The 70,440-nt window shown below is 37.8% G+C and overlaps 8 protein-coding genes and 1 long non-coding RNA gene across 17 annotated transcripts in view; 5 read left to right on the top strand and 4 right to left on the bottom strand.

Moving 5' to 3' along the window:
* LOC106176615 (uncharacterized) overlaps positions 1-2,058 on the bottom strand; it is a 10,140-nt gene extending 8,082 nt beyond the window's left edge. For 3 of the 5 annotated variants that reach the window (XM_086993933.1, XM_086993934.1, XM_086993932.1), the window contains exon 1: positions 1,858-2,058. The gene's annotated coding sequence lies outside the window, so the exon portion shown is untranslated. Of the gene's footprint in view, positions 1-85; positions 173-1,857 lie in introns of those variants that run through there. The other 2 variants (XM_013559079.2, XM_086993935.1) reach the window with 2 other exon arrangements.
* Positions 2,059-7,035: 4,977 nt separating this feature from the next.
* LOC106176614 (uncharacterized) lies at positions 7,036-13,160 on the bottom strand. Its single transcript, XM_013559078.3, has 10 exons — positions 13,002-13,160; positions 11,103-11,319; positions 10,148-10,525; positions 9,645-9,839; positions 9,347-9,403; positions 8,882-9,019; positions 8,385-8,561; positions 7,894-8,067; positions 7,621-7,785; positions 7,036-7,363 (listed from the first exon to the last, which is right to left on the bottom strand). The coding sequence occupies exons 2-10, from the start codon at positions 11,305-11,307 to the stop codon at positions 7,329-7,331; spliced, it is 1,524 nt and encodes a 507-aa protein (XP_013414532.2). The 5' UTR covers positions 11,308-11,319; positions 13,002-13,160; the 3' UTR covers positions 7,036-7,328.
* A 1,944-nt stretch (positions 13,161-15,104) lies between these two features.
* LOC106176618 (uncharacterized) lies at positions 15,105-19,071 on the top strand. 2 transcript variants are annotated; one of them, XM_013559083.2, is made up of 6 exons: positions 15,105-15,183; positions 15,420-15,471; positions 15,946-16,149; positions 17,154-17,260; positions 17,888-18,029; positions 18,616-19,071. In XM_013559083.2, the coding sequence occupies exons 2-6, from the start codon at positions 15,441-15,443 to the stop codon at positions 18,864-18,866; spliced, it is 735 nt and encodes a 244-aa protein (XP_013414537.2). In that variant the 5' UTR covers positions 15,105-15,183; positions 15,420-15,440; the 3' UTR covers positions 18,867-19,071. The 2 variants fall into 2 exon arrangements, with proteins under 2 accessions (XP_013414537.2, XP_013414536.2); XM_013559082.2 differs by lacking the exon at positions 15,105-15,183 and adding an exon at positions 15,191-15,243.
* Positions 19,072-22,542: 3,471 nt separating this feature from the next.
* Positions 22,543-29,661, top strand: LOC106176617 (uncharacterized). Of its 2 annotated transcripts, none has more exons than XM_086993931.1 (8): positions 22,543-22,777; positions 23,046-23,212; positions 24,674-25,093; positions 26,177-26,377; positions 26,849-27,079; positions 27,631-27,753; positions 28,334-28,483; positions 29,374-29,661. In XM_086993931.1, exons 2-8 carry the CDS (start codon positions 23,101-23,103, stop codon positions 29,418-29,420), a joined length of 1,284 nt encoding a protein of 427 aa, XP_086850057.1. In that variant the 5' UTR covers positions 22,543-22,777; positions 23,046-23,100; the 3' UTR covers positions 29,421-29,661. The 2 variants fall into 2 exon arrangements, with proteins under 2 accessions (XP_086850057.1, XP_086850056.1); XM_086993930.1 differs by having other exon boundaries at positions 22,690-22,809.
* A 3,107-nt stretch (positions 29,662-32,768) lies between these two features.
* LOC106176597 (uncharacterized) lies at positions 32,769-41,401 on the top strand. The gene is made up of 8 exons (XM_087019474.1): positions 32,769-32,994; positions 34,175-34,564; positions 34,889-36,019; positions 36,762-36,905; positions 38,080-38,253; positions 38,569-38,754; positions 40,359-40,523; positions 40,720-41,401. The coding sequence occupies exons 1-8, from the start codon at positions 32,823-32,825 to the stop codon at positions 40,770-40,772; spliced, it is 2,415 nt and encodes an 804-aa protein (XP_086875600.1). The 5' UTR covers positions 32,769-32,822; the 3' UTR covers positions 40,773-41,401.
* A 3,215-nt stretch (positions 41,402-44,616) lies between these two features.
* LOC112041578 (acid-sensing ion channel 1C-like) lies at positions 44,617-52,655 on the top strand. Its single transcript, XM_086994488.1, has 7 exons — positions 44,617-45,254; positions 46,008-46,742; positions 47,414-47,501; positions 47,759-47,868; positions 49,478-49,576; positions 50,212-50,306; positions 50,807-52,655. The coding sequence occupies exons 2-7, from the start codon at positions 46,152-46,154 to the stop codon at positions 51,273-51,275; spliced, it is 1,452 nt and encodes a 483-aa protein (XP_086850614.1). The 5' UTR covers positions 44,617-45,254; positions 46,008-46,151; the 3' UTR covers positions 51,276-52,655.
* Positions 52,656-52,658: 3 nt separating this feature from the next.
* On the bottom strand, positions 52,659-56,152 carry LOC106176600 (phospholipase A1 member A). The gene is made up of 6 exons (XM_086994489.1): positions 56,061-56,152; positions 55,589-55,745; positions 55,010-55,253; positions 54,630-54,716; positions 54,240-54,369; positions 52,659-52,797 (listed from the first exon to the last, which is right to left on the bottom strand). The coding sequence occupies exons 2-6, from the start codon at positions 55,610-55,612 to the stop codon at positions 52,707-52,709; spliced, it is 576 nt and encodes a 191-aa protein (XP_086850615.1). The 5' UTR covers positions 55,613-55,745; positions 56,061-56,152; the 3' UTR covers positions 52,659-52,706.
* Positions 56,153-57,779: 1,627 nt separating this feature from the next.
* Positions 57,780-66,779, top strand: LOC106176598 (uncharacterized). Of its 3 annotated transcripts, none has more exons than XM_086994694.1 (16): positions 57,780-58,001; positions 58,158-58,374; positions 58,743-58,849; positions 59,557-59,710; positions 60,210-60,281; positions 60,554-60,712; positions 61,140-61,238; positions 61,878-62,009; positions 62,366-62,491; positions 62,873-62,995; positions 63,465-63,590; positions 64,379-64,466; positions 64,779-64,882; positions 65,053-65,247; positions 65,556-65,661; positions 65,926-66,779. In XM_086994694.1, the coding sequence occupies exons 1-16, from the start codon at positions 57,915-57,917 to the stop codon at positions 66,101-66,103; spliced, it is 2,073 nt and encodes a 690-aa protein (XP_086850820.1). In that variant the 5' UTR covers positions 57,780-57,914; the 3' UTR covers positions 66,104-66,779. The 3 variants fall into 3 exon arrangements, with proteins under 3 accessions (XP_086850820.1, XP_086850819.1, XP_086850821.1); XM_086994693.1 differs by having other exon boundaries at positions 57,781-58,001; positions 60,539-60,712; XM_086994695.1 differs by lacking the exon at positions 58,158-58,374 and having other exon boundaries at positions 57,781-58,001; positions 60,539-60,712.
* Positions 66,773-68,299, bottom strand: LOC106176590 (uncharacterized). The gene is made up of 3 exons (XR_001239765.2): positions 68,165-68,299; positions 67,599-67,735; positions 66,773-66,957 (listed from the first exon to the last, which is right to left on the bottom strand). It is a non-coding gene; the product is annotated as an uncharacterized LOC106176590 (long non-coding RNA).
* Positions 68,300-70,440: the final 2,141 nt, after the last annotated feature.

The raw sequence follows: 70,440 nt of genomic DNA, 5'->3' as shown, positions 1-70,440 counted from the left end.
GAATGTTTTAGAATAACTGGAAAACTATGATTATGATGGATACATTTTTAATGATTCAGAAAGTAAGAATATGATGAAGGCAAACCGCTAGCTAGATCAGCATGTCGGAGAGATACAGTAACTCTGATGCAGAGCCTGAAATAGACGCCGCTTCCTTCTCTGACGATGTCGAACGTTAGGTACCGGTACATGTACAAGACTTGGATGTGTGAATATATATGCATTCGGGTTGTATTTGTGTACTTTGTCTTTGTCCTAGATCTAAGCATGCCCTTCCCGGCTAGATGACGCAATAAAAGATGATTCAACAAGACTGTTAACTAATGAAAGGTGTCAGGTTTGTTATCAGATTAGCCCATCTCACCACATAGCCCTACTTCAAGATGAACAATTACTCCCACCGGCAGCAGTAAACATGACTCATACAATCAGATAGATATCTTACTAACATTTGCATAAGATGAAGACACACAATGTCGACAAATTGGGTTACATTTACCCAAAATCCGAAGAAAACAATGTGCTTTATGAACTGAAGTTAACTAAATTTCATTATTTAACTCATAAAAGTGGAGATAAGAACAAATAATATGCAACGTTTATGCAATATCAATTAATGCCTAACAGCCTAATGGCCATCAGATTTTAGTGATAAAATAAAACAATCGTGAATATTCAGAAAACAAGCCCACTGAGGTTCAAAGTCACACCTTTCAAATGCCAATAGGTGAAAAATTAATTTTCACACAAACCTGTATAACTTCCATAAAAATCAAACAATCAGACTTGTTTTCCAGCTTTTAAGTCCTATGTTTTTTTCTGTAAGTTTGAGAAGTGTTAAATGGTCACTATGGCATCAGTGCCTACAATAGGGGTTTCTTCAAATTTGATGCAATATTACATAATGCTTCTCAGCATAGTCACCACCAATATTTAACAATGCGCTGCAGGTAACATGGTTATTCAGAAGATGTGATTAGCAAAAATCTTAAAGCCCATGGAAATTCAGCGTCACACGTTGGACATGCCAAAATGTAAACGAGAGATACAGGTAGATGTAATGAAATGAGTTTATTTCCATTTTCAACACCTTTTGTGGTCTGATAATGCTGTTTTTCGAACTTGACCCGCGTTTAATGAATATTTATCAGTTCTGTAAGTTTCAAGCCAAAAAAGTTAAAGGGTTTTCTACTTATCGTGTTATCGGTGTAATTGCACGACAGCGACGACAGCGACAACAGACGCAAGTGACGGTTATATGTACATATACGTATGTGTCTGTAATAAAAACAGCATTACTTTGATAAAAATGGCCCGATCATGCTGATTTTTCGAACTTGTGTATTATAATTATTTATCAGGTCTGTCAGTTTCAAGCCAAAAGGTAAAACGGTTTTCCACTTATTGTGCTATCTGTGTTGCATAAAAAGTGAAAAAAAAACAGCATATCTTAAATACTAATGGCCCGATCATGCTGATTTTCGAACTTGACCGGCGTATTATGAATATACATGAGTTCTGTAAGTTTCAAGCCAAAAAGTAAAATGGTTTTCCACTTATCGTGTTATCGGTGAAAGTGCACGACGACGGCGACGACAGATGCAGGTAATGACTTTATGTGTGTCTGTACATAAAAATCGTTCAAACGTGTAAAAGCCGCTGCGCTATCCATTCAAGCACTTGTGACAAAGCGAACATATTTGGCAAATAATTCCGACGCCACGTTTATTCTGCTGAACGCGCTGAAGTGAACCCGAGTGGCTAAAGTTACTTATTCTTGTAGTAGCCACAGTCTAAGTAGCAGTGACACATGTAAAATTGCTTATAACGCCCTGATCAGGGGAGTAGACAACTTACCTTATTGTCCACTTGTATGTATCCTGATACGTCTTCACAGTCGCTCCTTGATCGCTTTTTACTCTGACACTGCCAGCTAATAAGTGGTACATGTGTTATCAAGTAGATGCTGTACGAGTCAGGGAATGCTCACTGATTGCGGATTTGAAGTAGCGGGTGTGTCTCCTCGGATGTCTCGTAGTGGAGAGAGTGATGTTGAATCATCTTCCTTCAAGGAAGTCGTATTATAAGATGGGCTAGGGGATTTTGCCAATATAGGGCTTCGTGTGAGAACTAGTTATTTTCATACCACTTGGTGCGCTGTATTTCCCACTCACAAAATGATGATGTAGACATATGACCCTTTTCAGCTGAAGATAAGGGGAAAAATTAACAGCAGTGAAGCTCGCTAGTTAAATTTATTGTTTGCGTGTGTGTGTGTGTGTGTGTGTGCGCGCGCGTGTGTGTGTGTGTGTGTGAAAGAGAGAGAGAGATAGAGAAAAGATAAATCTAGTAATCACTTTTTTATTTTTAAAGTTGCAAGACTGGTGTTAGTTAATTTCCATTTGGACAAAGAATTCTTTGCACGTTTATCTTAATAATAATAATAATAATAATAATAATAATAATAAACTTTATTTATAGAGGTTCAAAACATGTTATGTGTATACACTTACCTGACACATGGCCCTGTGGGGTGTTGGAATGAAATATTGTGTGAATGAATAAAAGATGACTAATATAAATTAATAAAATAATAATTATAATCAAGTAAATCTGATACAAATTAAAAGTAATAATAATAAGACAAATAAAGCAAAAAGGCAATATGTAAGAAAAAATATTACAGCTGCATTATATATATATATATATATATATATATATATATATATATATATATATATATATATATATATATATATATTTTTTTTTTTTTTTTTTTACTTTTTAGAAATATTTGTTAAAGTATCCAAGTCTTTGGGGTTTTTAATTTCGAGAGCTTTAGGCAATTCCATATTTCAACCAAAGTCCATATTGAGCCTTAATTGCATGTCTTTATGTCTGCCAATTGGTAAACAGAGATTTCCCTTATTACGGGTGATTCTTCCTCTAGTGTCTATGGTTGTATTACTGGTGCCCAGTCAGCCCCTGGTGTATTTTGGTGAATTTCCATTTAGCGGTTTAAAAACTAGTGTGGCTTGTTAACATTCTGTCTGTTCATAAATTGTTTGTCAGTTCACTTTCTTCTTCATAGTCTACAAGTGAAGCCATCTAGTTATAAGATACCCTCATTCCCTGATGAAAATGTCCTGCTAGACATCGAAATATTGGAGGTAAAAATCTCAATATTAGCTGCTGATTGAAGAAAAAAATCACATCATTCTTATAACAACACGGCTGATGAAATTCTTCTCTAGCGATCTAGTATATTTTTCTTTTGACGACGCAGACTTCATGCCAATGACCAGATATAAGTAGTTGTCAAATCAATCAATCCTTCTAAACTATAGCATTTTTTATTCCAAAGGTAATTTGCCGGGACCCGTGGGAGCCTGCATGCATTCATTTTCGCGCCTTCCATCTATGTACCTTTTTTTCTTCTTAAAGTAATCAAACGCATTTTTTAGGCTTTATTTTTGGCAAATATTTACATTGAACAATCTAGTATTTAAGCCCGTTTAAAAATCCTAATTGGGATCTCGCCTAGCCCGGTTGATAACTGGATTTCATTGGGATCCGGCCTGTGACACACACAGTATAATTAGTACAGTATCAGTTTCCAACCTGGTTTCAAAAAAAAAAAAAAAAAAAAAAAAAAAAAAAAAATGCCAACCTAGAAACCTATCGCTGTCGCAATTTGACATGTTGCTGACCCCCTCCAGTATTTCTTCATTAACTACCACTGACAGCACAATCTTGGATATATCATGACCTCAACATTTGTCGTCTCCCACATGTTTCATCGCATTAAATAAGGAAAATCGACTTTCTGAAAACAAGGGTGCAACCATACTCATCTGTATAAGTAAATACTCTGCCAAATAACAAAATCGGAAGACATATTTTTATACTTTACATACCTTTCGACCTTGCCCCAATTACCCGATTGCGTCTACAGTGAGATGGGTACCGTTGAGGGGGTAAGGTTATTTCTAAGCTGTTTGCACTGCCTTTACCGCTTGATATGCAATGTAAGTAATGCGTAGATTAAATGTGAACCGGATGGATTCTGTGCACTCACGTCATTTAATTTAGTAATAAAATGCACCTATTAAAACCCGATTAGAGCTCCGCTTTAAACATTTATAGCTACCGGTAGCTTCTCAGCCTCTTACACATGGGCATCATCTCTCTCTCTCCCTCTCTCTCTCTCTCCCATACACACACACACATACACACACACACACACACACGCACACACACGGGATTGACAATTTATTACTATAATTATTATTAAACAAAAATACGGTGCATGTATATTTTTTGAAGATAAGGTTACACTGTAAAAACAGTGTTTAGCTCCTAAACACATTTCTAAGCGCCAGTTTTGTCTCACTTTTTCGACGCGTTTAGCTCCTAACATGCTTAGCTCCTTAACATGTTACACGCTTGTGTTTAGCAGTATGACGCGTTTGACGGCTAATAAATGTAGGGTGTATTTGTTTAACTTTTTGGGTATCAACTGTTTTGGTCGCACACACGCGCGCGCGCGCGCGCACGCACACACACACACAGACGAACTCACGGTCACCTTTAACTGCCATAGTTATCTCTTTCTATAACAGGGTACCATGAACTGTCAACATCGTTGACTTCCCACTATCCTCTTTACAGCTGGACTTATTCATCCTTGTGTTAGCTGACCTTGCGAGGAAGTTTATTGGAATGTATTTCTGAAAAGCAGGTTAGGAAAATTCACTAGTTCACTAAAGGCACGAAACAACTATCATTTTTACTTTAAAACACCTTTCTCCATATTTTGATAAAATGCGTTACGGTATTGATATCTATTTATTTTTTTCCGGAAGTAATGAACAATAGTACATCAGGATGATGGTGGGGTATTCATTATAATACTTTATTTAAGCTTTCATCACATGCTGGTTATTTCGGTACCGATAGTCCGAATATTCTGAAATTCGCACCTCTCTAGTCGCCGACTAACCCCAAGCCCATTTTGGAATTAACCGCTAACTGTAGATCAAACAGCATAAGGCGTGTTTTGGTTATTTATATAAAAATGTTTTCAAAACATTATATAATGTTTTTCCAGAATGTTATAAACACGCTGATAAAACTCCACAAAATGACGTTACATGTATCATAAAATTTTGTAGAAACGGTCTTCGAATCTTTTTACAAATTATAACGTTACTGTACATCATTAAAACACCCATAACGTTATCATAATGTTCTTCTATACCATAACCAGCATGTAACCATCTGATAACGTCGTGAAAACGTTATTTGTTATTTGGATTATTACTTAAAGGTACATATGAACCGAGCATCGGTGGAGCGTGGGTTGCCAGTAACACATATAAACCACTTCTACTAGATTCTTATACGACTCAAATAAAGGGACAAACTGAATAAATCACTCTATCAGCCAAAAAAGAGCTTTAGACTGCTCTTTAAATTTTTGGTCAGAAATTTAACCTACTTATGTGACCTACTTTTCTGCCCCATGTATATACAGCATAGTAAGCTAACAGAAAAATCCATTCAAATATCATTTTTCGGGTAATATTAATCAATGCCTTCTGGCAATTTTCTTAATTATACTTTTTGAAACTATATACTGGTATTTGGTTGATTTTTGAGCAAAAAATTGACTTTGTATGCATCTTTAATAGGCCTATTTTAAATAAGCACGCGTTACTGCAAGGAAGGACACAAAGCGTTCGAGCAGACTGCTCCATGCCTTCAACAGCTCCACACGTTTACAAGGGGAAGTGTTAAGCCAAATTGTTGAGTCTTGTAATAAACCTATGGGACCGGTGAAACTAATCACATAGCTAAAAGTGCGACACTTCTAAGAATGTTAAACATTTTTATTTCTTCTGAAAGAAGCTTGAAAAGCTAAACTTGTTGTTCAGCTACCCTCTACCAGGGCGACAGATTGATTTTGCACAGATATTCACAGATATGTCTCTAGATAAATAGATAGTCAATTTGATCTGATGTCGTCTCAGCAAAAAATGTCCCCAAGAACTACGGCCTTGGTAGAGGGTATTGTTCAGCAGCTCCACGCGTTTAGGAATTCCACACCTATAGCAGCTCCATGTGTTTAGCAGCCTCACGCGCTTAGCAGGGGAAGTGCTTAGCCAATGTGCTTAGCTTGTGATAGACTTATTATAGATCCATATACCGGTGAAGCTAAGCACATAGCTAAACGTGTAACACTGCAAACGTGTCTAGCATTTTCTTCTGTGAAACGCTTGAAAAGCTATACGTGCTTAGCTTTTACACATATTTCTAAATGCGTATAGGTGCTTAACGTATGTTGTATGTATTTAAATGCTAAGCACTGTTTTTACAGTGTAGCATCTGTGTCGCCATTCGCAGTATATGATAGTATAAATAACTGTTTAAATTAATAGAAATGGCCCTTGCCTTGATACCTTTGTGTTGTGCCTTTCTTTTTTCCCGTGGTTGGGTTTAAAGAGGCATTTATTCTAAGAATCGACAAGACCAAGACATTACGAAAGGGAAAAAAGTTTAAAACAGAACTATCTAACCCAACAGTGTCAAATTCGTACATGCATTTTTACAACAGTTTTTCCTTTTGAATTGCCTTTTCCTTAAACGAAACATATAATTCATCAAATTTTATTTATTTAATTACTCCGTGAAGGTCTAATAAGCTCTTCATACTTGCGTTTTTGTATTAAAAAAGTAAAGTGAACAATTATTATTCGTTACAGCTATATGGGTCAAATATAACAGATAGGGTAATTTATATGATGCACATGAAAAGTATTAATGCTGGAGCATTCCATGTTGACGTCGAGAAATATTGGAATTAAAACCTACGCAATTCACGGGTAATACATATTGTGTGTAATGTGTCGTGCGTTGTGAGTGGATGAAATATCAGAAATGTTGTACTAAAAAGCAAGGAAAAATGAAAATAAAAGAGCAAAGATGGTGATTAATCAATTTGCAATCAACGATGAATTATAAAACAAAAAGCACTAAAAGGCCAAGTTTTTATTCCAATGAAAGGTATTATATTCACAAAAATTTCCACCGTTTTAATTATAACACCCGAGAAACGATGACTCTTAATTTCATGAGGCTACATTTATCGTGGGCATAATGTCAGGATGTTCAAGGTAGATTTTGAAAGAGATAAAACGAGCACCACAGGCAGCTCAAATCTTAATTTCTTTATTCATTCAGATTTTGTTTTCAGTCAAACTAATCTCCTATATGTTTTCGAAACCTCACAGAGGTACCAGTGGGTGTGTCACCATATGTTATTTCACTTAACATCCAAACCAAGACGATGGCATGTATGATCCTGAAATAGATTAATAAATCGATTAAATATATTAGAAAACAAACAATGGAAACATGACTAGACGAAAAGCAATGAAATGCATATGCAAACAATATTATTCACTCTCAATGCATGGTTTTTTTTTTTTTTGAAAGCCCCATCGTGCTTACTTACATGTGGTATATGCAAAATTGATTTAATGCATACATCAGCTACTTAACGAATTAAGATTTTGACAAATACAGAATGTATTTATCATGGTTATGTTAAAATCTTACCAAGACAGCAGTAAGACTTGCAAGACTTATAGTCTGTCGCAAATCCTTGACAATCCTTCCCTCCATGTTGCGGGGGAGGTTCGGTGCAGGTACGGGTACGGGTTTGGAAGCACCCAAGTGCGTTGCATCCGCCCCATTCACTCCATGAGCTCCATCCGCCGTCAACTGAAATAAGTGTTTTTAAAACAGTTAACTTAGGGAAAAAGCTGGATATCTGGATATATATATATGCGGAATAGTGCAAACTGTCTATTATTACATTAGATTTCTTACTTGGGCATGACTGCGAATTACACATCTCCTTTTCAATACTGCTTCCAACACAGTCTGCGCCGCCATTGGCTGGGGCTGGGTTGCTGCACTGCCTAGTGCGCGTGCGCTGACCTCCTCCACAGGTGGCGCTGCATTCTGACCATATGCAGCACCACTCTCCCCATTGGCCGTTAACTGTAAGTCAGACAGTCAGACACATTAACGCAGTGTAATGTGGACATGAAATAAGTTACGAATTTATTCCGTTTTTACTAATTTGTGTGACGAGATTGAAATTGAGAGAGTTGAAATAAAAACAGACAATTTGATAAATGACATGAAATCATAGTTGAATATATGACTGGCTTCATAAATAAAATATTAATTGTTGAATCATTAATTTTTTAAACTAAAAATCAATATATTAATTAACAATATACAGGGAAAATATAACAAACAATCTTAATGAATAAATAGATAAAACACGATAATAATACAAATATGAATCTTACTTGGACAGTCCTGAGTGTTGCATTTATTGATCTCAGATGCTGGTCCCACACACGGCGTCCCTGCCCCGGCCTGAGACGGATTGCTGCATGTCCTTGACCTGATTTGATAGCCCCCACCACAACTATCCGTGCACGCCCCATAGGCTGACCAATCGCCCCACTGGCCATCCACGTTATCTAGAAATGCATGTTCAACAAGCACTTGGCCAAATGTAGTGACATCAGCGTGACTGTTCATGGCAGAGTCACGAGTGTCGGAATGGAAGCTTTTACCAAACTGTGCATTCAAAAGTCGGCGTAAAATTGAAATTTTGGTAAAGATATTCAACGATGGACCACTACATGACGTAAGATGCGAGGGGTTCTGATAATTCATTATTGAATTTGCAATTGATAACAAAGGATTAAAGTACTTTAGGTGATAAATCCACGCTCTAAGATCCAATTTTCTATTCGAATATACTTGGTCAGTTGACTAAAAATACAGATATACGTACATGGACAAGGGTCAGTATTACATGACCGGACGTCCAGTCTGGCCAAGCACTTGTCACAGCAATCTATCAAAGTCCTGGTTTGCACGCCGCCTCCACATGGAATGTCACACGGACTCCAATCCGACCACTGACACGGACCTGACAACATGTAATGTGGAATACGACATACATATGAACATATATTACACATGTCAATGTCCATTAAAACGTATGTTCATACATTGTGTTTGGATTTCAATCTTAATCGAATTCGTCTCACTGGAACGTTCGCTTCGCAGTGTATAATGGGTAGATCTACATGTATGATGGTTTCTTGATAATATTGGACTAATTTGTTGCATTTTTCCTACACCTATATTCTAATTATCTTACATTTTATGATTTGATTTTTGTGATAAAATCTTATAAAACATTGCACCAATGTTTGCCGCAATAAATGCATTCTACGCTGTATGGGTAACCTACCGGGCGGTGTTGTAGTAGTCGTTGTTGTGGACGTCGTGGTGGTGGTGTCATTCTTTTCTGATAAATGAAATCAGTTTGTTTTAACAACTCTGCTAATATTAAAAATAATTGCAATTCAAGCATAGAGTAAAAAAAACATTACATGCAATCAATAGTGCAAATAAACAGCGGTGGGGCGCCGATCGATGGACTTAAAAAATAAGAAGAGGATTATGAAGAAGAAGAATGATACGACGTGTAGTAATGGTGACGTGACACTTAAGGGTACTTTACAAAGCGGGTTTATCATCACACTCACTGGCACAGGATGATATGCCGATGTCATCTACCAGTTTGTTCAGACTGCTGGTATCTTCTGCTATGAACACCGCACTCGGATCTCCCTGCGCGATGACCAGGAGCTCGGTTTCGTTGATATTTCCGGCTCCAACCGCAATCGTGTTAATTCCATGAGATTCCAACGAATTGGCTGCCTCAGCCACAGTCAAAGCGCCTAGAAATTAAGAATACATGTACAACTGATGTATGCGAGCGTTAGCACTTAAATATGTATTATCGGTATATATCTTTCATAGTATGACAGAAATCCATATACATGTACTTCTCATACCATCTCAGCTTGTTTGAAACAAAAAGAAAAAAAAAAGCGTCCCCAGAAATAGACAAAAGGAATTGTTGGTGGTTAAAGGAGCAGCATGTTTATTTATATAATAGTCAGTTTCTCTGAATTACATACTGATATTTTCCAATGTTACAACTATGCCCTGTCACCGTTCAATTAACACAGACTTAACACATTACCTAAACCTTTGCTTGATACCCCGTCTGTTAACACCAAAGCCACCTTGTCGACATTACGTCCGGAACCGAGGAGAAGGTTCTGGCATTCAATCATCGCATCCGGTATGTTAGTTTGACCGCTCAGATAAGGCATCGTCTCCAGTTTCCCTATGATATGATCCACATTCTGGTTCTCGGTGAAGTCGAACCAAGTGCGGACGTTCTGGCCAAACACAACGTTGGCGTATCGGACATTGACGTCCTTCCCGAAACTGCTGATACGCCGAACGAGATTCGTCGAGAATATGATCTCGTTTTCCCACCCGGTCTTCCCGTTTGATTCTCTCTCGGTCAGACTGTATGATGCGTCGACGGCAAGGCACATGTCCATTGTACAATCTAGGGGGAGATGATAACATATTCACTGGCAGATTAATTATTAAAGTGAAGAGTGGAGGCAAGGTTGAAACAAAAAGGTCAAAAAGTCATACGTTATATTCACTACCTGTTACAGTTATAAAAAAGGATTTCACTGCCACTTTCACTTGATGTAGAGTGATGTAGTGGTGATGTACATGTAGAGTAAAAGTTACGTGTATAACGTGGACTTGATTGCAATACCTCCGCAACTCACATTCACGACACAATCATGTGAAAACCACCGTACAACGAACAAAAGCTAAACAATAATTTTTCTGGTGATTTTCTATCAAGTTCTGTCAAAGTATATTCTATTGCACAACAATGCGAAATCACTGTATGTTTTGTGTGTCATTTTTGTAATATTTTCTAGACGTACGACACACTGCAGTGACAGTAAAGTACTGCCCTTATCGCTAAAATGTTGACGTCATTCTCGAGGATTGTCGCACGTTTTCTAGACTTACATGACGTCATGCAATGTCACCAGACTCGTTTTAAGCTACGCCAGATGATCCCCATTATTACAGCATGTGAATACGAGATTTGGCCTCACCTTTCAGCTGCTCTATTAGACGAAGATTACGAAACGCCGCAGCGGGCAGGGGACTCATGAAGTAGTCCGGTGCCAATTCTGCAGGGCGTGCAAACGACTGGGCAAAGAACATGCGTTCTCGCGGGAGCGAGATCTCAGTACTAGCCTCGAAGCCACTCAGGATATGACAGACGAGGAGTAAAAGAAACGGTGATGACGTCATCATGGGTTTGGGCAGCTTAATAAAAAATAAAAAAAGAAAAATTAACAGTGAATGAAGCTCACCAATACATTATTAGATGTATGCTGTTCATGTGTGCGTATTGTGGGATGAACGTCAACTCTGTATGACTTTGCTTCGCGACAAGTACAGCTGTACTGGGTAACACGCGCCATGGAGTCACAGTAAAAAAAATTGATTCCCAATGATCTGAACTGGTACAGCCAGTTGAGACAGGGATGGTATGCATGTTGATTAAAACGAATCTAGCAACCGAGACAACGAAAAAAGTTTTTTTCCGTCCTTTCATTGCATAGTGTTGTCTCTAATGTTATCAGGCCATTTATATAGCACTTACATATCCCTTGGCAGTTATTAATGGCATTCCACTGACTGATCCATTTTTAGAGAGGGGGCGGGGGAGAGGGGGAGGGGGTGTGGCAGAAGGATGAAAAATAAACATTGGCCGATGAGTATTTTACTAAAAAATACGCTAGATTTTGATTTGTTTCGCCTGTTATACGAATTTGTGTGTGTGTGTGTGTGTGTGTGTGTGTGTGTGTGTAGGGCGGGTGGAGGGGAGGTTAAGTCACCCTCAGGGCTTGCTCCACTCTCCCCTTCTGGGCCCACTATAGCAATATTGTCAAATAGATATTTGTATAACTGCACAGTTTGGATTCTGATTGTGCAGTTATGTTCTAATCATGGAAGCTGTTTTGAGCGTTATGCAACCATTGGAGCTACCAGTCGAGAAAACATATTTGACGAAAGTGGTTTCATCTTATTACAGTTACTAGTAAATGGCATTCTAAATGGAATGTGTTGCCAGGATTTGTTTTCACTTGTAATCAACCCATGCTAGATTAATATACTTAATGTTCGTATATTAACGAAATCAGTGGCAGTTTGGTAGAGCGCTCTTACAAATACAGGTATATAGCTTTGAGGGTATCCACTTCCCTTCTCACCCACCCCCGTCCCCCAAAAGACAGCATAATATGCTAAACGAGACAAAGCATGTCTTTTACCCTAAAATTGTCGTGAAAACTAGTCTATTGTTTTATAATTGCTCTAATTTTGTATAAAAATATTTTCACCGCGCCCTCCATCCACAGCAAACCCCCTGTCCCACCAATGCCGGATCAACTGTGAATTTCAATACGATGGCCTCTCACTACCGTGACTGGTAAATTTGTCAGCAGAGTCATCAAAGTTATGTTTTTTTTTAAATTTAGCAAACAATTAGGGTATGTTAGCCCCTATCTAATCATGATGATAAATTCAACAAATTCGCCCTCTTACTGATAAACTGATAAAAAAAGGGTACTGATAGCTGTTCATGTTTCGAGATACATTGTAGATCGGTATTTCAGTTTTCACCCCCAAAAACGCTGCTGTTACGTCATCATCTGGAATTAGTATATTATCCATAACGTCATTTCTGCATTATCGAAGCGAAAAGGGAAAAAATCTTCGAGCAAACCATCATGTATATTAACTTTAAGTTTCTTTGAATTTAAGTCAGGCATCGCAACAGGAGATTCGTTGTCGAAACCGAGTGAAAAGTCGCCGTTTTAAACTTAAACTGCCCTCTTTGATACGAATACTTATCACATCAGAAAAAAATTTGAGGATAATATTGTTGATATTCTAAAGTATGATTCATCAAAACAACACCATGGGTTTTTTGTTTTACATACCTCTGCTTTCAATATGACTCTGTCACCTGTGAATATGCACAGCAGGCAGCCACACACCAAGTTAAATGCAAAATGCTGAGGATTCTATGTAACATGTCGGCTTTATGCAGGATTTATGCAAACGGAGTGGTCTCTCTTTACCGTCAATCTACATTATGAAGTAATAAAATGCAGCTGCGTCTAAGCAGGTATTTTACCTGTGTAAAGGACATGTTTGAAGTACCCTCCTTCACATGCAATGACACATTACATCTCATTACATCATTATATCTCATCTTTATTGTCTCAAAGAAAAAAAAAGACGTTTTTCTTATCTCTCTTTCTTACTCTCTCTCTCTCTCTCTTTTGTTGCCTTCTCTCTCTCTTTCTCTCTCTCTCTCTCTCTCTGCCACAAACGCGCTCTTAACACTTAACATTAGTCTTATCTCATTATTTAAATGGTTTTTATTTAATTCACATTGGTTTTACAAGTACAGGCACATAAATATGTGGTGAATTGAATAATTCGCAAATAATTTAATTCTAATGTCATTATCAGACTCGGTTGTTGTTGTTTTTAACGAATTCTAGCTCAAGTGACGGGAAGATATAGGATGAGAACGAACATGTCTGCTATCAGGTGATGAGTAATTTATTAAAATGCCATGTTCCTTTTTACTTCTTTTTTATGTTCTTAACGCGACAATTAATCAAAATAACTTTTAAGTGTGATAAAAATACTTTCTGTATGCACTCATTCAGCAGGGTGCCGGGCACTTAAAGCTCTCTCTTTGGGCAACGCATTCCTTGAAACTGCTTCAGAGCTTCCCAAGTTGTACGTCGAAACTCTGCACACGGTAAAGAATGAAACGATTCCACAAAGTGTTTTACTCAACTAAAAATGTACGTGATACAAACAAGGTTAATTCTGGACTCGGAGCAAGAGCACCCTCTGTGTCCGTACTTCTTACATATTTCCTGTGCATTTTCCTAAATTAAAATGTCAATAATTTGTGACTTGCACTCATTCAATCCAGACTTACCAACAAAGGCGGGTAAATGTATATACAAGGACTTTATGTCGTTCGCTCTGATGATTAACCAGTGCATGGCATTCCTCTTCAAGCCCCCCCCCTCCCCCCCCTCCCCCCCCCCCCCCCCCCCCCCCCGCAGTCTGCGATATCACTAGGTGAAACAACTTATGTCGGAGATCGTTCCTCTTGATAATCATAATTTATTATTATTATTATTTATTGCAATTATCGTAAAAGACGTGAATTAATTTCGGAACAAATATTTCACTTAAAAAGAAAGCAGAAAGCGCAGACCCCTTCGATGGTGACGCATCTGTTTTTTTTTAAATAAATTACAAATCATAGATATATAGTCAAGTCATTTGATTGGTGCATTCGCGGCAGACCGATGACAAGAATAAAATACAGGTGGCGCTGTTACTGATTGTGCCAGTTGTCTGACTGCATTGGGCGGTCGTATTATAATGGGATAGATTTTAATTTTACACTCTGCATCAGTCTTGACTGAATTTGTAATATTCATGAGAAGCTAGGGATGGGGGTGTAGCTAAAAGTGCTAAATCGACTGAGCAATTCCCGTATTAGGATTGTAAAATGTCATCTACCATTCTGTTACGGCCCACGGTTTTTGAATTGTCAAAGGTTTTAGCTTGACGATCTTGTAGAGGGTACTAATGCCGTTTCTTTATTTTTAATTGTCCAAAATTCTCTGTTCCAAATTTCCTCTTGATTGACTGCTTATGGATAAATTGATTTCAACCATACAAAGTGGGAAATCATGACCTTATTCTTACCTAATGTGTCTTGAATGGAAAAAGTATTTGGTTTTCGGAGTGGTTTTCATATATGACACATTTTTTTTTTAGAAAACGTAGAGCGTTTCTCTTAACAAATGGTAGATTTAAAGCTTTGATTGAAATACCGCAGACAAAAGATTACTGGTCATAAAGTTGTCCGACAGCCATCTCGCGGTTTATGACTACCATTACTATAGCTAAGGATCATTATTGAAAACGATAAGGGGTTCATATGTAAATTCCTTGTTAATAACTATCATTCAATACCCGTACGTCGCATCTTATCAAATAAGAGGAAACATTAAGTTTAGCGATCAAGAGAGCTGATTAAGTGGTCTCCTCTATAAGGAAGTGTTCTAAGACGACTTTCATGTAAGTATACCTCGCTGATACAGAAAAGACTGTACTTCATCCATTTACTCCCCAGCAAAGGTCTTTGGAGGTTTATTCAATATGTTTCGACTTTTGATGATTGAACGGATTACACGTTCTGTTAATTTTTTTTTATTTTTTAGTACATTAGCATCGTCATGAACGTACATGTATACGTTAATTTTATTGGAGTTTCTATGTTTGTGCAATTTAAAATATTTGGTTTTTTTTTTCAGATCAGCATTCAACAGTGCAAGATGCCGATTGTCGTAGAACCACCTCTAGTGGGTAAGCCCTTTTCTTTTACATTCAAAACAGATGATTTGGAGAAGAGAGCAACGAGCAAATAATCAATCAGAATTTTAGGTTTTATTTGCTCAGCGCGTGTTTACTGTCGTCACGACATACCGGGAAACATTTAACGTTTGTTGATCTTGACTGTATAAATGTGGCAAGGTTTTTTTATTGTGACAAAAGAGAAATGTTTTATCTAGAACAGAGCGCTAGGAGACCTTAACACCTCCCCCCAACGTCACTATAATACGCAGAAGCAACGTATCACAATAAAGTAAATTCTTGCTTACTGGGTACTTCAGATGGCACCCTTACATTTATCTCTGCCCAATCTTGTTATTGTTTTAGATCGGCATAACTAATGTCATTAATACCTACTGTAATTCACATTGTACAGATGAATGGTACACGTGTAGTCATGTAATTCATTAGATATACAAGTATATAAGCACCCCATTGTATTTCCAGCGTATACAAACGACAACAGTACAAGCCTATTCGGTCCTTGTTCAACAGAATTGTCCATTAGCACTCTCTACCCGCCACTGGCCTGTGGAGATAACACACGATGTGTTCAGAATCCTCTGCTGTTCCCTTTCACAACCGGTTCCTCCCAGGGCTGTCTCTGTCCCCTGACCTCTGTGCCTACCGTGAATGGAACGTGCCTGGACAGTAAGTGGTTTACGCCGTTTCGAATCCTAAAATTCTGTCTATATCGATGTATCGCAAATCTATATCTCCGTTATTTATGAGAATGAGACACCAGTTAAAAACGGAGAACCCAAATTGGGCTGAAGATCACAATTTCCTCAAAAGTTTTGAATATGGTATACTACTAGTCTAGTACCTTTGTGATTAAGGGAAGGGCTGAAAGTCACAGGATTTTGATTTGCTACTGTACATGTATTTGTTATTTACGGTACGATAAAGTAGGGTCATTTATCTGTTCAAGTATCATTTTTGAGAATCATAGAACCTTACACTATGTTTTTTTTTTTTTTTTTTTTTTTTTTTTTTTTTTTGAAGTCATACTATTGAGGATTTACAGGGTGTAAATTCCTGCACCAATTCCACATTGCGTAATCATAGTTAGTCGACACGTTATTATCTAATTTGCATTTGTCCGGCATAAATAATTATCATTCTCTGTAGAGGCCTATAGGTATGCCTAAGGCAGATGCATATCGCCTGTTAAATTTGCACCACAATTAGCATGTAAATAAGTACAGTTGTAGTGACCACTGACACGCATATATTCCCTGTAGATTAATGTGAATAAAATCTGAATTTTGTACATAATAAAGACGATGAAGATTTCGAACTAAACATGAGAAGCTGGTTTGTTATGCTACTCTGTGCACGTAAAATGAAAGAAAGATTCGGATCTGGAGTCATGTCGGAGCCCATGGATTAGTTAATTCGTTAATGAAAATCGTTGCATTGAAATTCAGCACAGTTATTGATTAAAGTAGAAGTCATTTTGGACTGTTCACAGCGAGAGGTAGTAGCAATAAATTGTGTAAAGCCTACATACTATAATCTCTTTTATGTACATGCATCTTTATTTATGACAAAATATAAACCCCTTGCTAAACATCTTACAGCATTAGCTTCCATCCTTTCCAGTCACATTTGCAAAGTTTCACGAAGTTTTACAAATTTGAATATCATTGTAGTTGAAGGATCCTCCTGCCAAACTGACCAAGACTGCGCTTTCAAGACATCTGACTGCGTTGGGTTGAGCAACATGGGGCTACCGAGTGCACTCACCGACTTTCTGGCGGTACGTGAGCTGAGTTACTGACACACACACGCATGCATGCGCGCACACACAAATACATGCACACGCGTGATCTTTACGATTTACCTTGCAGTGTCCTAGTTTTAAGTGTGTGTGTGTGTGTGTGTGTGGAAGTCACATCTTTGTAAATGCAGAACTTGATGTTGATCTTTGTAAGCTACTGGGTGGGAATATTTGACTATAATTTTTTTTTTAGGTCAATTGAAAAATCTCTCACTAGCCAAAGTATTTTTCGAATTAAAATCGGAGGGCAAAGAGATAAATACTGACATATAAATGGTATCTCCTCACTTTAGTATTCGGTAATGTAGTATCAACCCATACAAATTTTTCTTCCACATTTTGGCTATGAGACCATTCACAACCAGTTGATCCGCGGACTTACTGATCCTCGGGTCAAATATGGCGTCACCCACTTGAAAGCGTGCCAAGATTTGATTGTTCTGCCCCGCAGGGACGGCGCGCGTGGGAGGCGGAAATCCAATGTCAGGTGCGCGCCATTTTTGACCCGCAGTCTAGTAAGTCCACGGATCAACTGGCTCTGAATGCGTCCTATATGTTTTGCTACCGCCAAATGTTTCAACTCATTTGCTTATGCTCTGATTTAAGCCTTTGGTGGTGCTTCTTTGTCAGCTGACAGTGGAATATCAGCAGCAAGTGCCGATCTGGTCATGTACCGCCAACACGTGCATTTTCACAGGCCTCGGGGCGCCGTCGATATTTGGTTTTCAGAAAAGACGAAAACGTGAAGGTACGAGTGGCGATATTACTGTTCACTGATATTCACACTTAACTAATCTCTTTTAACAGTATTCATAAACATTATACATGACTGGCTGATCTTTGGGAGGGAGGACGACATCCTTGGCGGGGTGGGCGTGTTTAGTGTTTGGTTGAGGGGTGGGGGGGGCTGGGGGGAGGGGCAGGAGCGGTCATGGGTCAAATTTGCAGTGTAGAGTAAGGCTTGACTGTGTAAAACAGTCGAATGTTTAAAGTAGCCTTACCAAAACAGACTTGCAAGATCTTTTTTTTTCGATTACATCTTAACAAGACTGAATGTAAAAATGGTTTCGGCCCGATACCCGGTTCTTCCATAAAAAGGATGAAACTACTCATACCGGAAAAGCAAACGCGGAAAGATGGGGCATATTCTTCACAGTTTAGACATTCACATATCTTTGTTAGGAAATGGGAGCGTCAAAATGTCCCGTCTTTTGTTTGTATTCTGCCTAAATGTATAAATTTACTTATTAATCCCCATGCTGTCTCAACCACAAATCCGTCATATTAACTGTGCAGCGCTATGCTCACGATATTTGTTGTATCTTATCTTGCAGTATTCGAGCCGTCTGGAGCATTTGAAGAAGACCAGGGATCTCAGATAATGGCGTCTCTGTCCAGGAAAACGAGGAGCGAAACCATAAGTACTGATGGGCCGGAACTCTTGCCCGCCGGTGAGGCTTTATCAAGGCAAAAACGCCAGGGGTCATCATGCCCACCGTTTTTCCTTGCATGGGTCCAGATATTAAATATATTTGCCACGGGGCCACAGTCACCAGCGATAGATTTTGACTGCTTTATACGCTAGTCACACTGGAGGCGAAATGAGCTAGAATGTCATCGTAATGAAAATTCTATGTATATTCCTGGATATTTGAAGTGCTTCTAAAGAAATCTAAGTGCATTCCAAATACATGGGTCCAATCTTGTGTCCGGTTCGAATGTTTTGCTCATATTCAAAATGTTTGACGTGCATTCCAAGTGGAGAAATATCAAATGGTATTCTAACTGCACTATGAGTACATTCTTAATATTCTTACCGCATTCCAACAGCATTCGAAACATTCTGATCGCATTCGAGGGAGAACCGAAATGGCAAGACACTTCAAATCCTGCCAGAATGTTCTGCATGCGCCTCAAGTGAGCCAGAATGCATCGAACCGAACTCGAGCGGCATTCGAAGTATATTCTAAATACCCTCACTGCACTTTGACAACATTATCGATATTCCGAATGTGTTCAACCTACATTCGAGCTGCATTTGAGCGCTTATTCACCGAAAATGTGCGCGAATCATTCCAGGCGGATTCGAAGCGCATTCTGAGTATTCCAACAGTAGTCTTACATGAATTTACCGTTTAGGTCAAATTTATATTTCCTCCTGAATGTGGCGCGAATTTTGACAAATTTTTGTTCCGGCTCATTCTGCTTGATTACTGCTGATTCCAAATAAGTGTGACGGGGGCTTTAATTTACATTGAAATAGCTTCAGTATATCTGTCAAGTTACCATGCACAATGGGGTGGGGGGAGGCATTGAAAAAAAAAAGCGTCTAAAGTCCAGCTTGAAATTTTGTTTCTCAAAGACGATTCTAGCAACTACGGAGTACGGACTATACAGACTAGAATGCTCCATGGGGGGTCGTTGGTGGGGTAGGGGTGTTGGAGGGGGTCAGAGAAAGGTGGAGAATGCTTGGAGCCACCTGGGTGTCGCTGCACGGGTTTTGATTTAGTTCGGTTATGTTGTATCGTTCTTTCATCACTACCTGTCACATTGTGTGCAAATTTGCGTGAACCAATAAACTCCTCATTGAAACAAATGGCATGGTGTGAATGAAACCGTACATTATACATACATTCTAGCTGTATTACCGCACATTTCAACGATAGGCTGACCCAAATTTTGGGTGGACGTAAAATGCGCCTTCTAGTACACTAAGGTATACTTTTCGGTAGTGCTTTATTATACAGAGAGCAAGACCTCATAAATTAATCCTACATGAATCTGTGTAACACTCGGCAATACGACACAGAGGTGCCATCAGTATTCCAAAATATTACAAATAAAAATCCTAGAGACAAAGACATGTGTAACAAAGTCACCAACACTTGTCAGTCCATACCTGCATTCAAACTAGCTAATTTTGTTTTACAGTGCATGAAAACAATGACATCAATTAACCCATAAAAACAGACGTCATAAATTCTAAACCCGTCTGATTTGTCACGGAAATTGGACTATGTATCCAACCTTTATTCTTAGTTTTCATTTGACTCTATTTTTTTCGCCAATAACTTCTTACCGCGGTCAGTCGCTGGGTCATAAAGTTCACCAATAACCGCTTTTACCACAGGTATTTTAAAAGACACCTTTTCGGACACGTGCTTGTACATTAAATCTGTCACTAAAATTGATATGGCGAAAAGTTTCTAAAAATAACATCTAACTGCTTCAGTCAACCAAAAGTCAAGTCAACCAATTGCCAAGGACCTTAATGTGTCATTTAAAAATATTTTAAAACCTGTTTCCTTGACAATGTGTACTTTGATTATAGGCACAACTAAAAGGGATTTTCCCGATTTTAGTTTTTTATAACGGCTTAGGTAAAATGTTCATGTCTGTATCCTGTCTGAAGTATCACTGGTACATCCACCTGAAGACTTAGTTTCTCCTAGAAACACACACATCTTTGGATACTTCAACTGATTTTTAAATACCTTTGAGCCATATCACGATTATACTAATCTTTCTGAGATTTTCAACAATATATGTCATTATTTATTTAATCTATCTATAAAATATATTTAAAAAAATGTTTTTCATTTCTTTGACTTATCCATTAAATTCTTTACTAAAAGCTTCAATCTTCACCATTTAAACCGGTAACGTAGGGGCAAATAGATAATTCACGTACGTGCTTTTTAACGGTAATTTCATGAAGTTATCTTTGCTATATGAGTGCACCACCCTCCCTTTTAACAGGTGCTACCATCACCAGCTACCACAAGGTATGTTTTACCACAGCTTTTTACCATGCCAGTGACTGTGACTAATCTTTCTTTTGCCACAGACCGCCGTTTTAATTGGCATTATTTCTGTCTTGATACTAAACTTTTTGGCATTAATTGGCGATTGTCTAAAATCCAGAGGTTGTGGGATTGACATTATATGGTATATTTATGGACCGGAATTGAAACAAAAAGTCACTATGGGATGAGGGGGTACACTTAAAAGGCATGAGATCCCAATTTTTCGGGATACAAGTAACTACAATAAATGAAACAAATTTAATTGGTCATGTAATATGTAACATTACAACACCCACCGTACCGTTCTACTTACCTTCAAACGTTGAATATACATATATATTTGATTAAAACAGGCAATTGACTTTCTCTTGCATAAAGGTGGTTAAAAACTATGTAATCTCTAGAGAGACTAAATGGCATTAATCATTTGAGTCAGGATCCAAGGCCCATGATCGCGCGACTGACTCGTCGAGACTGGCTCGGTGAGCTTTGGAATGTCGGGTGTCATCGTAGGTGGGTGTGGGTGGATGGGGTCAGGTCAGCCATAGGGATTTATTTTTGTTTACTTATGTACATTGCCTCTTAAACCTGCCCATTGCAACGATGCCCCCTCTTCATCATAGAGAAACTATTATTTTTATCATAATTATGAATTTTTTCTATTCTAATATCTCGGATGACCTAACATATCACTGGCTATCTGAATCACATTCACTTAATAATAAATAGGTAATTGGAAATCCCGTAATACTTAAAAAAAGTTAACTTGGCCAGAATTAATGTGCTCACATCAAATTTCAAATTCATTTTAAGGACAATGACATTCAAGCTCGTCATCTTAGGTTCTTTAATGGGAGGGGGATCAATCAAGCTATTTTCTTTTATGTAATTTAAAGAGTCCAAGTTGAGACTTAAATTTGACATTTTATTTAATAAACCAGTAATTGATAAGATGTTTACACGAAATGATAACAGATTGCATTAAGGTTAAACGATATGGAACAACCGGTGCTTGGAATATAAAACCATTGGATACCATTGAATAATTCACCATAAGGACTGTCTCAAGAGACGAAACGAAATTACATATTTAGCAGCGGTTTAAGAAAACACGGGTACCTTTTGATCGTAAATGTAGCATGAGGCGACAAACCACGGGGCACACATATTGTTTGTAATATTGTATAATGCTTCCAAATCCGTAGAGCATGACGCAAATATAGCTAATGCTTTAAGGTATTAGACTCATCAAACATGCCATAGGGCGCGATTCACCTTTCACTGTTTTGTTCCAAATGTAATAAAATTTCATTTCAATAAAATATTTCTTGGCACCTCGTTTAAGGCAAGGTCATAGAATTTACATTACGAGGCATTAAACCACACGGAATCGAAATGCGTTATTAAATAAAGCATTTTTGTGCAAGAAGTCGTGGAATTGGACATCAATTTGCTGGATACGCTGGCGAGTTTAAATACAGAACCCCGTGGTGACTAAGTCTACAAGATATGCTCATCCTTTCCGCCTTCACATTTTTCTCGCGAGGTCCACCCCGGATGTGAAGCCTCGTTGTATAAATAGCCATCACTTAAGAACAGTTAGTATAATTTTGCTGTCTTTGGAGGAAACGCCACCGAAGCAGACAGAACGGACTCCATCTATTTCGAAAATACGTTTATCAAAATTAAGGTAATTTGTCAGTTTTGCGGTATGATTTTAAGGTTAGCTAAAGTTTGCATATTTTAATGACCATAAGTTTAACTAATGGTAAATATTTGCATTCATGGGGAATATATGGTACATGTCAACTATGACATGGTGCTGGAACATTAATTATAAATTTTCTTTCAACATAGCATATGCTTTGTGCTAGAATTTAATATGCACTGATACATTTCATTCAAAATATCTATCTTACCAGAATTTTATTAATACGGCGTCTGATGTTTAATTCCAGGATATATTGGATAAGAAATAACTTTGGAAAGACAAGTAAATATCAAAGAGCAAATATGGCGGCCTGCTTGAGAACTGTGTTTGCGATAGTACTTCTGGCAAAACTAGGAGTCATTGAATCACAGAAGTTGCCCGAAATGTCATCGGCGCTAATGAATCGATTGAAAGGTACGTGCTTTTATGAGTGTATGGTATGGGTGCATTCCAGGCTTCTATCTCCAGATATTAACATGAACATAAATTGTTAGAATTTTGTTCCAAAAAAGCCCACTTTCTAAGAGTGAGGGTGATGATGCATCACGTACCTAACACTAACCATTTAGTGTAAAGTTTTTAGATGCTTATTGTTTAATTGTGTGTATGTAAGTGTATCTCAGTTGTTGTGTTTTGAGACTCGATGATGAAATAGTTTATTGAAGTTGACTAATTCCGAACAAAGCTTCACTGAGGCTATAATGGGCGTTTGGTTTAGTGCAGAAAATAAGATAAATCATTTCTGAGGGAAACACACTGGCCACTTTTATAATTGGAAAGGCATTAAATCCATTTACATTAGAAAAATGTCGCTACAAAACGAATTTGACAAGGTGCTACTGCCACCAACTAGCTCAAATCTGTATTAAGTACTTAAAATACTTTCTTCTCTTTTTTTTTTTTTTTAGTCATATTTTTATATGTTTCCTCCATTTTATGATTTTAGATGGTATATTCAGCAATTTCAACATTTGATTGAATAACAGCACCATTATTTTATAGTATATACAAATGTCCTCAATGGCAGAGCGTAAGAGATCAGTAGAATGAGTGCTCATTCTAGGTCACGATCCCTCACATCCCTCCCTCGATTTTAAGTGTAACTTTCCCCATTAAAGGCATTTAATTTCGCGTCAGCGTACATTCAACGCCCATACATTCCCCATTAATTTATAACGGCGTCACGCACCTTGCCCTGCTGGGGGCATGTGTCACAAAAGGGCTTTAGCCCAAGAATTGGTCTAAGCTTTTCGACTAAAACTGTAGTCAATTTGACCCAAAATAGAGTATTCGTAGTCCAGTTAAACGGATCTGGTTCGTAACAGGAAAAAACATGGCTAATTTGTCTGACCAGTCGGTTATTTATTTACTCCTACTCATATGAGATTATTTTGTATTAAAGTAACCAAAACCCCTGTTCTATCAGCTTTAGCCATTTTCTGTATATGACTCTTGCGAAACCATTCCCGTTATTGTGTTGAAATACGTCACGTAAAATACCTTCTTTGCGCTGAGTGCAAAGTACACATAAAAATGAAAATGAACTAAAAAGTGAACTAAATAAAATTACGATTCAATTTGTTTATAAAACATCTCTAGTATCGGTCCAATTTTATTCGTTCATTGAATCCCATAATGCTTCCGTATTAAAGAGGGTCACAGACAATTAAACATAAACAAATACTAGAGAAAAAAAAATGATAACACCTTATCCTATTATTGCATTATTTATTTATTTATTTATTTATTTATTTTCCTTTTAAGGAAGTCATACACGTTAGCAACCCATCATTGAAAAAAAACAGTAACTGTTATTAATGCAGATGTATGTTCTATAAAAGGTTCTATAAAGAGTCTTGGCCAATTTTATTCCAGCGTGTACGATTAACATGTGTCTGGCCATAGACGCATCTTCCAGCTTAACACAGAAGCAGAAGAACAAGCTGACAGGCTGGGAGCACGAAAAACGCTTCGCACAAGACCTTGTCTCTCGAATCGCCGAATTCGGACAAGACGTGAGAGCCCATTATGCCGCCGTGACGTTCAGCAATCGCTTTCGCACTGAGCTGCGTTTCTCGGATTCCCAGGCAACGCAGAACGTCCTGTACCGGTTTCGGCACATGCAGCTCCTCCGCGGTGAGACATTCACGGGGGACGCCATGATGAGATGCAGGGAACTGATTTTGAAAGGAAACGACCAGCGTTTCAGTTTCAAAGGCCGAGGTCAGAATCGGAACGTGACGCAGGCTGTTCTCGTTCTGACTGATGGCGTCAGTACCAAAGGGAAAGGAAAAGGTAAGAGTTAAAAAAGAAAATTAAATGAGAAATTTATGTTTTAAAGGCTTTCGTTTTACCATTTTGAGACAATGTTTGCACAGTTATAAAACATAACTATTGGAATCTTAAATTGTATGTTTTTTTGTTATCGAAAATAAAAAAATTGATTATTTATTACAGAAAAATAAAAAAACACGTCTCCGAAAAGCTTACCAATTAAAGTTGACTTGAATGTATATGTAAATCGGCATGGCGGAAACTCGGTGTTTTATTCCGCCTTTGCCCTACACCCATTTAAAATTCAAGGGCACATATTTCTTTCACCCCTACCATTCATGTCACCGTTAATGTGTTCTGCAATGTGTTGTCATTTCAACGTCTGTTGGTTTGTACACAGGGTGTATTGTTTATTGTTTTATGTTTATATGCGCGCGGAGCTATTAAACCAAAGTAATGTACCTCATGGAAAAAAGTAAACCGTTTCACCGCGTATCGAATTATCACACATTTTAATAATGACCACTTGGTATACAATTTAACGACTTACGCCTCCCAAAGGAATTTGTATCCAGTTATGCGAGATGTTTTGTTGAATAAAATATGTTTATAATTGTGTAGGCACATACTAAAGGGTGTTCATGCATGGATGAAAAATGCTTCTTTTCGTGTATAAATACTGCAGTTTTAAAAAAATCACATTAGATAATCAAATCTATTTTGGATTAAATGTATATGTGGGTGTGAACAATTTAAGTGTATATTATCCGAAAATGTGTCAGAGTCATATTTTCTTTGACTACACATCCTGAAAAACATTTTTTTTTCTTTCCCGGTTCAGACCTTAAAAACGAGAAATCCCAAAAATAAACATGCATTTCCTTCTGAAATGCAAGGAAGACACGGCGGTCTGAACATATGACTAAATTATTTGACAGAAAATGTTGTTAAACATCGACTTCAAGTGGCGTGAAGGCTCCAGTAATTATTCTCAGCAGAACTTTTTGTCCCGAGGAAATTCATATTTATGTGGTACAAAAACCCCGGATAGTATAATAGGTATGCTATGAAAAAAAACCCGATCCTTTCATCCGTCCATTCCAGGTCGTTATACCGTAGACGAGGCGGCTTATCAGTTGGGGGAAGACGGTATTCGCACCATCGCAGTCGGAGCAGGCCCGTCCATAGACTTTGAGGAACTGGTCCAGATAGCACAGGGAGACCCCGACCTCGTTTTCACGGTGAGCGACATCAGCAGTCTGAGCAAAATCACTACGGCGATAGGTGTCGCTGCTTGCGCTGCGGGTAAGAGTCTGCACTTTTGATTCATTCATCTTTCTACAAATCTCACCCATAGCATGTCAAAGTTGCAGTTTGGTGCTGTTTAAGTTACCAATTCAATGTAAAAAGTTCATAGATAATCAGATTATGAAAGAGCATTAAGGGGGGGGGGGTTATAAGGGGGTAATTTACCCATACTCTCCATGCAGATTATTTTCCAGAAACTCTATTTCTCTTTGGGGCATCTTAATTGAAGTATTCCTGCATTAAGGGCTCGAGTCAGACGGCATCAGGGCAATTATTATATTCTGTAATTTGCTTTCGAAAAGGGGTAGAGCGTTCCTACCACATGTGTGTACCCATGGGGTCAATATATACATTATATATAGGTCATTCAATTTGCATGGAACAGACTATTTATTAATAACACTGGAGTGGAGATTTCCGCTCTCACGCAGTGTCAAACTTAGACCTGATATACGGCCTTTATTTCAGAGGGAAACAAACGCAGAAGGACAACAACAACGACGACAACCTCAACAACTACGACAACAACGCCTACGACTACAACTACAACAACAACTACGACGACAACAACGCCTACGACTACAACTACGACGACAACAACGCCAACGACTACGACAAATCCATCGTTAAGTCTGTTGAAGTCAAAAACGGGCCAACCATCTTTAGAACTGGCAAAGTCGAAGCTTCAGCTCACAGGCGGTGAGTATTTACCTGTAGATTACAGGGGTGAATCCACGATTATTTGAAGGGGGTCTGCGCATGCGAAGCCTACCCCCTCCCCCCTTTGGGGCCCAGGGTATTTTAGAGGGCGAACGGTGTCATTTGCAATGGCTTAGAACTATGATTCAGCTAGTCAAAATTCAAATTTCAAGAGGGGACTGTTGCTGTGATTTTTTTCAGAAATCGAAGGGGTGTCGGAACCACCCTGACACCTCCCCCCTAAATCCGCCGCTGAATTAGAAGTGAGTGGTTGAGAAGCATACAGGCAGAAAAAAAAAGAGTTCGACCAATAGCCCCTTATCTATTTCCATCCCACCTGACACATTGTAAACAAACGAGAGTATGCAAACATACAAACAAAATCTTAAACATGAAAACAACCAAGGCGTCAAAATAGGCATGTAAAATTAACCAAAAGCCAACAAACAAACAAACAAAATGGAAAAACAATGTAAAGAATAAATGAAAATGATAATAAGCAATTCACACTGAATATATTAAATATAAAATATTTTCAAACTCCTGTTTAGTGTGTTCATGGAAGGAGTGGTCGGCCTGTGACGCAGAGTGTAAGCAGACCAGGACTCAGGTGGGACTCCGCTGTACAGAACCTAAAACAGAGACACGGTCGTGTACCGGGGGAGAGTGCCCAGGTAATGAATATATGTGTATTGCCGTTATTATTATTTATTATTATTTATTATTATTATTATTATTATTAGTAGTAGTAGTAGTAGTAGTAGTAGTAGTAGTAGTAGTAATAGTGCATGTAATAGTAGTGGTAGTTATAGTATAAGCAGTATTGTTGTTGTTGTTGTTGCTGTTGTTGCTGTGCAATTCGCTCTTTCTTTCATGAAATATTTCTCCAGATAAAATGTGGTTTAATAAACAGGCATAATAAGGGTTTATTTTACTTTCTTTGGAATATATAAAACATATATTGAACACACATATAAAATATAGTACTTTATTGAAGTAAGATTAAATTACTTAAAATAACCGTTAAAATGGTTATAAAAATGATAATAGATTGGAATTAATAATAGAAAATCAGGAGTGTGAATCCTGTACCAGATTCTTCAATTATGAGGATGTTTTCTTTCATATGTATTCAATTTGATTTCGTAGGGACTGCGAAGCTTTCAATAAATGGAAAAGAAAAAAATCAATACCAACTTCAAGTAGCTCAAATCTAAGTTAATATAATAAATATCACGATCCCTTGTTTTATAGGTCAAAGTGAATGGTCAAGCTGGTCACCCTGGTCACCTTGTTCTCTGGCAACGTGTTGTTCCACGCGTCATCGCAGGTGCACCAGTCTCCCTGCAGTGCGGTGCCCTGGACCAGCATATCAATCTAGATACTGCTTCATCTGCTGCTTATGTAAGTTAAGGTTTTTATTGCTTTCATTTGAATATTTTATCGCACGAAACAAATGTTTATTATTATTATTATTATTGTTGTTGCGTATCCCTCACCAAACGAACAAAAACAACGGGAAAATGTTCACACCTTTATTCACGCACATACACTGACATAGACATGGTGATACTAAAATAACAAAATAATGAAATATAAACTGCAAACTGATAGTATAAAAATACACAAATATAATATAAACTGAATACAAATATAAAAAGAAATAATGAATTAATAATAAGAAACAGGAAATGTTGTGCATACTATAAATTTGGCGAGACAAAACGACTTATGCTTTTACATATACATTGTGCAAATGGTTAACAATACGTACAGAGAAATGTGGCTTTTCCCGCCCGATGGTGATCCACAAATTTTGCCGAAGTGACTACTAAATCTTGAGACTTGGCGACCTGAGCCTTCTGCTCGTCAAATACAAACGTGGCCGCGCCCAGAACTACTGCTGGCCGTATATATACTGAGCAAAGCATTTGCATAACAAAACAAAAATGACTAGTAATACGACCGTAATCACAACTTGTTGTCGTAAGCGACAACAGTTATTATTATTATTTGTTGTTGTTACCTACAAGATGTTGTTCAAGCAATATATTACGAATATACACTTAACAGAAATTTTTATAGCAGAGTTGTTTCTGCAGAGTTTTTTGCTTTTGCTTATTTTCTTTTTTCATACAAACCGAAATATATTTTACATGATAACTGTACTAACAATTTTATAATCCATTTTTGTGACAACGCAAGAACGCTGAAACCAATCTTATTTACGTTTAAGGACCCATTTTTGGAATTATAATAAGAGCATAGATTATGCAGTTTCATTTACTTTTCAGATGGCAACAGTTTGGGCGGGTATCGAAGAGGATATTTTTCATGTTGAAATGAAAAAAGTTACCGGTATATGGAGAATTCGACCATTGGGTGATCAAAGGCATTCCCCAGGTTGTGATTGCGGAGTGGGTTTTGTTTAAATGTTCTATTAAAACCATATTGGTTGCCGGTGTTTCTTTCTTATTCACTATAAATCAACATACGAAAGAAGATTAGACTAGACATATTTTGCAACACTTTGTATTTAAATGAGCACAAATTCTGAAAATAAAGATATTAAAATTAAATGACTGAAAGTGTATAAAAGATACAAATGCGTTTATTTGCAGAAATCACCCGTACGCAATAATGTTTTAGTTTGCCTTACACTAGTAAATACAGGGATAATACTTAATATGGAATTTTTTCATCATTGTTATTTTTTAGTGCAGGTTAAATTTTTTTGGCTTTATTCATCAAAAAATATGTAATTGAGTAATAAATAATATCCATTCTTTATTGTGAGATATTTTGGTCAATAATATCAAATCTGACATAATATGTCATTCAAAAGAAAAGAACAACCCCTCCCAGAAAGCAATATCAACAGTTTGGTGTCAGTATTAAATTTAAGCTAAGATATTAAAGAGAATGATAACCTCCGGACAGCGATATGCTACTGTACACAGGCAAAGAACGTCATGATTTACTGTAATCAATTAACATTTTGTAGAAAATTTTAATCGCCAAAAAATAATATTCCATATTAAGTATTAACCCTGTGATTCCCGTGTTTAAGAACCATTAGTAAAATGCAGAAAATTTAGAGTTTTCACGTTGATTCCAACCCGCTGAAAAATTGATGATCAATTGGCCAAAACGATACAGCTAAAGAAAAGCCAAGAGATAAAAAATCGATCCAAAATAGTTTATTAAAGTGAGTTGGAAATACAAACAAAGTGCAATAAATAGTTGTGTGAACCTATACGCAGAATAAAAAGTTAAGACCTACCCGTATGCTAATAATATAATCTATAATTATATGTAGAAGTTGTGGCCTCCACCCTTTTTTTTTACTTGTTGATGTTTTTTGAAAATCGGCCATCTAGTTACAGCGCAAATGTCTTAAATTTTTTGAGCAGACTGATTCTTCAGTGTTCACGTGCGTCCCCTTTCTGTTGAAATGAAAACAAAAAAACAAAAAAAAACCTGACAATTTTCATCGTTATGTGATGTATCAGTTTACATTTCCACTGGTTAGGCCGGTGTATCAGCAAACGTGGTTTACAGCACCACGCATACATTTACGTGTACTCAACGTTCAATTTCCCTCCCTCTTTTCCCAGTGTTCTAAATGTACCGGTACACATGGCCTTATCACATATGAACCATATCTGTCACCATGAACACTGTAATGCATGCAGCTCTGGGGAAAGGCGGGGCCGCTTCATTTGGGCGTCACCCCTTAGTTGCAGGGTATACAATATGCCCATTTCTGCTTCATGATTAAAGGTCCATTTACGCTCGATTTGCAAATACATTTATCCATTTAAGAGAATGTGCTATGGAAAATACATATTAAAATATTTTTACATGAACGTGTAAAAACATGCATGTGCATTTCACTGGCTTGTACGATTTGTAATTTTATATTTCAAACACTAAATATAGTCAAATAATTTTGATGAGGTGAAGACTTTGGTTATTAGTACATTGTATATCATGGCGCCTGGCGTCACTTTATGTCTTTTCATGTAAATTGTGTCATTTTAAACGTACTGATGTTTGCGGATTCGTTGAAGAGGCTATTGCGTGCTTGTGATTTTCCAAATCTGTTCCATGATAAGTAATGTAAATTAAACATTAAATCGTGAGAGAACTTATACTGACATAGATGATACCACAAAATCTTAGACAACGTTATTCGATGCTATAATACCACGCAACAACTATACAGATGTCGATATATCACTTTCAATGTATTTTTATAGTTTTGAAGTTGTATCCTATTTGTATTTATAAAAAAAACTTAACACTGAAATTAAGAAAGACATTAAGTGGCAATGTCTTTTAACGTCCTGATAGACGCAATGTGTGTAACAAAATGCCCTCCATCCACTTTTCCACAGCTTGAGCATAAAATAAGTAATGGGTGTCAATTTTGAATAATTTCCCCATACTAGACGCCGGTGAATAAAAGATATTCGGGCCTAGTGCTTGGCGTGGCAAACCGTATATCTATTAAATATGTCTCCTTCACAAAGTGTAGTCTTGAATAAAGAAAGCTGCTTTTGTATTATCACAATATTTCTAAAACGTTGTGCATTTATTTGTGTCGATCTATTCGTTTAAAAACAAGGACGGGGCATTTTCTAGCCAATATCAATCCAACTTCGGATGTTCATACTGGGTGCGTATCAGTACGAGTATGGGATAATCACATGGCAAGGTCACATGATTAACATACCACTTCCTGTGCGCGATGGATTCTTTTTGGTAATAAAATCTACATTATGGTACCATAAAAAAAGGAATGTGCGACGTATGTCATCAAGTGGATAAAACCAAAATTGTCACACTTTCTTCTCCTTTCGATAGGCATTTGAATACCATTAAGGGTTTATATATGTGTAACGCCCTGCCATTTACCAACACCAAAGCCCAAGATGAATTGACTTGATGTAGAGGGAATGCAATGTTTATAAACACGTCGACTGCACTTTCCTACAACCGCAATGATTTTGTCATTTTTTTATTTTGCGAAAAACCTCACCTATTATGCAAGACGTTACTTAATGGATTTAATTTGTGTTCAAGTTGCTTTTAATTGTCATTACATGTATTATTTCGGTCGTTTTGGGGACATTCAACAATATTAATCGTGTTCGTAACATCTCTCTTACTACTATATATGAAAGAGAGTAAACCACACGATGAGATAAAAGTGCAATTAAAGCTGGACCCTCTTGTACAAACACCTATCTTATTATAACAGAAGTTGTAAACTAATGGTAATAAGGAGCGAGGTAAATAAAACCAATCCTAAATGTCCCTTTCAAACAAACTAGAAAGACATAATAAATGCTTAAGACAAGGTAAATAAAACCAATGCCAAATATCTATTAGAAAAAAAATTACAGGCCATAATAAACGTTTAATTTACATTAGCCCGAGAGCTCAGATTACAGGCGATGATGATCTCGAATAAAAAAAATCATTAAATATAAATCGAAACATTTCATCACAAAGGCAAGTAACAATAAACAATCGCATTGCTCATATATGTCAAATAAATATTTACGTGTACTAGTAGTTATTACGAAATTTTAATGACTTTCTGTTATGTCACATACGTTAGACATTGGATTTATCCCCGCAGTGTGCAAGCAAAAGTGGGAGCTCTGACCTCATAAACGCCCCATTATTTCACAATCAAACCACGCACTTTCGTCTCGCGCCAGCGAAGCAAAATATGTCCTTTTACCGCATTCGCATTTCCTTAATCATCAGCACTGACTTTCATATTTCACAACCGAAAATGGCTGCCAAGAGTCTCACCGTTTTCTCCCTCCTGTTCACGGTCTTGTTGGTTCGCGTAGAAGCCCAGGCCGCCGAGAGTGCACTGCTGCGGTCAAAGCTCTCCAGTGAGTAATATATGCTAATGAATGTTGGTTGCTAACGAATACTAATGGCTATCAAGATGCTTCACACACTGTAGTATATAGAATGTTGTTTGCTCTGTTGGTGGACTTATGAAGTGATGCCAGTGTATGCCAGTTCTTCTCAACATGCTATTAATCTACTGGTCCTTATGTATAGCCACTACATGTACCATGCCGCGTCTGTGACCATTTCGTGATTACAGGATAACAGTATAAGAAAAAAAAGATATATATATATATATATATATATATATATATATATATATATATATATATATATATATATATATATATATATATAATCTCAGCTGTAAAATAACTGGTAATTAAACTCACACACTAAACACATAAGTCTAAATATCTACCATGATTACCATGATTACCAAAGTTCGTGTCTTTGCTAGATAAATATATTATGACAGATAGTGGGATACCACTTGGATACATACACAGGTACAGAATGATCTTCGTCATCAGAAAGTCCGTTCTGTCTTGAGCAACAAACATTACAGTTTTAATAAATATCGTTTTTTTTTTATTTACTTAGTGGTCTAAGTCCTACTGCAATCAACTCGCAGACCTGTACAAAATAGGCCTTTTAACTTTGGGTTAGGTCTTATGCGAGACAAGCATAGTCTTTAGGGAGCTGTCCGTACTTCTAAATTATTGTGTCGCAATTAAAGTGATGCTGCACTCTTAAATTTTTCGTGTGAATGAACTAGAAATGGCCATTTCGCAGCATGCACCACTGCAGGCGTGTCTGAATAGTAACGGGACTAGTGACAATCCATTACATTCCAAACAATAAACTGCATGCTTCCCATCTTACATAGTTCCTCTGTATCCTCAATAAACTTGCAGATGTCTCATAGGGGGAGACGCAACGTCGTCAGTGAGGCAAAAATCCAAGTCCAGTTTTAGATTTAATAATGAATCATATGCATGGCCTCCACTTTAAAATAATCCCCTACACCCATGCCCCTTGTAAATCTGAAAGAAAATGCATGTTAGTCAAACAGAGTAAGATCGGGAGAAGGAGGATATTGGTCTATCCGACCTTGCCATTAGGGCCTTAGTTGAAGAGCAGGTGATAACATCGAGTTAACAAATTATTTAGGACTTTAGGACATTTACAAAAGCAAACAATATTTTTTAATTCCAGATTGCACAGTGGACATATGCCTGGCTATCGATGCCTCCAGCTCTCTGAACCAGGTCACCCCAAACGGCAAAACGGGATGGAAAAACGAGCAAGACTTCGTCATAACTCTGGTCGAAACCATTGCCAGTTTTGGCAAGAACGTCCGGGTGCATTACTCCGCCATTACGTTCGGGACTAAGTTCGAATTCCCCATACGGTTTACGGACCGCCAGACTATTCCGTTCATCCTTTACCGACTGAGAAACATGAGGCATACTGGCGGGCAGACGTTAACTGGGGAGGCCATTATTCGATGCCGCGATCTTCTGATACGAGAAGAGAAACGAAGGGGATTCGAGATACAAAAGCTGATTTTGGTTCTGACGGACGGCGTGAGTACTAAGAGAAGAGGTAAGGTTTGCGTATGGTCTGGTCAAGTGAAGAAAACTTTTAATTTTTTTTTATTTGTTCGACTATAAAGTGATCTTTAGATCCGAGAGGAGATGCTTATAAAGACAAAAATATGTTTTGCTTTTGACAGATGTTAGATGCATGCATATATGCTGCATGCTGTACAAGATGTCATTCGTTCATGGCGAAAGCTGCACCTATTTGAATCGTATACGTTTTTTTATCATGAAGCAAATGAATAAGCAATCAAATAATCAACGAATCAAATATACTTAGATGATCAATACAGAATTATTTTTCCTTGGATATTTGTTTTAATTCTAGGCTCCACAACTGTTGCGCAAGCAATGCCGACTGTTATGAATGCTGGTATCCGAACAATGGCTGTAGGTGCCGGACCGATGATAGACAAGGACGAGCTGCTTCTAATAGCGCAAAATACCGATGCACATGTATTTATGGCCGCAGACACCAGCAAGCTGAGTGATATTGTGGACACCATCGGTGTAAGGGCATGTGTAGCAGCGACTACGACTACGACTACGACTACTACAACAACAACTACTACTACTACAACTACTACTACACCCACTACAACTACTACACCCACTACAACTTCTACACCCAGCACGATTACTACAACTACTACTACACCCACTACGACTACTACACCCACTACGACTACTACACCCACTACAACTACTACACCCAGTACGACTACTACAACTACTACTACACCCACTACGACTACTACACCCACTACGACTACTACACCCACTACGACTACTACACCCACTACGACTACTACACCCACTACGACTTCTACACCCACTACGACTACTACACCCACTACAACTACTACACCCAGTACGACTACTACAACTACTACTACACCCACTACGACTACTACACCCACTACGACTTCTACACCCACTACGACTACTACAGCTACAACACCCACTACGACAACTACACCCACTACGATTACAACAAACCCTATAACTACAATACATATGACTTCAACAACCCCTACAACTACAATACATATGACTTCTACTACCCCTACAATTACAACACATATGACTTCTACTACCCCTACAACTACAATACATATGACCTCAACAACCCCTACAACTACAATACATAAGACTTCTACCACCCCTACAACTACAATACATAAGACTTCTACCACCCCTACAACTACAATACAAAAGACTTCTACCACCCCTACAACTACAATACACATGACCTCAACAACCCCTACAACTACAATACACATGACCTCAACAACCCCTACAGCCAAAACAATAGTTACAACGCCATCCACAACAAAACAAACAAGTGCAACAACATCATCATCATCAACCAAAATGTTTTCGACAGCTGCCTCAACGACATCTTCGCCAACTTCTATAAAAGTCTTAAAGCTTACGACGCCCCCATCTACCTCTGAAGGTAAATCAGAAGTGTCAAATGTTAAATGTGTATTATTTCACACGTACATGTAACTTGGTATCTTTTGTCAGAAACCGAAGCACTGACTGAAACATGGTTCTTTAATTGCTGTGACATACCTGTAAGAATGTAAAGATTTGAAAGGGAGCACTGATTACTTTTGCAACAAATGACACTTTTTCATGTACACTAAGCACTTTATTCAACCAGATATCGTTTACTGGTAGTCAATTACATATTATATAGGGAGGAGGTATATACCCGTACATCTAAAAGCATGCGGAATGAATGGAGGGGCAATTAAGCCTTTCCCAAAATAAAGTAGGATTACGTTACGAGCTTTTTTAAACACCATCAACAAGTTCTCCATATGTTTGCGTCCTGCTGTTAAATTAATTTACTGAATGTGTTAAACTCGTAGGCTACGTTAAGGTGACTCTCTCTTACGTCATAGTCAGACTTAGCTGTCAATCTCTCAATACGAAGCAGTGTGCAAAGAATTGTAATCCGTAAGAAACCGAAATCCCTTCCCCCTTACTTTATACAGGTGATGTTCGTCCCACATACGGAGACCAATACTTCCGACTAACCCTGTAGCCTGTATGCTAATTAGCCGCATCAAACCTAAGACCTCCTCTCCTCTCCATTCCTGCCACACCGCTTCAGGCTGGGTCAGTTTAAGACTTGCCGCCCGATGTCCTCCTAATATTCAGTACAGCTATTTTTTCACTAGGTCTTTCAGTCAGAGAGAAATGGTCACAGTGGTCCGAGTGCGACGTTTCTTGTGGCGGAGGGGTGCAGACCCGCGTGCGCGTCCAGAGGTGCTACAACAAAGGCTGTGACCCTAAAGTGGACGTCCGGCAATGCAACAGGGAGGTCTGTCCAGGTGAGAATGGCCATGGGCCATTAATTACGCTATTTCAAATACACTGCGAGACCCATTCGAGTGACTAACAAAACTACACACGAGTAATACAGTATTTAATACAGTATGTCATATAAATAATGTATAAATGGTGTATAGAGGTGTGGATCTTCTCAGTACCAGGTAAATAATGTTATCGAGCCTATAATTTGTGTGTTATAACCACCATGCAACTACCACCTGCGTTACGACATCAGTTATTTAACATTCCTCATTAAAAGGACGGATATATGGGCGGCGGTTTATACAAAAATGCAAAACACGATTAGTCGTCATCGTTATCAGATCAGTCGAAATGAAAACACGATTAGTCGTCGTCGTTATCAGATCAGAAGGCAAAATACGACTAGTAGTCGTCAAAACGCAACTAGTCATCAAAACGCAACTAGTCATCATCAAAACGCAACTAGTCATCATCAAAACGCAACTTGTCATCGTCAAAACGCAACTTGTCATCATCGAAACGCAACTAGTCATCAAAACGCAACTTGTCATCAAAACGCAACTTGTCATCAAAACGCAATTTGACGCCAGATGGCGCCCATTGTACGAAAATCTAGGCCAAGTCACATGATCCACAGTGATCAAAATGGCGAACGTTATTGAAGCAGCATTATCATATTCCTCGCTCGAACTCGAGAATTATCTCTACGCGTACAATCTAAAAATGATATTATATATATAATAATATCTCGAACTCGAGATAATTCTCGAGTTCGAGCGAGGAATATGATAATGCTGCTTCAATATCGTCCGCCATTTTGATCACTGTGGATCATGTGACTTGGCCTAGATTTTCGTACAATGGGCGCCATCTGGCGTCAAATCGCGTTTTGATGACAAGTTGCGTTTTGATGACTAGTTGCGTTTTGATGATGACTAGTTGCGTTTTGATGACTAGTTGCGTTTTGATGATGACTAGTTGCGTTTTGATGACTTGTTGCGTTTTGATGACTAGTTGCGTTTTGATGACTACTAGTCGTATTTTGCCTTCTGATCTGTGAACGACGACGACTAATCGTGTTTTCATTTCGACTGATCTGATAACGATCACGACTAATCGTGTTTTGCATTTTTGTATAAACCGCCGCCCATACGGATATTTTAAGAAAACTCCATAAACAACATATTTTAGTTGACGGAAAGTGGGGTGAGTGGACTGAATACAGTAAGTGCTCAAAAACCTGCGGAAATGCCATCCAGATGCGATCCCGCACTTGTAGCAATCCCGCACCAGCAGGTTCCGGAAAACTCTGCGAGGGATTCGAAACTACGGAAATAAGGGATTGTGGCTTACCGGCCTGTCCGGGTGAGTGTTTTTTTTTTCAGATATCTCTGTTAATTGTATGTTATGTTTTTTAAATTCTATTTTATAGTTTGCAAACATATCCGCCATTTGTAGAAATAAATTACTAGTACCAGTAATATTAGAAATGCATGTACATATATGCTACTACATATAATGCACGTACTGTATACTCTTCAGCATGTGATAAATAGTTATCATCTATGATCCAACTACCAAGTTTAAGAACAATTTTGCCTAACTTACCATTAAGGAAACCGTACACTTTTTTACAATGTCTGATGAAATTATACAATTACAGTTTTTGCATTATTACAGTGGATGGCCAATGGGGAGATTGGTGCTGCACGTGGTCTTCATGTAGCGCCACCTGTGGGGGAGGGCGGAGAACGAGAACTCGGGAGTGTAATAATCCAGCGCCATCTAACGGCGGAGCCATTTGCCCCGGATCGAATTCTGGTGCCAATACTGAAACCGAAGCGTGCAATACACAACCATGTCCAAGTAAGCAATTGAACTGTCATATTAAGGACAAGTTCCCAATTTGCCTTTTTAAGCTGTAGAATATACACAATTTCTACTTTTGACGAAAACAGGGATATAAAAATAATTCGTTTTCCATAGAATGGATTCTGCTGTATCTACCCCTTAACCATCTTTTGTCTGTTTATCAATATTGCACTATACATGAAATTATCCACTGCGACAAAATAGTGAAAACAATGATGTTTTTTTCTGAATTTTCACTCAGCTTTATTCATAAAGTTAAGGTGGAATAATCAGGGAAGTAAGCAGAATAAATATTACTTAAATACTGTAAATGCATCAGCTAGTGTATTTCACTAGCTGTTCACTAAGGGACCGTTCAAAATGATTTGTTTCGACCTCAGGCCTACCCAACTACCAGACTCGGCACCTACGGATCCAGAATAAACCGGTATATCAGACCACACTACCCGTTTTCAAGGTGTGTGTCAGATCACATTACAGAGTATCATACCCCATCACAAATTTTGTAAGCCTACCTGTCATCCGGGTATCGCGCCTCGTTTTCGTCAAGTAGGAGTCGTATGAATACAACAACATGGAAATCGGCAATCCTCGGCTCATTCCGCAAGCTCCATACTATTGTCGAATGCGGAGACATCGGAGTAGTTCCGAGTGACAACATGGCGACAGACGACTCACTGAATCTCGTCCAGAAAATATTTAACTCCCGACAGAATATGCTTCCGCTATCAAAATTAGGTCTACTTTTCTAAAAGTAGAAAAAGTTTGCATGTTCTTATTTACAAAACATCATTGGCTATGTTCGAACCTAAAGTTTATGTTAAAAATTGCGGTATTGTCAGATTTTTAGCATAAACAGGGAAAATTGCAGCAGCGCATGAATCTAGATGAGATGCACTACTTTTCAACCCCGCTTTAGACCACGGTGGAAGTGAAGAACAAAAGATTCAGACGTGGTGTAACTCGCATAACCGCACGTCTCGCATGAATGCGTTATAACCCGCTAATGGACCCGTGGTCTAAATAAGATAGATCCCTCGTCAGCGAGGGTTATGTGACATCCACTCGTGCTTCGCACTCGTGAATGCCACATAACCCTCGCTGACTCGGGGTCTATCTATTACTACGATTATCGCTATCACATCGCGCACCAGACAAAATCGGTGTGGTGGCTGATACTCTGTAATGCGATCTGACACACACCTTGAAAACGGGTAGTGTGGTCTGATATACCGGTTTATTCTGGGTCCGTAGGTGCCGAGTCTGGTAGTTGGTTAGGCCTGGACCTAGATAAGGCGCACTAACTCCACGGGGACTCTGCTGTATACAATCAGATTAAAAGACTTACTAACACACCTCCCCCGGCGTTGAATAGAATATAGAAAAAGCGGGTAATTGTACAAGTACGTTGGGGACAAGAGGCCTGTTAATCCTATTTCATTAAGCGAGAGCCTCCATTGGAGTTTCTAGTAGTACTAGTGCTCCTTAGCTGTAGGTCGACATAATTCATTGTGCATGGCCCCTAAGAAACTAGAATTATTATATTGAAAGTACATGAGGAACTTTTATATTACACATGTTATTATATACATTTCCAGTTGACGGTGGGTGGAGCCACTGGACAGGATGGTCCAGCTGTGACCAGACCACGTGTCACGTAATGCGGATTAGGATATGTAACAGCCCGCCGCCCCAATATGGCGGCAAGACGTGCCAAAAACCTGCTTATGAGCTAAAGCAGTGCTTCTTTGTATGCTGTATGGGTAAGTATATACTGGGTGTAGGTAATAATTAATGAAAGATTGGTTTTGTTATGTGTTCATATTTAATGAAATTGACACCTTTAAGATATTTCAGTTTCGCTCTCATTTTTTGGTAGTAAGAAGCTGTATTACTTCAGTGTACACGTGGTTCTCTTCAGATATATTCACTAACAAAACGTGCATTTTATTGTTTCAGGCAATAAACCTTTACAGAGAGAGCTTATAAAGTATGATTGGTTGAAATGTTAACGCCATCCGTCACAAGGAAGCCGGTATACGTAACTTCTGTGAATGTTGCCTAAGTATGACAGCTTCTCTCAAACTAACCACAGAGAAAAATAGCTTCCAGCAATATCCTCGGTATTGATTGGCTGAGCGGAGTTTCACGTGACCAAGAAAGATTTTTTCCAAAACAGATTTGCTTTTGCTGTTCCAAACAATGAGTTGGCTCCAACTTGAGGAAAACGATACACTCTTTAATAAAATCGTCTCAGCTGACAAATTGCTTGGATTCTCCAAAGTATATCTGTCCGCTATAGCGAAGTAATTGCAGTTTTATACTTTTGTCGTATGTTAATGCTGGTAGTTTGATAAAAGAAACATGTCTTCCGAAAATTTCCGTTTTTTTAAATTAATTTGGTATATTTTTATGACTTATTTACAACGTATTTATTGTGAAATATGGATCTCATACACTGTACAAAGAGTTGTTATCCCTCTTAGTAAAATACTGAGAACTCCTTTATGGGTGATCCAAGGGCGTGGGAATAGGCCCGAATATACCGTAGTAATACCGGTTTTCAGGCTTCTCTGGGTCGATTTTTCAATAAACCGTAAAACCAAAAGTTGGTCTCGATTTTCAGACCTTTATTCCAGTCGACTGCAGTCTAGGGATAAAGTTGCTTTTGTCTACTACTCTTGCTCTCAACGGTGGTTAAAATCCAATTGTTATAAAACAGAAGCGACAGGCGTTTTATCTGGCTTTCAGTTTAAAGTTTAAAAGTTCGAAACCAACTCTCGCTCTTACATTATTTTTGTGAAACTGACCCCTATACCAGGTACGTTGATATTGATTTGTGTAAAACCCGGCGCTGATGGTCGACCAGTATTTCCGGTCAGGTGTTTATTTAATACCCAGATCGGTAGCAGGTGAGTGCAATTAAGTAAATCGCATTGGAACTAATATGACAAACACTTGTCCTCTTGTAGCAGTAATGGGTATTGATCAGATAACTAAGAGGTCCATTCTTTAGCAAGTTGTAATTTAAAGCAGTTTTCTAATGGGATTGGCTCTTTTAACTCTGTTTGCCGTGCCGAGATTTTTATACGAAGAGGTGATATAGGACAAACCTCCGATCTAACATCGATTCTTTCGGCTTTTTGAGGAAAACATTTAGTTTTTAAGCAAAACAACGCGGGGAATAAGGTGTTTAGTTCGTGTTTTATAGCCGCCCGTATTTATTTAAATATAGTCAATCTTTACTTACATGTATTTCAAGACTTTCCACTAGGACTATGTAGAGAAATATGTACCCACTAGAAAGAAGAAACTCGCAAGAGTTATCTTTGTTCTTATATCCGCGAATGCCTTTTTGCAGTCTGATCGACATAATACATGTACGCAAGTTACATGTATCCGACTTCCAGCCCTGTACATGTATGTTAATGTAATATATAAGATGCCAAACCTTCGCCTCAATATCCGACCAAATGCCATCATATATTTTCATGTAGCAAATCTTAAAGAAATTCCAAAGGACATCGTCTCATACTTAAAAAACATAAAAAAACGGCATTTCAACCGATTTTTTTCCGTCTTCTGTGTGTGCTATATACTGTAGCTATACAGCAGTTCTGTGTTATGAATTACTAAATGTACGTCATTTGGCGGACTTTTACAAAAACTGGAGGGACGGACATATGTATGAGCGCCTTCTCCCCACCTCCAAACTAGCTGTCGCCGCAGGGGCCCTGCAATTAAACCTCGAAACCGAGATTTTATCCGTTCAGTGGCGCGTGTGGAGGCGGGGTGACCATCAGGGTTTAGCGGCATCGCAATTGAAGTGGGGTCAGCAACATTTAGTTCGCGTATCAGTTAGGCCGCGGATTATCTCTTCTGAATGCGCTCATAGATCCAGCTTCCAACCAGAAATTTGAAGAAGGTGCAGTTTTGCAGCTTTTGTTTTTTTACTGACCGAGTGATTAATTTGGTTTGTCTTTTGGCATGTCGACTTATTTGAGTTATATGCGTTAAACGGGTTCTACGCTCGTTTCATCTGTAACTTTAAGCGGTCTAAAATCATCTACATGTAAAATGGGAGGCAAGGAAGCGATTGATCTGCGTCAGCTATTCAGTACGGACATCATCCCCTCATAACGATGAATGTGTTGGCACCGATAAGAGTTGCAAACATGTATTTGTCCAAGGTAAAACAATGCCTTAGATTTGTCCATGTCTTCTCATATTACCATCCGATCACCTACCACCTGGGAAGATAAAGAGGTGTCCATTGAATTTGGGAGTAATGCGACACGAACATACCTGGATATACGTACAAGTACATGTTTTGCGGTGTGAAGTTCAATTAACCGCTTACTACAACAAAGATAATGTGTGTTTTATTGTTAACATACAATTCATATACATTTGAATTTGTTCAGTTGACTAAAAGAGTCCACTGCAAAATGAATGTAACCAACCATTATTCAAATGGTCAAGCAGGTTATGGTTTATGAAATTAATCTTTGGCCCGCCGTTTCCAAATGTTCAAAAATTAAGTGGAAAATATTTTCATTTTCTATTTTCAATATAGTCGTTGAATAAAGAGTTTCATTAGCGCAATAAATGTGCGTGTTGATTCGAGAAAGCTGATTGTAGAAATGAATACTGTCAATCCCTGTTTTTCGTCACGTTTTGTTACAATGCGCATCCGTTTGCAAAGCCTCAAGGCTATAACAATCACGGTCTCTATTAGTTAGTTCCAGTTTCTTTGAAGTTGATGAGTCAATTTCTTCATGGTTATTAGCGTATTTGACAATTTGTAATATTTGTTGAAAGCGCTTTTTTGATGGAGCTTTTTTTTAATCGATATATTGATCATTTCAAACAAAGGTAAAACAGATAAGATTTCAAAGCGGCATGTATTTGACAACAATGGACTCTTTTTTATTGCCAGTGATTTTTTCCACAATATATCAGTTTAATTATAATCGATGTAAAGGCAACCCGTTGCTAATTATCATGTAAACTCGGAATTAAACGAAGCGGTATTTCAATATTTATTTAGACGGTTTTCTAAGGTAAAGATTCAAACGATATATCCCGATTCAGTTAGCAAAAATGTCGTCGATTCGTACACAAGCGCAAAATAGAGCACCTAATGTAATATTTTAATGTTTGTACATGTTAATTGTGGTGACATAGACACCTATTCTATCTCATTCGCTCTCTCTCTCTCGGTCGATACATTTCCGATGCACTATTATTCAACAAGCTAGTCACAAAATTGCAATTGAATGGCATCGAGTTTGACGGCACGTTTAACTTTATTTACACCGTCATAATAGCGCCATCGTCTCCAAAATGAGAACGATGGGTTATAGGGGGTGAATGGGCGTGGGGGAGGGGTAGGGGGGCTTTGAGGGGGTGTTCGATGAGGTAGTGTGGGTGGGAGGTAGACGTCTTCTTACAAGCGCTATATTTCGAAACCTGGTCTGAATTTGTAGACCGAAATCCAAGTATTCTCTGACTCAGGATAATCAACAGTAGTCCAATTATGTAAAAAAACACCCCTGTTTATATCACGAAAATAATGACTCATGTTTTAAATGACGGATGAGGTTGGTACGTGGTGGGGTCCGTGAATGTCAAAGGTTGATCTGAAAAATGACAAAATGAAAATAAAAAAATAATGACTGTTTGCCTTAAATGGCATAGTCACGAGTTAAGTGGCTGCAACCTGCCTGTATTATTGACTGAATTGGTCAAATAGTTGCCCCGTAACAGTTTAGATATGAGATTACGGGGAGGGGGTTAATTTCTGGTAAGAGTCTAAGGTACGAAGTCACAATGGAATGACCTGCCAAGCTGCTTAAAACCATGCACAATGTAGATCGGGTACAAATAGATCCTGCGCAAACACTGCTTGGATAATACAAAGAACACCCCGGGCTTCAGTGTATTAATTTTCATATGACTAATACTGTACTTCTGTCGTTAATAAAAATGGATTAGGCAGGGTCATGTGTGCCCGGTGACCTATGTAGTTTTATAACTAGTTTATACAAGCATTCTGTTGAGTGAACTTTGAGTGTAACTCTGGCCGAGCGAGGGGTGTGTGTGTGTGTGTGTGTGTGTGTGTGTGTGTGAGAGAGAGAGAGAGAGAGAGAGAGAGAGAGAGGTGTAACTGTAATATCTAATTAGCATCACTTAACAGTGACCTTTACTCCAGTGTTATTTATCGATACTAACGTAAACACTTTTACGCTGGTCCATTAATTGGAAATATCGGCTTGGGTTTTAATGACTGAGAACGTCGATGAAAATTGAACGTTCTTTTATGAATTATTAAGCGTCTGTAAACGTCGTGTCATTAATACAGCTTCTCAGCCGCCTATTATATTTATGAAAATAAAGGCGTCTCTGGCGTTCAGATAACTACATACCGTCACACGACGAATGTCGAGTGATGTCATAACTCGCCGCTGAAGCTGGAGAGGAAATTTGTACGGGTAAGTGTTTTCTAACATTGTATTTACCCGTTGTTACATCGCCTTCAAACCATGCTGTTAAGTGTGACGGTATTACATAGCACAACTTTGTAAATGCTGTTAGCAATGGCAACCCGATCTCAATCGCATAAGTCTCCAGGGTCCATTTGCTTTTGACGTTGTCCACTCAGTCTAATCTCGTCCAGTGTTTGGTCAAGCAGAGTCAACTGAAATTGGATATTTTCTTTTATCAGTTTAATGTGACAACATTTCTATTATTTCAAGGTATGTACATATAGTTCTACTTTCATTAATTCAAAAGTGCGATCAGCTTTGGGCAAGCACAATGTATCCACATCACAGTATATTAAACGCGTTGCCTCTCTATCGTGTGTTCTGATTTTTGTCACATCACCGACACAGAGATTGTTCAGACAAGAGAGTTTTAAACCAACTAACCAACTAGGTCTGAAAGAGGCTCAAAAATGTTAAAACCAACTAGGTCAGAAAGAGAATCAAACGTTTCAAAGGGACATTGTTTTGGCCGCTAATCTCTGATAGGCGATTACGTAAAGTCGATTTAGGGATATCGGATCTGAGAGCGGTTCAGGATCGATCAGATCACAATAAAAGGGTAGCTGACATTACTTAATAGGCTGTTGTATGTGATGGACGCCATTATGGTTCTGATACTGTGGCAACGTCTGAGCCTGCAGCCAGTATTCCCTGTAGTCGGTGATCATAGACACATATTCTTTTGAATTTCTTTTTCAGAGATAGCTGGAAGAAATAGAACGACTGCAAGGAGAGAAGCAACGGTGGACGATATACTAAGTAAAGCAATAGTAGGGGATTACGTACTGGAATAGAATTCTCTGTTTATTAAAAAAACTCTCAGCGAAGTTTGATATTAGCACAATGAGTCAAGTCGATCCCTTCTCCGTGGACTACAGAACAAGTGAAAGAAAGCAGGCCTTTACCGACGACGGTCTCATTTCATTCAATGTGTACAACAGAGGAAAGCAGAAACAGAATTCCCGCGATATTGTGAAACAGTTCAAAGCAGAGAAGGACGGAGACGACGAATTCTCACTCAGCTCAGAATTGTCCAGTTTTGCCAACGATGTCAGCATCTTGGGTATGAAGCAAATCGTGAATCCGAAATTTTCGCTCTTTCGACGGGCCACGTGGCTGTGTTTTGTGTTGGCGGGAACTGGATTTCTTATTTATCATCTGTGGAACAGACTCGATTATTATTTCAGTAACCCGGCCTCGGTGAACATACGGGTCAACTACGACGGATCGCTGCTTTTCCCCACAGTGACAATTTGTAACAATAACGTGTTCCTCAAAAGCAAATTGGCTGCAAACAATGAAACATATATAGGGGATTTATTTTATCCTTCTTTCGATTCATATCCAAATTGGAGTGCTTATAACTTCACCGGTTTTAACTGGACGGATTTTTACTACAGAAATGGCTATTCTGTCATGGACGTTTTCGGAGGGGTAAGTGACGTCATATATACATGTATAATATATAATATACTACATCCATAGACATCTGTATTTTGTCGGTCTACATAAAAACAAATTCAATCACTGTGTAGAAATGTTAAAGAAGAGAGAAAATGAACGCCAATGAGACTATCGCAATAGATGTCGCGTTTTTCAGCTTTTGGGTATTTTGTTAAATCATGAGGTCGATAAAATGTTCCTGCATTTAATCTCCCTCTCTCTTTCTCATGCTTCACATAATTACTTAAAGGGTGTATCTCCGATATAAATTGCTAGGCTCCTCTATAGCCAAAAATCATTTAACGTCGTCTGCTTTTTCTTAATTACAAATAACTTATTGCACGAATTATTTGAGAAAATAGATATTGAATGGTGTGCGTTGGGGTCTAAATAAAGTCAACATGCCTTTTAGGCTATAGTCACCGTACTTTTGCAAGTAAACGTGGAGGCAACTTGTCAATGGTTTTGTTTTGATAATGGTGCAAGAGGCAATTATTCTTTCTAAGAGGCTACACTTATAGCCTATGCTTAGAACACTCGTTTAATTTATCATTTTGTCATTATTGTTGCTGTTGTTTTTTGTTGTTGTTGTTGTTGTTGTTGTTGTGTGAAGTGACGTGACACAATAAATGATCGTTTTAAAACATTTTTTGTCATTCTAGTTTTGCTTTTGGAAATCTTCGCCTTGTCAAGCCAATGTATTGAAGCCGGTCATCACCGAACATGGCGTCTGCTATCAGTTTAACTCAGGTAAGAAAAAAATACTCAGTGTATTGTTGGGGCCATGAATAGCCTCTCTCTCTCTCTCTCTCGCTCTCTCTCTCTCTCTCTCACACACACACACAACACACACAACACACACACATCCGCACCCACACGCGCTAAAATACTTTGTAATCAATAAGCGGCATTGAATTTTACATCAAATAAAACATTATCATACTACATTAACATATAATAACACTTACGGGGTTTAGAAATCAAATAGTCATTTCCTATTAAAACAGGTGATGAAGGAAAGCGATCTGACGTCGAGGGGTCACTATATGGGTTGATGATAAGCTTCATGACGAAGCAGGAAGAATATCTAGTCGGCTCGTATATTGCAGGGTATACGGTAAGTATAGAACTCATTCTTAGTGGCCTCGTTATATTGTAGAATATACGGTAATACCCCCGTCACAGTAGAGGTACCCTGAGTGTCAGAGCAACGTAAAAATTAGCTTGTTAATATTAAATATACCTTGGAGTCATTTTTACCATAATGTTTCGAATGCTGCCGGAATGCCGTGAGAATATTAAGAATGCAGTCATAATGCAGTTAGAATACTGTTCAAATGTCATTCGATAAATTTCCTCTTGGAATGCACTTCGAAAGTTTTTGACATGACAAAAACATTCGAGCCGGCCACAAGAATGGGTAAATATATTTGGAATGCACTCAGGATTTTTAGGATGTTTTTAGAATGCTCTTCGAATATCCTTCGAATATCCTGGAATTTTATTTCAGACGCCATTCTTAATCATTCCGCCTCTAGTGTGACGGGGATTTTATACCCCGCCAGAATGTTTCGAATGTGCCTCGGCTGAGCTGAAATATTGTTGCCAGCAATCGAACTGCACTAGTGCGCCGTTCAAAGTGTATTCTAAATATTCTTATTACCTTCTGACAGCATTTTAAATATTCCTAACTGCTTTTGAGAGCTAATACAGTCGAAAGTGCACTCATCATTCCTAGCAAATTCAAGCGCATTCTGAGTATTCCAACGGTACTCTTACAATAATTAAGGTCAATTTTAAATTTTTCCCCGAATATTGCGCGAATTTTAAGAATTCTTCGTTCAGGCTCATTGTTCTTCATTCCTGCTGATTCCGAATAAGTGTGACGGGGGCTTGAGTCTAGAACTCATTCTTAGTGGCTTCGTATATTGTAGAATATAGGGTAATTAGAGCGCATGCGTGATACTTTCTAGATGCATTTTCACCTACTAAACGCTCTAGGTTCAATGGATTTATACCCGGCTATTTCGATAGCTATTAAGTCGGTGGGTGTACAGTTGCCCGAAGAGAAATACAGGTTAACAACATTTGCCTCCCCCTTCTCTCCCCCCCCCCCCCCCCCCCCCCCCCCCCCCGTTCAGCTGTGATCTGGATCATCTTGAACGTTTTGATTAAGTTAAATTTCACTTGTAAGACAAAAGGAAAAAGAAAGGCAAATGATGGAAGGAAAGACAAATATCCTCATCTCCGTATACCCGCCGTCACATAGTATTTTGCATCCTTTAATTGATAATTAATTCAACGCATTAGGAGGCTTATTATGAATAAACAGACTTACATATTGACAGCTTGGATGCTCTCATAACTTTTTGTATTATAGTTATAAAAAGGCTTGAAATCAATGAGTTAAAACTACTGTATTAAATCAATATCGTGAAATATTGTTTTAATTCAGTGTATGCAGATTATGCTTCATAATAGTTGATTTTATGGCTACTAGCACTAGTATGTAATCATGGTAAGTTTTTCTGAAAGAACCACGGTCAGTCGAACAAATTCAGTCGGAATTTGGTCTACATTGACTCACTGATCGTCTAAATAAAAATCATGAAAAAAAGAAATCAGACATGGGTGAAAGTGTCATGGAATTCCTCGTAAAAACTAGAATTATATTTATTTCAAAGAGTTTTTTAGTATATTTTACTGCTCACACTGTGTGATTCTAGATCCTCCTGCACAATTCTAAGGATCACCCTAACGTCGTCACCCAAGGTTTCCAGGTTGCCCCCGGGGGCAGCGCTAATGTCGCCATAAAACAGAAATATGTGAGTATAAATGTGTGTGTGTGCGTGTGTGCGTGCGTGCGTGCGTGTGTGTGTTTATCAAATAGTATTGTAACGCACTAAGTATAATTTTCAATATATAATGCATTCATCAATCGCAATGAAAACAGTCACTCTGCATTTCTTGTTGTAATATGACGATCTGAGTAAAAATTCAACTTCGAGGGGCTGCTTGGAATTTTCGGACAAATAATTCTGTTTTATAATTCAGTGAATTATCTAAGCATGCGGTATTTGACGAATGGACCTTTCAAAACATACACGACAAGAACTGTTGAGTCTGCTTAACTTATATTATAGTATTTTTAATTAACTATACATTTTCACATCACCGAGAGCAAGATGCCTTATGGAACAGAGGTGGTACTAACCATACACGTATTGTTTTCCAAAGGTCACATGTCACACTTTTTAAGAATACCATGTCTTGAGGTATACCGGTTTTTAGATTCCTTTCTTCTTCGTTTTATTTTATATCATTTTATTTTAATTATTGATTTACTTTTTTATAAAGGAAAAAAACGCTCTACAAAAACTTTGTATGAATGAAATATGTAACACTACGCAGTATATATATTGTTTATCTATTAATATGTACTTTTTTTTCATAACTGCAGGTGAAAAATCTACCACAGCCCCACGGGCAATGTGCGGATAAGCAACTGGCTTATTTCCCACACTACAGTAAAATCAACTGTCAGGCAGAGTGCTTGTGAGTACTAGTAGAAGCAATACTTGTCCTTCTCACACAATTACATTGTAAAATTCGATTTTTTTTCACAAAACGCTGTTGTTCGCATACACTAATTGTCAATTTGCCCTATTCAGGCGCATGTATTATATTGATAAATCCCATATTCTTATTGTGCATTAGATGGCAAATGTGCCCCCACAAATCGCCTGTAGATAGACGGATAGACCACAAGTAAATTTAGCACCAGTGTGTGTTACATTTAACATCGCTTCAGACCTAGAAACAGCTTTGACACCGGCAGTAGTATATGTATAATAGTAGATCAGGTTTAACAGTGTTTATATAGCTGCCCTTTGTCTCGAATAAACATATTCTAAGTCAAATCTATATCCTACTTTGTTGAAAAGTAAGAACCTTAAGCACGGGTAACTGTAAAATTAGTTACCGTATCACGGTTGCCTTTTCCATCTTTTGTCTAGATGTACTCTATCTCCAGTTCGTCTTTATTTCCATTATAGACACAACAAAACTATAGAGAAATGCGGCTGTCGATTGGTTTATTACCCTGAAGTACCTGGCCTTAGGGAATGCTCACCCATTGACGTCAACACGTGTTGGGGACCCCTTCTCACCAACGTCTCACAGATCATGAAGAACTGCGCATGCACGGAGGCTTGCGAGACGTTCTACTTCGAGTACTCTGTAACGACCGGGCTAGTCTCTGATGTGTCGGCTCAAGCCGCTGCTGTCTTCTTAAACACTACCCAGACCTATGTGGAAAAGAACTACTTGGCCGTGTACCTGTACTACAAAGAAATGAGCTACGAGGAAGTGATTCAACAGGAAGCGTACAGCACGCTCACTCTGCTGGCGGATATAGGGGGCGCTCTTGGCCTCATTCTGGGCAGCACGCTTATGACCGTAGCAGAGATACTGGATTTCTTTCTTGGGTTGAGCATTTGGAAATTTTTCGGCGCGAAATTGTGACAGTGTAATTCGTGTTCAATTTTGGTTACATTGGGATTTTTAAGCGAAAAGATGTGTCAGTCACGAGTGAATTCAGGACTTCACTAAAATGCGGTGTAGGGGGCGTGATCGGCGGTAGGAGCAGTATACCTAATACTATCGTGGTAAAAAAGGTTGATTCCACTTTTTTTTTTTTTTTGTTACGAACGACCATACCACAGTTGTAAACCATTGTAAATAGTGATGTTCATTCCAGATGCGCTATCTATGACTCATGGCACAAACATTGCCAATTGAAAATATTCATGTTTTATGCCGTTTATTAAAATGTAGAGCATTCTATCTCTCAAATCTTGAAAATCTGATATTCCACACTGTTTTCCACAAGGTTAAAAAAAAAAACGTAATATTCAAACGGCTCAGCCATATTTCACAAATTTTACGAATCATAAGCATCAGTATGTGATGGTTAAAGGTCACGTGTCTTATGGCGAGCGCGTCTACCGCGTATTGCAATTATCTCCTGTAGGCGGCGAGGCAGCCTTCAAGGGCAGGGAAATCTGTTTTGGGGAAATGTTCCCATTCATAAAGAAATGCTTGTCGAAAATTGCCCAGGTAATATATTTAGGGGGTTGGATTTCCTATGCATTGCTAACTCCATTGCGTGACACAGGTGCTTGGTAGGGTTAAGTATCGAGGCTCAAAGAACGTCGTTCCGTCCTCGGACATTGTGTTTCTGCAATAAATTACTCACCGGGTGAGAACTGTGAGCAAATGTGTTCTCTTGATAAGCCTGAAATGAATGACCCCAGCTAGATAATTCTGTCTCATTTTACCGAACAGGTTTGCATTTTATTTGATTCTTCATAGGAAAAAAAGGAGCAACGAAACCCTTCTGTCAATAAAACAGCATAGAATAACTTATAATTATACGGTATACATGTTTGTATTGAAAACAGGCTCATGTTAGTCGACAATATTACGTTTTAATACTTGCGTCTTTCCGCTTGAAGCGTTATGAACTGTAAATGTCTTACAGGTCATCTGTAAAACGACGGATTTTTTTTAAATAGAAAAACGTGGAAAGTTTCCATGGAGCAAAACAATGGCCAAAAGCCATTCATTATTTAAACATGTGTCCTAATATTATGACAGGCGAACCAATAATTGTTGCATGCATATTCTAGTTATTATTATCCTTATTGTTACATTTCGTCAATCGCTTTGCTATGTAATTGTTGGGGGTGATCAATAAGTATTCAACCGTGGAGGCTTAATTTGTGCATTGCAAACACCCTGTGTCAACCTCCCGATTGTGTCAATGTCATATTCATTTTATCACTAGATGGAACGATTCCACGTGTTTTCATACGGTTTACCTACTCTACAGCAAAAGGATGAAAATAAAAGCAATTGTGCAATTTATTGGCAGAAAGAGGGTTTGTCGTTACTTTAACAGAATGTGGATGTGTTTGGAACACTGAGATCTAAACGCCCCTTGGTTCCTTTGGCGTTCACGCCGTAGCCGACCTTGTTACACCCACTGAAACAAAAGACAAATAAAAAACATGAAGTATTTCAACGGTATCAAAATCTTATTTTCTTTTGTTGAATTGCTTTAAAACTTCTTGAACCTCAAATGTTTTTTTTTCTGAAATAAGATTCCAAGTAGAAGAATAATTTTTTTTAAATATAATTTCGGAATTTACTTAAGATTGCTGTAAAAGTCCCAAAAGTCAAATGCCATTCCTAAGTAACACTAAAAAGGTACACAAATTGCATTGTATTAAATAGGTTTAAACTTCATTGATTGACAATCAAAGGCTCTTTAATTGAAAGGTGGAATTTTAAAGGGGGAAACGCTTGGTAAATGAATGATTATATGACAAACGTTCATATTACGTTACATATATTCGGTCTGCTGCTTAGAACGAATTTAAAACGTTTTTGATACACAGTGCATTGATTTTTTCAATGTTACTCTGGAAAGCACAAACACCAATTCAATGGCTATAAATAGTCCCCTTCTTTCTTCTTTCTCTCCAAGAGCACAAGGTCACCTTTTTCAAGTACTATAAATATTTACTCTTTCTCCCCCCCTCCCCTCCACAAAGGACGGGGTCACCGTTTTTAATCACTGTATATATTCCCTCTGTTTCTCTTTAAGAACACGGCAACAACGAGGAGCGTTTGTGCTGCCTTGCTTTGGTAATAATAAATTGTCCGATATTTTCTTTTATTCCTTCATTTCTTTCTTTCTAATTGTTAAGTAATACGCTAAAGGAAATCACACTAGTGTTTAATGACACTTTTATGAAATCAGGCCATGGACGGACACATTAAGACGTAATTGAAGGGGAGGGGATCATCTCAAGAAGGATCGAGCGTACATTTAAAAGAATCCAGAAAATCATGATATATTCATTAATTCAGTAATTCAGAGTCACAAAATTATTTTCCCAAAAGGAAAATGGAAACAATAAAAGGTTGAATGCTTTTTTGTAATGATTGCAAGCAGACGCAATTACACGAATAGCTGTCTCACCTACACCATTCTCACCTACAATATCTACATAAACATGTAGGTCTAGAGTTATGTGGTAGTTAATTTAACATCTTCCTCGTGTCTTTTAAAGACGTAACGAAGCCAAAAAGAATCGTGTTGGGCATTAAAGGAGTAAGAGAACCGCCCTCTGTACTTAAATAAAACAGATGTGATGACAAAATGATCAGTCCTCAAGACAGAGAAAAAGGATTGCGTTCATATTTAAATTAAATAATTAACTATGACGTAAAGTTATATAATCATAGCATGTAACTTCCAATAGCATATAACAAAGCTGATTAAATTTCTATTTTGGATGTATCATTTTATAACTAAATTATAATTAGAGCCATGATAAACAAACGTAAGTTGGTAATCATCAGAATGTTTCCATTAATACTTATGATTATATATCACCATCAACCTTTTATGGTACATACCCGGCTGCATTACAGGCTTTAAAGGCACACCCGCCGTTCACAGACTTCACATAAATATCAATGGCTTTCATATGGGCTGTAACTTGGTTCGCTTCAATGGCTCCGTTGTTGATGTAAAAATCAATGTCGCCTGGTAATACAAACGCAATGCAGGGATTTAACTCGTTTAGTAATCAAAATTTCAAATGGAGAAACTAACAGACGGCAAGCGGGCAGAGACGTAGATTTAAAAAAGGATGCAATATATTCAGTTGCAGACTGAGCGGATCTTGATTTAATGCTAATTTTCGTGTTGGATCAACAGTAGAGATATAAAGTGTTTTTTTTTCCAGAAAAAAATACTACTATGATCCCTGGTCACAAGCATGTAATGTACGGAGAATCTCTTACCTGCAGCAAGAGCAGCGACAGAACTGGTATGTATCACTTGCACCAAGTCTGCGGCTCCTGTATATATGCCAGCGACAGGGTCCAGTGCTAATAAAAACAAAATCCAATTCAGATTTTTCTACAATTTGAACATTGAGATCTCTCTCTCTCTCTCATGCATATTTTCGCCTGTATTTACGTTCGGAAAAGGGCGCTCATGTGCTGAAAAGAATTGTAATTAAGAGAAAAAAAGACTCGATATACACTTAATGGTTTGCTATGATATCTGATCAAATCATGTATCATGTTAACTTTTTTCCATATCCAGGATATCAAAGACTTGTGACAAGATAACTTCTTGTTGTATTTCCATCGTGCTATATACAGGTAGGCTAACCCACCTACAAGCTGCCCAACTTTTATGTTGCCCACATTAATAAGTCCCAAACCAGCCACCTTCATGACATTGGCCCCAAGAGAGTGGCCAATCAGAGTGATACGTTTTGGACTTTGACCCATGGTTGTCATGGTACCCACGAGCCAGCCGACGTCACCGCCCACTGCGTTTGATGACGCAGCCGCAGCGAGCAGATTCGGCGTCTTGGCTCCTGATGCCCAGTCCACCACTATCACATTGGCGTTTTCCTATACAGAAAAATCCAAATATCTTAGATACAGTACATCTAAATAAATAGTGCACTTGTTTACTGTAGATGTATGTGTTTATATGCATAAGGAGACTAACACACACAAGGCAGACGGAAGGATGGACAGACAGGCAGACAGTCAAACACAGGCAGACAGACAGCAGACAGTCAGACACAGGCAGACAGACAGGCAGACAGTCAGACACAGGCAGACAGACAGGCAGACAAGCAGACAGACAGAATGACCGTTAGACAGAAAGTCAATCAGGTAAACATGCATTAAAACATGAACAAAATAATTGCACGCCACACAGAACAGCCAAGAATACGCACTCTTTTCAACAGAGCCTTCACCATGGGAGCAGTAAATGTTTCCCGCCCAGAACCCTGCCAGCCGTGGGAGAAGATGTAGGTATTCTTAGAGGTGTCAAACCCGGCCTTAGTGAACGTCGAGGCGTCCACGGTCACGCACGCTCCATCGGTGTTTTTCCTAAAACGATTTGATGACATAAAGGCGTGCTTCAATATAATTCTACAACCTAGAAATGTTCAATTCAGTTAAGGGGTGCATATATTCATGCTTAATTCTCAAAATATTATTTTTTCCAATGTGATACAGTATATCCTTATGATCAGAAATGCAGTAAATGATAGCAATATGAAATGTAAGACGTAGATATGAACGTCTCATGAATTTAAAAATGGATAGGGACAATTTTGAAAAAGAAAATAGAAGGATGCTACTCCTGGTACTTAACAACACTTTTCTTCATAATCAATAATCAGGGAAACTGAGACCAATCACCTTGTGTATAATCTGAAGTTGGAACTTTTCCCCCAGGCTTGCGGGCATCCTTGGTCCCTCCTGAACAAATGCTGTGCTAAACTGCTGCGGAACGAAGCTTAAGTAAAGGAAAACAGGCGGTGTAGACGCGCGAATAAACTTTGGTTCGCTTTATCATATGAGCGCCATTTAAGTATTTATGTGAATTCGAGAAATTGAAATATACACCGATGGACATGCAACTGGTGAACTATTCAAAAGCTGGCGAAAACTTACAGATCAAATATGTTACAATACTTCAAGAACATATAAACAAATGTGCACTGTAGTCGCTGTATAGCGTCTTATTGTGAAAAATGCTCGTTAGATTATTTTTTCAAAAGTTCTTTCCAATTACACTAAAAGTGGTTTAATCTTCTTCATCTTGACATTTAGAAAATATTAAAGCAAGCTGACTCAGAAAAACCTAATGCCGGATACTTTTAATCCGACTTTTTAAGATAAAAATATTTAGCAAGAATAACATGTATAAATAACAGATGACTAATGATGATATTTGAATTCGAGAAACAAATTTCAAAAAAGTCATAAGATAAATTGAATATCTTAATATTACCACTTCGTGTGTTGGGTACCTGTGTTCTCGGTTCAGAGAGACATGCTGACCGGCGTCATGCACGAGAGAGCTCCCTGACATCCAGGGACCGGCGTGACAGGAATGGGGGTCCTAGGAATAAGTCCGGGGTCACATATAAATAGTACAGGTTAGGGTTAGTCGGAGGTTTGGGATTAGTATATGGGACGAATGCCACCTGTGCAAAGTAATGGGGAAGGGGCTACGGTTCCTAGCGGACTGCCATTCCTGTCACACCGGTCCCCATTGATTTGTGGAGATAATTAAATTTTAATTTCCCTGTCCTAGATTTTGACCCTTTAATTCACGCTGTACCATAACCTTGTATAAAGCCATGGAAAGGAAGGGCGCACTTTCTGTATATACTTGTATATGAATCAGTCAATTTAGTTTTTTGTCTTTCTTTTCTTTTTATGTCCAAATTGATTCTTTGTTATTGAAACCACAAAAGCTCCAACCAGTAATGCATCAAAGCTAATTGTGTCTTAAGCAAAACGGCGTTATAAATTTACCTTTCTGACCAGCTGATATACCTTCTAAATAATGCACATCTTTAAACATTACAATAGAAACTAATCAATTAATTACATTAATAAATAACTTTATATGCACGGGGTCCTTACCCCTTCACTAAAGTAAAATGCCATCTATTTGTCACGTTTTGAATAAAAAGAAAACCTTTCACCCGAAAACTTCAAAGACATGCCAACGAACCGCACAATATAAATGTCCAACAATTGCAGTACAGTGTACAAGTAGTTCATATATACACCATTTCTTGGAGATATTTGCTGTATTTATTCGAGGCTAAATCTGTCACTAAGATGTTACATGTGCAACATGTACTGGTCATTGATATACATGATTTATTTCGGCTGAAAAAAATATTAAGTTTCCCCCCCAAATGAAGTCGCTGACGCAAAATAATGACTAACTTTTCATCTCGTAAGTGGAGTTTGCAAACTCATGATTGTGATAGTTTACTTAGAAATATTTTAAAGCTAATTTGTGTTTGATTGTGAAGAAGGCCATTAAGTAAACATGCGTGACAAGTAATGGCTATGAAAGTGCTATTAGATGGTTATATGAATAGGTAACACAGCCAACGTTGACTTTCAGTTAAGTGAGTTGTCTTAAGATAAACAACGTTTGCATGCAGCACGATAAGGACACATACACATTGAATGCGATTGTCTCTAGTAAAATAACACGTGCTTAATAAGCTTAGAAGGACGATAAACATGAGGTTTCTAGACATTGGAATGCTTCTTGCAATTGGTGCTTGTTATATAAGTTCTGCACCTTTGTCTGACGTCCAGTTTGCACAGGTGAGTAGCATGTGCTGCCGCTCTTTCCCTCTCCCTTTCTCTCTCCTTCTTTATCTCTCTCTACCACTCTTTAAATCTGACTGTCTCGCGTCTTCGCCCATACCTCACCCTAAAGACAATCAACCTATTTGAAAAACGACCGTTCGGTTTTTCCAGGACTTTTTGGTAAAACACGGGTATCTAAGCTCTTCCAAACTTGCGACTGCGTCCGAGTTCCGCGAAGCATTGCAAGACTTCCAGAAGCGCATGCACATTGCCATTTCTGGTGAAGCAGACGATAAAACGTTGGAAGTAATGCGCATGCCTCGTTGTAGCGCCCCTGACCGTTCTCCCATCAATGGCGATGACGAGTTTTCCTTTAACCTTGCCTCAGGTTCGAAATCTCTTATATATATTATTATCATATGTTTAAAGATGTGTTGTAATGCATTTGACCAAGACCAAATTTTCCCAATGTCAAAAATGTGAATAAATGTTGTTTTTACTTTTTCTCATTTTGTCAGGTTGAGAATACACCAAAGCTGAAAATGACATAAGGAAATAACCATTTCAGAACACTCTTTGACTATATTTCTAAAATCGTTGTAAAATGACAAGCAGAAACATAGACACAGATGCAGCTAATGCGCATGCGTGCAGGTGAATTCCTATGTGCTTTTACATGACCCAGTGCACATTTGAACACTTTTATTATTATTATTATTATTATTATTATTATTATTATTATTATTAATATGCAAGGCATAAGTGAACGATGGTACAAGTGGAAGCTCACCTGGTCTATAGGCCCATACACCAAGGATATGAGCAGAAAACAACAAGAGCAGATGGTCGGTAGGGCGTACAAGGTAATATTAATGAATCCTCTCCATCCGGTCATTGATAATAGAGTCCTATGTGTTTGTAACCACCTAGCCTGGCTTATAGAAAAATCCCACTTTTTAAGTACTCTTTTCACTAGTTATAAATTGCATTCATTAACTTCACCAAAATCATTAACTTGTTGTCACTACTATAAACAGCTAGTCAGGTGAACACTTTTGTTATTAATTTATTAAATATTTACATTTTTACTTGTTCACCTATTTTATTTATTAACTTATTATTATTATCCTTGCACATTTGTGACAAAAGTCAGGGATCATGTTATCCAGCCCATTTGTGCGTCCGTGCGCTTGTGCTTCGATGCGTTACTAATCTTTGCTATCCTCAAAGGCCATCCACTGCGAAAATTTTAAGTTTTGCTTTCTTCTTGCAGACCATCAGAGTGATGAAGTTCAAAATCTGGGGATTGACCAATCATCAGCATTGTGGATGGGCCATGCAGTCAGTCATTTATTTATTTTACATTAAGCGATATCATTCATGCTGTTCCTATGAAGATCACTTGCGGTTATATAACATACTGAGCCCTGGCATTGTCATAAATATCGAAGGATTGAGGTCCATGAAATGAGCTACTCCTTACAGTGTGAGGATATGAAGTGGCCACCCACTGTCACCATCTAGTTATTATTATTATTATTATTATTATTATTATTATTATTATTTCCAGGCCTGGTCAGATATAAGTCGTTTACAAATTTCAAAGGCACCACAAGGAAGTCAAGGTGACCTGAAAGTCAAGTTTGTCACCGGAAACCATGGCGATCTGTTTCCCTTTGATAAATCTTCTTTTGCGCACGCCTTTTGGCCGGGGTTATTCCCAGGTATAATTTTCATTTTTCCAGTCTGAACTGCACTGTATATTTTAACACATGTTTTGTATACGTTTTTAAAGAATCACGTTAGGTAGCACTTGTTATACTCACAAACCGGTTTTGATTTCATCCTATTTGGTCTGCACTGACGTCACAAGATGCCCTTGGTGCCCTCAGTGTTGGTGAAATTGTGTTTCTTCCTCCTAACTGTTGCATATTAGTTTGTGACAAAAAGAACACGTGTTTCACGTGTTTCCTTATTAGCATAACCAAACTCATGAATCTTTATCAAAATGATCAACTAATACAGTTTTGGTTTAAAACCATTTTTGATGTTATAAAATAATATGTTTATTATTATAATTTTATCGCCTATATATCTTTTAAAACGATTTTGTATTTCTTTACATTTTACTCTATTTTAAAATAAGATTGCACACCTCTTTACAAATAGTCCTTCAAAATTTAGAGGCATTTATATAATTTCATGTTGTAAAATTTTGAGTAGGCACTAATTTTAATGGAGAAGTTCACATGAACGATGCTCTGAAATGGCGTGATGCCGCTAAAGATCCCAAAAGTGAGTATCTATTTTTTTTTCTTATGCATAATTTCAGTACATGTAGTGTGTCAAAATTATAAAAAAAAAAAAAAAAAAAAACAGATTAACATTTGATTCCAGCTGGTTTATGACGTCATTTCTCTGTAACATTCTTAATGGTCAGCACAAAAATGTGCACAGAAACACTCAGTATGAAACTTTAAATACATCTATTAAAAACTGTATGAGGTCTAGACCGGTAGAGGGCAGTACTTCCTTTAATCTCCTCTGAACAGCTCTTCTATTCAAAGCTGGTTGGGACGGGTACCCTGTGTTGCTCCACGAGATTGGTCACGCCCTGGGGATTTGGCATTCCGAGGATCCCTCCGCCGTCATGTGGCCCTTGACCTACCACCAGGGACCACTGAAACCTCAGGCAGATGATATTGCCGCCATGCAGACCATATATGGTAAGTCACTGAAACCTCAGAAAGACGATATCCTCGCCTTGCAGACCACTCAATGAAACCTCAGACAGACGATATCGACGCCATGCAGACTATAAATGGGCGCAATTAGAGTAATTGTCACAGCTTGGCGGTATTTTCAATACTTTTCCTGAATTAGGTCTCAACTACCGAGAGAAAATGTCGACTTTACATAGCCCAATCATGGTTTGAATAGGTCAAGTACCTAAAACTAATGAAACAACAGGGAAATGTGCACTGCAAATTGCATATCATACTCCAGATCATACGAGCATGCATAAATACTAACAACCCGTAAGGTAATAAAATAAGTTTCCAAAAGAACATCGGATCTGATAAATTATCAATTGATATGACGTGCAAGTATTCTAAAACGCAAGGCACAATCTGTATCACGATCACTTTCTAGGATCACCCAGTGCAGCCGACGTATGCAAGGGACCAGCTGTTTGGCCGTGTGACTCCTACCATGAGATACGGTACGGAGTTGTTCACAGATATTGCAAAGGTAAGGTTCTAAATACATGCGTACACACCCACACATACACACACATAGGTTTACGGGCACGGAACACAAACACACAGAGAGAAGGAGAGAGAGAGGGGGGGGGAAGAGATGGAGAGAGAGGTAACCTTTGTTAGTAAAACAACACGCATTAAGAGAACGTCGGAGACACAGAAATGCCTTACTGCATTATGTTTTCATAAGACACACACTCACACACATACGCACACTCACACACAAACACACACACCCGCGGATTAATAAAATACTGACCATAATTTGACCCCTTTGCTATTCAAATACCACAACATCAATTTAATAAGTATGGAAAACACGTTTGTTTAGGTTTACATGTTGTGCGTGACTTCTGTTGCAGGCCTAATTTAAACTAAAAACAACAACAACAACAAAAAAAAAAAAAAAAAAAAAAAAAAACAGTATACTGCTCTGCTCTGTACAAAATTGCTATCTATTTGATATGTAAACTTAGTACAATTTTTGGAATGGATTAAGTGACAGTTAAATTGTTGATTCTTAAAAGAATAAAACCTATAAACTGGGAGACCGAATGCTTATCAAAAAATGTCAAATTACTGTAATAATAATAATAATAATAATAATAAAGGAAGGTTGTGTTTCAAGCGCCGGCGCCGCTGAACGAAGCAAACAACTGTGGATGTGAACGACAGTGTGAGATTCTGGAGGAGAACGCAGGTCCACTGAACCGCTTCTGCCGCTGTGAGCAAGTTTTGAAAACAAATGACGCGGTAAAAGGCAAGTTTTTCACTATAGTACTCTATGAATCTAGCAGAAGATCTGTAGAAGTTGGTAGATTCATATGAGAGAACGTTCATCCGGTTGTCACAAAATAAATAAATGCACATGAAATAATGTGCAAAAATATTGTTCGTATCTCTTCCATTTCATGATTCATTTAAGAAATCAGTGACAGACACGTGCTTTGAGCATCGCTTGCATTTCTGGGGGGGGGGGGGGAGTCGAGGCAGAAATTCAACATGACTTAAATTTGACACGAGTGGAGAAAAAACTATTTTCAGTGTCAATTTGTCAGTAGATCAATTCATGACCCAGAGAGTAAGCCGGGTTGTATTAAAGACTGATATTTTCAGAGAGGTGCACGGCCAGCATTCAGAAGTTTGCTTGCAGAAACGGCAAATGTATCCCACGTTCAAACGTGTGTAACAAAATCAACAACTGTGGAGACAGGTCGGACGAGGCGGATTGCGTGAGCACAGGTGAGACGGTGAACACAGGTAAAGACAGTGGGCACAAGTAAGGCGGTGAGCACAGGTGAGACAGTGAGCACAGGGGCGACGGTGAGCACAATTAAGTCCATGTGCACCGGTAAGAACGTGAACACAGGCAAGCCAATGAGAACAGGTAGATGATGGTTGGACAAAAATCAATTTAATTTAGATGGCATTTTTACAATACTGAATATAAGTAACATGCTAATGCATTTTTTGTGGGGATGCACTTTTTAAAGCTGTGACAATGTGGGAATAGTCACCACCCCCTTCACAGTGTGACTATAAAAAATTTACCACCTGGATAGCCTATTACAAGTAGGAATGTATCGTCAATTGTAATAACTGGCCGTCCTTTCTGCACTTCAGCTCCGTGTGGTGCCACCCAGTTCCGCTGCAGCAATGGGCGGTGTATACCGTCCGCCCTGGTGTGTGACGGCGCCTACCACTGTGCAGACAAGTCAGATGAACGCGTGTGCCGTCTTCATTCAGGTTTGTTATTTGATAACTTGATTGGACGGATAGAGCGCCCTTATTTGTATCAAGTTTATGGTTCTTATGGTCATAGGCTGACGGTGAAAGGGGGGGGGGCGCTTAGGAGGATATTTGATAAATATTATTCATTTGAAACTTAATAAAGTTGTAAATTTTTTACCAAGCATATATACAAAAATGATCTTATTTCGATTGTGAACATTAACATTTCATATTAATGAAAACATAAGCGAAGCATATGTATATATATATTTTTTTCTTTATTGAAAGGCATCTCTTTCAATTAATTTTAAATTTCAATAAACCATATTGCATTCCTTTGTACTAATAACAGACTATTCAGAAACCTCTTCTACATTTATCATGAGCCATATGTTTTAGAAATAGAGTCTGCACGGGGACATTTTGGGAGGTCTTAATGTAAAACTATCTTATATTCTTCAAAATTCATCACTAAATGCCTTAGGACGCTGCGGAATGCCTGGTTACACGCTCTGCACTGACGACACCTTGCGGTGTATTCCAAACCGCTGGGTATGTGACGGCGTGCCTTTTTGTCTTGACAAGTCTGATGAAAGAAACTGTCCGTCAAGTAGGTGGTGCATTAATAAGCTAATTTATTAATTATTTAGATAAATAAATAATTTATTTATATATTTATTTGTTTGTTTGATTGTATGACTATTTCTTTACTTATCTATTTATTTGATGATTTTTGCCCCGATGGTGCTATCCTTTTATCTTAGAACCTGGATTAAGCGTATTTAGTAAGCTTTTCAGTGGACAAAAAGAAAACAACATCTAGGTTTTTAGCTGCAAAAGGCCTATTGCAATACGATACACGTTCATATTATTTTTTTCGCTATGAACTCAAAACGTATTGGCTCAAAAATACACACTTTCCTAGACAGGGGATCTTCATTTATAACTGTCAGAATATCATTCCTGTGAGGTTCAAAGACGCTTATACCATGCCATTTGTTTTTGTAGTTATGGATAAAGCAGGTGTATTTGTCTCTAATTTAAATAGTCTTTGTGATTCAATAAAACGGCACACCAAAGAAAAAAGACGGAGTGCCATTTCTAATGAAAATACTTATTTCACAATGCGACCATGGCTGCTAACTGTACCTAGCCATGGCTGAAAGCTGTCAGGCTGGTTATTCAACATACATGTAGAGACCGAAGTCCCGCCAATTCTTCACACAAATTACCATGTCCCAATGACACAATTACATTTAGATATGTGCGTTTATTATGAACCAATCGTTCGACAAACCCTCTCTAAAATTCCAATTGACAAATGAATTAAGGTATTTACGGTTTAAGTCCCAGTCTATGTATAATATGAGAGTGGTGTTAAATTTCCTTAAACTTTAGGGTCAGACGGCGGTTGGTCAAACTGGTTTGTGGTTACTGCATGTCCAGATAAACCACGTTGTGGAGACACAATAATATTGCGTAGAAGGTAAGAAGATGATCTCGCGTTTTTATAAAGCTTGTCATTCAGCTTGTATTATTATTATTATTATTATTATTATTATTATTATTATTATTATTTGTATTAGAAATGGTAATTGTCGCCATTATAAACTTCTCTGATTATGACGGGAGTACACGAACCATACCACACAATTATTAAATGAAACCAGGAACGCCTACCAGGTCAATAATACTATCAACTATAGCATCGATTGCGTGACATCAATAGCGTGACATTAATAAGTAACTCTTACAGACTGAAGAAATGGAAATGAATGAAATAATTATTATATTCAAGGTGCAATAATCCTGCTCCATCTCCAGGAAAGCTCCCTTGTCTTGGTGCTACTTACAGAGAAGAACCATGCTTAAGAAGCTGCGGGAGAACCAGGGCACAGTTAGGTAAGCTGAATTTTTTTTTTACCACGATAATTACTATTTTCTGATATTGAATTTGGTTTGCAGCGTTTTATCCGACCTTCACAAGTATTAAGAGTTAAGAAACACAAATTTGCAGTTGTTTTATGAATATGTGAAACACATGCAAACGCCTCAAATAAAGGTCCTTTCAGTTGCCATCTGGAGCTCTTGGGCACCTTATAGCTGTTACAAAGGCGTCAACGGTTCAGAGGGATGTGGGCAGTACGGGCTAGAGGTGGCGACACGGTCTTGTAGACTTCGCGGAAAACGTGTTTCAGAAGAGCAGTGCGGTGGTGGAATTGGAGCAAAAACGTCACTTGGGAAGTGCATGAAAACATGCATCAATTGTAAGTAACATGTACATGTACCGAGGAAAACTGAAGGCTTCATTAATGTATTGCTTTTGACTAATAAGACTTGAAATTAGAGTGATAATGTGAAAAAAGAGACAGGAGAAACATTTGCAGACTCTTTGTCAGTGTTCGACAGCGTATCATTTGTACTCGTATATTAATATTTCTTCATTTCTTAACATGTCATTTCCAAAAAGGTATAACCTAGCATTATTTTTTAATATAATATGTAAGGGCGGTATGTATTTATTTATGTATGATTGTGCTCTTAATTTACGGTTTCATTTTTCATGTTGAATAAGATGAGAAGTTTAAGAAGAGATATCCATGGTTAGGGGGAGGCTGTTACCTGCAATGTAACAATGGAGGCACCTGCGTCTTTAACGACGAAGATGAACCAGTTTGTAGGTAAGTCAGCTCATCAAACACAATGCAGAAGCTAGAACACAAATGAAAATACATGCACCATATATATATATATATATATATATATATATATATATATATATATATATATATATATAAAGAAAAAGAAAAATTAATATATGGATTCCGTATATATACAAGCCGCTTAATTGTTTTTTTTTTCTAAATAGTATCTTTCTAATTTTGGGCGATATCTCTCAGCACTTATATAAACCTATTCATCACCTTATTTTACATTCCCTGCAGCTGTAGAAGTGGTTTCAGTGGTGAACAGTGCATGACACGGCTGAGCAATGAATGCCGTAAAACGTGTGGCAATGGTGGCACGTGCGTGATGACCTTGATTGACGACTACTGCGAATGCCCGGATGGGTACAGGGGAAAACTTTGTGAAAAAAGAATAAAGCCAGGAATTCGTACTTGAAATGTTCCAAGATAATGTTTGGTTCTTATGAATTCTTCATGTCGGTAATGTCAAAATGTGTGCCGGTGGTTGAATGAGTACTGACTCAGGTTTAAAGCCGCTTTATCACCCACCAATGCAGGGCTTTGTAATTTGTTGAAAATCGTCTACGGACCTACCCGTACTTGTAACTTGGTTCAGATCGGCAGCCCACTGAACTTGTAGAAAATAATATTTTTCTTATTTGATATCTGAATTGTTCCTTATTATTATTATTATTATTATTATTATTATTATTATTATTATTATGCACGTTTTAGTTTATATTCATATCAAGATTATTTTAGCGATGTGTGTTTGCTACAAAGTAGAAATTTAAAAGAATTGAGATAAATTTCTATAAAAATGAAATGTGTTCGAAAAACTTATTTTCAGTGTTTTTCTGTTTAGTTTTTAATCACGAAGCATTAAATAGTTTTTAAACAACCAGAAATACTTCTGCAATAAATATTTCTAATCGAGGCATTTGACAAATAATGAAAAAAATTATATTTATAATGCAGGAAACATGGAATGATCTACAACATTTGTGAAAGAAACATTGGTATTTCAACTATTTTTTTTTTTATTTTTTGGAATATTCGGGCAGATGCGTATTAAGCATTCAAATGACAACAACGTTAACAATGGTTTAAAGCTTTGACGATGCAGTAAATACAGCGTATTTACTACAATCTTTATTGTGACCACTTATTGTTTAACTCAAAATTCACAAAAAGTCCAAATATTGCAGCTTTACATTTAGCTTAGTGACTAGCTTCCTGTTTTCTTTAATATGTCCAACTGGTCATGTTTCCTCTCGACGGGAGGCTATTCTGAAAACAAAACAAAAAAAAATATATTGTAAATATGAACTGTAAAATATTAAATCGTTCCATTAAACTGATCATTTAGAATACGGATTCATTTCTTTTTAATTTGCCTGTACGGATGCTCATTCTGAAGGTTGTATTAGACTATGTCACAAAAGAATCGGGGTATCGACAGCCGGATATAACAATCGGAGTATGTAACATACGCACGCACAGGCTGGTTATCTCGTTCCCCTCTCACCTCACTTTCCTTCCCAACCTCTCTCTTTCTCTCTCTCTCTCTCTTTTAACACACAAACACACACGCACTCACACTCACGAACACCATGGCCATCTCTCTCTCTCTCTAAAATGATTTTAAAAGTTCATCTCGTTATTTCTTTCGGTCTTTAAACTGATACCTTTGAGCAATCTGTATTTGTAAGTTTAAATAATTATCTGTGGTGCTGGTATCCCTTGTGTTTATGAGCCATTAATTCACTCTCACAATTTCTCACAACAATATCACCCAATTGCTTTGTGGAATTTACTCCTCGGTTTAGCAGTCTCAGCTTAGCACAATAATGAAAATCTCTATGTAAAACAGATAGCTAGCAGAATATGTATTAGTGAAAATACTGCCATGAACAATGTGATCACTGAACCTTTTATTTTGGGTGATCGTCTGCACCACAGCGGCAGTTGGGGTACGTTCCGACGCAGTAGCAACTCCCATGGTCGCTACTACAAGTCTGACCACAGCATTCGCACGTAGCAAGCTTCGCAATTTGCCCGGCTGTGTCTACATAAAAATAAAAATACAAAGATAAACATGTTTCCTAAAGTCCATGGTGGATATTTATTTTGTGAGAAAGTTCTAGATTCAAATGTTAGTGGAGTAAAGAAGCACAGTGAGAGTAAAATTTATGTTCTTTCCAATGTCACTTAAAAACGATGCCAGTTATTCCCGGCATGATCGATGCCCTTTCCGAATACATGTTTTTGGTCAAGATTCTTTATCATTCTTTACTGCCGTTTGTACAGAAGGTGGGGTTGACAAAAGTATTGAACTTTTTTGCTTGAAGGTGAAAAATGGCTGGGTTTTATTTGTCAGGTTTTTCAATTAGTATTTTTTTGAAAACCGGTTAGTTACTTCACTATAACATAAGAGACCAATGCGTTGCCCTTACATAACACTTGTTATTATGGAAGCATCACTCGTATCACTCACCTTCTATGGCAACAGTGGCAAAGAGCACCAAAAGCACAAGAACGGCGCACGACTTCATTTTTCTCCAATGAAGCAGTCCTAGCAAAAGACTAAACTCTCTAAATCTTCTCTAGTAAGAGGCTTGCTATCTTACGCGACCCAAGCCGCTATTTATACGTTTCTGTGCAAACAAATGTCAATCAATCTTCAGCAAGGAAACATACAAAATAGGATCGCCATGAAATATGGTCTCAGTAAGATATTTTCTGTTTCAAAAATTTCCTGAATCATAAATACTGTTATGCAATGAAACCATTATCATTTGTCATAGCGTCTTCCAACAACACACGCGCTCTCACTTTTTCTTTTTTCTCTTTTTTAGTTAAATAACTTTGTAATCATGGTGCTGTTTTCATTGATAAAAATAACCATTTCAATACAGACAAATAACACCTTCAATTTCCATCGTCATTTTAAGATTCTAAAGCATTTACTCGTTTGCTGAACCCCATCTTACTCTGTTTAGAATCTTATTCTGTTGTATCTAACTGAACGAACAAATTAAAAATTTTCAAGAACATCTGTTAATTAATTATTTTAAAAAAAAAATTAGCTCCTGCGGATGCGCGAGTAAGATTAACCTTCGGGCGAAACATTATTTGTTCAACATTTGAAAAATTCCTTTAAAATATCTTGCACTAATGTAAATGAAATGCATGTCAGAGTTAAGACGTTGTTTATTATTATTATTATTATTATAATTATTATTATTATTATTATTATTATTATTATTATTATTATTATTATTATTATTAATTTTTTATTATATTTTATATATTACTGATTTTTAGTATTCTTAATCAATATGTTTCATTTTTTACGAGAAGCTGACACCTATACCTCAATGCCTCATTAAGAAAAAAAATTAGACGACTTCTCATGTTTCCTTTTGTTTTTCCTATTATATTTCATCCCCAGCACTTCATAACAAAAATCAGACCCAGTCGTTGTGTTTGTCTTTTACAGAAATCTAGAAGATTCACTGCTTTTGAATATTGGGGAAATGTACATGACGTTGTATTTGATACACACCAAACATCTCTACAAAACACATGCATTAGTCCTATCGCTAATTTTCTGACTGATGATATATATGCCAATATCTTCAAATTATATGTAATTCACTGGAGTTTTCATTTTGAACTTTGTATGTATTTATGTATGTAATGGTTTTCTACTCTCTTAAAGATCGGATTTAAACAGTTAATTTTTTCTTTCAAATAGTAGTTGGCAATGATGTATTATAAGGATATAATTCAGATTACGATGAAATATGGTCCCAGCAAGTCATTTTGATTTCAAACATTTCCTTAATCATTTATATACAGCGTTACGCAATTAAATCATCATCATTTGTCAAATCAACCTCTTGAAATAAAAGTGTACTCACACTATTTCTTTTTCTTCATTAACAGTTCTTAACTTAAACAATTTTGCAAACAGTAATACTTTTCCGTCGTGGTTAATGTGCAATTTTTATAACACACATATTATAGACGCAGAGTGCATTGCTTCTTAAAAGTAATGCACTTTACGATTCAGTAAAACTGTGGATCAAATAAAACATGTGCTGTTTCTTTGATGAAAAATATCTGCCGCCGTCACAGTTTTACTTTCCGTCTTATCTAGTGAAAAGATATTTTTCACAAAACGACCCACATAGTGTTGCAAATTGAACTTAACTTTGAATAGCGTGAAAGTTATCAGACTAGGTTGATTTTAACATCAAAAGTAAACTACCCCTCATCGTTTTTTCACACGTTTGATTAAGTCTTAAAGTCAAATTCCGATTATTAAAAAAATTTAAATGAATAACCTTGCGCGCGTTACACGTCACAGGACTTGCGTAACTACCCACGTGCTACGATTTTTCCCTTGGGCGGGCGTCAAGTGGACATTTTGTACAGGAGCAATGCAAAGATGGGTGAGAACGATACGTTGTTTTTAACCGAAGACGATGTCCCCGGGGCGAAACTGCCTACACCAAAAGTAAAGGATCATACGTTGTTTTGATGCGGTTAGCCTGTCAGTGGCGAGTTAGGCAGAAAAGAGCAGCACTGATAGCAAGGTACTGTGTACACGTGAATCGGCAAAGTTAATGATAATTTCATGTTGCAAAAGCATAATTAAATTAGTTAGTTATTTTCCAAATGATATTATTTGAATAGCAGATACATAGGTCAAACTAACAATATTATAAAATTTTGATGACACTGAAAATCACAACCTGCGGTGCA

The sequence above is a fragment of the Lingula anatina genome, chromosome 8 (assembly GCF_051362555.1).
Source record: "Lingula anatina isolate TDL-2025a chromosome 8, LinAna3.0, whole genome shotgun sequence".
Classification (NCBI taxonomy): domain Eukaryota; kingdom Metazoa; phylum Brachiopoda; class Lingulata; order Lingulida; family Lingulidae; genus Lingula; species Lingula anatina.
Note: the sequence above shows the minus strand (reverse complement) of the source record. Positions and strands in the feature narration are given on the sequence as shown.

Bases quoted from the DNA above. Each gene is read 5' to 3' on its own strand.
- LOC106176598 (XM_086994693.1), top strand. From the start codon at position 57,915: ATGAGGTTTCTAGACATTGGAATGCTTCTTGCAATTGGTGCTTGTTAT. The intron at 58,002-58,157 runs GTGAGTAGCATG...CGGTTTTTCCAG, and splicing joins CTGACGTCCAGTTTGCACAG to GACTTTTTGGTAAAACACGG. The intron at 65,662-65,925 runs GTAAGTCAGCTC...CATTCCCTGCAG, and splicing joins GAAGATGAACCAGTTTGTAG to CTGTAGAAGTGGTTTCAGTG.
- LOC106176618 (XM_013559083.2), top strand. From the start codon at position 15,441: ATGCCGATTGTCGTAGAACCACCTCTAGTGG. The intron at 15,472-15,945 runs GTAAGCCCTTTT...TTGTATTTCCAG, and splicing joins CGTAGAACCACCTCTAGTGG to CGTATACAAACGACAACAGT. The intron at 18,030-18,615 runs GTACGAGTGGCG...CTTATCTTGCAG, and splicing joins GAAAAGACGAAAACGTGAAG to TATTCGAGCCGTCTGGAGCA.
- LOC106176614 (XM_013559078.3), bottom strand. From the start codon at position 11,307: ATGATGACGTCATCACCGTTTCTTTTACTCCTCGTCTGTCATATCCTG. The intron at 9,020-9,346 runs GTAGGTTACCCA...ACATGTTGTCAG, and splicing joins GACTACTACAACACCGCCCG to GTCCGTGTCAGTGGTCGGAT. The intron at 8,068-8,384 runs GTAAGATTCATA...TCTGACTTACAG, and splicing joins CAACACTCAGGACTGTCCAA to TTAACGGCCAATGGGGAGAG.
- LOC106176617 (XM_086993930.1), top strand. The intron at 23,213-24,673 runs GTACGTGCTTTT...ATTTTATTCCAG, and splicing joins GCTAATGAATCGATTGAAAG to CGTGTACGATTAACATGTGT. The intron at 27,080-27,630 runs GTGAGTATTTAC...ACTCCTGTTTAG, and splicing joins GAAGCTTCAGCTCACAGGCG to TGTGTTCATGGAAGGAGTGG.
- LOC106176597 (XM_087019474.1), top strand. From the start codon at position 32,823: ATGTCCTTTTACCGCATTCGCATTTCCTTAATCATCAGCACTGACTTT. The intron at 34,565-34,888 runs GTAAGGTTTGCG...TTTTAATTCTAG, and splicing joins CGTGAGTACTAAGAGAAGAG to GCTCCACAACTGTTGCGCAA. The intron at 38,254-38,568 runs GTGAGTGTTTTT...GCATTATTACAG, and splicing joins TGGCTTACCGGCCTGTCCGG to TGGATGGCCAATGGGGAGAT.
- LOC106176600 (XM_086994489.1), bottom strand. From the start codon at position 55,612: ATGGTGAAGGCTCTGTTGAAAAGA. The intron at 54,717-55,009 runs GTGGGTTAGCCT...TGTTTTTATTAG, and splicing joins AAAAGTTGGGCAGCTTGTAG to CACTGGACCCTGTCGCTGGC. The intron at 54,370-54,629 runs GTAAGAGATTCT...TTGTATTACCAG, and splicing joins TGTCGCTGCTCTTGCTGCAG to GCGACATTGATTTTTACATC.
- LOC112041578 (XM_086994488.1), top strand. From the start codon at position 46,152: ATGAGTCAAGTCGATCCCTTCTCCGTGGACTACAGAACAAGTGAAAGA. The intron at 46,743-47,413 runs GTAAGTGACGTC...TTGTCATTCTAG, and splicing joins TCATGGACGTTTTCGGAGGG to TTTTGCTTTTGGAAATCTTC. The intron at 47,502-47,758 runs GTAAGAAAAAAA...CTATTAAAACAG, and splicing joins CTGCTATCAGTTTAACTCAG to GTGATGAAGGAAAGCGATCT.